General features: G+C 37.0%; 1 protein-coding gene across 1 annotated transcript; it reads right to left on the reverse strand.

The window, feature by feature from the left end:
- Positions 1–4,209: 4,209 nt before the first annotated feature.
- LOC128664666 (NXPE family member 3-like) lies at positions 4,210–47,316 on the reverse strand. The gene is made up of 5 exons (XM_053719476.1): positions 46,843–47,316; positions 41,117–41,337; positions 40,273–40,343; positions 39,822–40,037; positions 4,210–4,742 (listed from the first exon to the last, which is right to left on the reverse strand). The coding sequence occupies exons 1-5, from the start codon at positions 47,314–47,316 to the stop codon at positions 4,210–4,212; spliced, it is 1,515 nt and encodes a 504-aa protein (XP_053575451.1).
- Between the last annotated feature and the right edge of the window lie 24,773 nt (positions 47,317–72,089).

Raw genomic sequence — 72,089 nt, forward strand, 5'->3', positions numbered from 1 at the left:
AACGGTATAATCAAGCTCTGGAACAGTTCCCTCATTGCTATGTCTCAGATCACCACAATAATTGGTCTGAACTGTTACCTTGGGCAGAGTTTGCTCGTAATAGTGCTATTAATGCTTCCTCCAAAATATCCCCGTTCATGGCGAATTATGGATTTCAACCATCCTTATTGCCCAATTCATTCATGTCTCAGGGTATTCCGGCTTTGGAGGAGCATCTCCGGCAACTCCGTTCCACGTGGGTGCAGATTCAGGATTGCCTTCATTGTTCTATGCAGCGCCAAAAGTTCCAGGCTGATCGTAGGCGTCTGCCCCGCACCTTCCTACCAGGTTGGTGAGAGAGTTTGGCTGAGCTCCTGCAACTTGAACCTTCGCGTGCCTTCCAATAAATTGGCTCCCCGTTATGTTGGTCCTTTTCGAATACTCCGACGGGTTAATCCTGTGGCCTACGCTCTTGGCCTTCCTCCTGCTATGCGCATCTCCAATGTTTTTTATGTCTCCCTCTTGAAACCATTGGTTTGTAATCGGTTTACCACTGTGTTGCCTCGTCCCCATCCTAAATTTGTTGACAACCATGAGGAGTATGAGGTCAGCAGCATTATTGACTCTCGTATGTCCAGGGGCCGTGTACAGTATTTGGTTCACTGGAGAGGCTACGGTCCGGAGGAGCGTTCTTGGGTTCCCTCCTCTGATGTTCATGTTCCCACCCTCCTCCATGCCTTCCATGCCCGTTTCCCCAATAAGCCTTTTGTCCTCCCGTGGGGGAGGGGTCGTTGAGGGGAGGGTACTGTCAGGGTTTTTTCCCTGTTGTGTTTGTCATGTGCTGCTGGCAGCCATTTTACTCACCTCTCTTCCTGACTATGGTGCATTGTGGGGGATGCTGCTCAATTCCTGCACTTCCTTTTATGGCCAGACTGGTGTGTATCATCCATGTGAGACAGGATGCAGTCTCAGAATTGTGATGTCATCATTTATTATTTAAAGGGCCTCTGTTCAGTATGCTTTGCCTTTGCGTTTTCTCAGACCTGTTTGTGAGAGTTCCTGTGTATTACCTTGCTGCCTGACATCCTTCCTGGTTCCTGATCCCTGGCTTGTTCCTGACTCTGCTGTTTTCCTTGTCTGACTATTCGCTTTGGCTCCTGACTCGGCTCGTCTGACTACCAGCTCTGGTTTTGACTCCTGGCTTGTTATTTGACTTGTGGACTTTTTATTATTTTTCCTATTAATAAAGGTGTGATTATTTTTGCACTTCTCGTCTCAGTCTGATTCCTGGCACCCTGACACAGCATTTATCAATGTGCAGCAGTCATGATACACTACATTGTATAATGTCCGCTCGCACTTACATAAATATAGCCCTAGGAGTGGATTCCCAGTGAGAATGTGTGTGTCCTATGCTCATTTCACAATCCAGGTTTTATACCTTTAACATGGAGGTTCCCAGGGATATAACACTTGGTGCAATTTTGCCTCTACAAAACCTGTGAGCAACAGATCAATATATTCCTTTAACAGGTGTTATTTCTGAACTTTGTTATATCTTTGAGAAAGAACAAATTATTTAGTTAATCTATGCATTTTAGGTAGACTGTTAATCCTTAAGATATGTCTTTCTAAGAAGGTTCCAACACTGCAAAGACTGAAAGCCCTGCAGTTGCAGGTCATTCTTGAACACAAAAAGGAAATAAATTCACAGACACTATATTTTATTGTAAAATAGGTATCTTTAATTAAAATATTATTAATAGACTTATGAAAACATATAATTTAACCTCTAAGAAACTCAAACTGCACAATAGAAAACTGGATACTGTAATAGAAATTGTAGGCAGATTGTGTTCCCCTTGATACAAAAAATGTTCAGGTAAAGGTAGCAAGAACAGCACACATAATGATTGAAGGGAGAGATGTACATGGTTTAAAAATGTGTTTATATATTTCTTATGTTCTTGTTTTTATAGACCTTCAGAATGTATATAAATAAAAAGTTCAAAAAGTTATACAATAACATAAATATAAAAAATAGCAGAAGATGAGGTTCCCTTCACCCTAACACCCTTGGTATTTACGTTCATGGTCAATGCTTTGCACCCTTGGATTTTACGGTCTCAAACTACAATTGAGCCTAAATAACTCTTAAAGGGCCATGATACAAAAATGTTGAAACACTTGAAAGTGATGCAGCATAGCTGTAAAAGGCTGGCTAGAAAATATCACCTGAACATCTCTATGTAAAAAAGAAAGATATTTTACCTCAAAATGTCCTAAGTATTCAAACCTCATTGCAAAGGACTTTAAACAGCAAATCAGTATGTCTGTCCCGGGACAGCCAAGGGAGTGAGCTTTGTGCACACTCATGTTATTTCCCTATTCAATTTAAGGAAGTTTACTATGAGTTAAATCTCATGTGATCACAGTAAAAGAGTTCATGACCTCAGCACTGCTGATGCTGATTGGCTGCTGTTTATTTCTTAATTATTATTTTTTTTTACCTGCAGCTAAGCAGCAGCTGAAGTATAACTTTTTACACAGCACTTACCCTGCTGAGCTGAGGAAGTTGTGAGGTAAAATATCTTCCTTTTTTACATAGAGATGCTCAGGTGATATTTTCCTGTCAGCTTTTTACAGTTATGCTGCATCAGTTTCAAGTGATTTAGCATATGAGTATTAATGTCCCTTTTTAGGGTAGATCACTTTGGGTTTACATTACTGCAGTGAAAATATATTATTTAAGGTTATGGTAAAGTCACATAAAGGATTTTGCACAATATGAATTTACTAATAAAAATAAACAGATTGATGTTGGTATTTTGAATATGAAATTAATATATCCATTGTAATTTTACTTTTTCATGTGGCTTCGTTACTTGCTTCAAGGTGCCTCCATCTGAGAATTTCTTATGTCCAAGTTTGACAGGCCGTTGGTGCATCCAATAGGGGCTTCATCATATGCCCCATGTAAATTACTGCCAGCATGCTCTGCTCCCATGCTTTTAATTTGAATCCGCATCTGCCTGAAGTAGAACTGCGCAAGTGTATTGCTACAGTAAAGCAAATTCTCTGTTTAAGCAGCACTAAGAGAGTAGCAATTCAAAAGCTTAAAAAAGCTTCAAATTACAAGCACAGGAGCGTGCTGGCAGTAATTTATATAGTGCGCATGATGAATCCTATATTGGATGAACCAGCCACCTGTCAAACTCAGACATAATAAATTGTCAGACAGAGGCAGCCTTGAAGCAAGTAACGAACCACATAAAAAAGTAAAATTACAATGGATATATTAATTTCTTATTAAAAAATCAATATGTTTATATTTATTAGTAGAGTCACATTGTGTAAAATCATCTATATGAATTTACCATAACTTTAATTTTGACTTGTATGTGCAGATGCCAAGTTTCAAGAGTCTGACATTAACCTTCACTTATTCACAGGACATTTTGGGGAAGTGGAGTAAAGTAGGTTGTTTTTTTTTGTAGTCATCAAAAAAAGAAAACTTGACATCATTAGAAATACATAATGCATGACATCTATTAAGATACTCTCCTCCATATTACGCAACAATTTAAAAGCAGTGTTGGGAGCATAAAGTGATAGTAAAGTTTAACTATTTGTTTATTACATAATTATAATTTGGTATGTGAAATGTATGTAAAATAAGAAATATTTTAAATTTATTTTTTCATGTTACTCACTTTTCATTCCCCCAACTTCTCCCTGCAATGTGGTATTTTTTTCTTCTTGTGCTATTTATTGCTATTACTCATTCAGGAGCGATGCCACACGGCTCACTAATGTCAATGTGTGGGCGTGACTTTGTGCAATGCCACATGCATGGTATTTCCCAAATGTCATTCACTGGACAGACAAACCATTGTGAGTGTGAGCAATTGAAATAATTTTTTTAATATATTTTATATTTAATATTTCAATGACACGCATTGAAGATAGCAATTCTTTTTCTTTTAATATTTTTTTAATCAAACAGTGTTTATATGGGTGTAACTGTACTTTTACATGTATTTGTGTTGTGTTTAATGCAACTTTTTTCTTCCCCTACCATTTACGCGAGCTCAGAAGTCGATTGCACTTCAGAGAATGCATTTACTCTCAACTAATAGTAAGCGCGCTCTTTCTGTCTTGTGCAAAAAGCCAAAAAAAGCCGATATCGCTCATATGCTACAGTTAGTATGCCACTGATAACCTAGCCCCTTATTTGGGACAGATATAGGATAACATTAGATCAATTTCATTTCTAACTACTTGCTGTCCTGGGTGAATGTTATCCAGCAGGTAGTGACATGATGTCATATCCCAGACATCCAGCACAGTAACAGTCATTCCCTTAAAGAATGCCCGTAGTAAAATGTCCAGCTGAAGTGACAACCAATCACTACCATATAATGATTTGTAGCCAGTGTTGGCCGACTTGATCAGCACAATTGTCTGAGGGCTGCGAAAAAGGAGAGAAGCTATTGCTTTACGTATTGTAGCTAATCTCTGCAAGTAGACTGCAACAGGATAGGTGGTGAAGTGAGCCCAAATTGTCAGGACCACCACTGTGTTTGGTCCTCCCCCGATTCCAGCAAGATGTGCTGCCTCATAATGCAAGTCAGATACCATGGTTTTGCTGGTCCTTAGGGGTAATCCATGAGCTCGCCATTCCATATATAGTCCAGAGTCTGCATCAACTGCCACCAGAGGACCAGATTTGTAATTAACATGCAGGTCAATCCTCTTCAGGGCTAATAAATGAAACAAAAATGGTATAACTTTTTAAAACATTTCTTGAACACACATCAAACATTGTTTCATAACAATACATCTTATGTTCCTGTATTTTATCTGTGATCTACATTACACATTTTCTGTTCAATTGATCTTGATCATTCTAGTTTTGATACTTTTGTTAATTTTTATTTTATCATGTAGCTGACAGTTATTCCCACATTGGATACTTCTTTAAAAAAACAAAAGATATCTCAATCAATATAAAGTCTTAACCTCCAGCTTCCTAAGCATTATAGTATTTTATACCACAACAACCCACAGATAGATTTTGTTTGTTATTATTTAGGCTGCAGTTATTACATATTTCCTGATTAGTTTGTATATATTAGCATGATTGCAATTCTTACAGAATAATAAAGTAGATTCAAGACTGTAAAAGAGCTGAGTTCTGAGAACAAGACGTAACCCCTTTGCTTCTGGAAATTTCTGAGAAAAATTTGCCCAAAGTATCAGAGAATTTTCAGCATTTTTGCTATCACTCCATTTTAACAGAAATTAAGTTTTTAATGTTTGATTTACCTATGAAATATATATATATATATATATATATATATATATATATATATATATATATATATATATAGACAACCCAAGGTATTGATCTAGGCCCATTTTTGTATAATTGTTGTCACTATCTGGCTGCCAAATAATTGCTAACTTTTTTGCAAACTTTGGGTTTCTCACTAAAATTATTTACACACGGCTACTGCTGTCATCTGACAAATTATTGTAAAAGCTTCTTGTGGTCCCCTTTGTTCAGAAACAGCAGACATACATGGCTTTGCCATTGGTTTTTGGCAATTATAAGGCCTCTAATTGCATCTGTGCACCACACTTCTGAAATTCTTGGCAGTGTAGGGGTTAGCTTGTAAGGTTAATATTTGCTATAGTGTAGGGATTATCCTCCCACTTCCTGATCCCTTCCTGTTTCCTCTCAAACAGCTTCCCCCCACGCAGTGGTCACTTCCATCTTAGATACTGGCAGACAGTCTGCCAGTATGCAGTTTAGAGCTTTTATTTATTTACTGTATCTATTTTTTGAAATATTAGTTTTTTTTGTTTATTTTCTATAGTGTAGGGATCCCTCCTCACCCTCCCACTTCCCTGATTCACCCAAAAAGCACTTTAACACTTCCCCCTCCCACTGCTTCCAGCCATGTTGGTCCCCTACTTTGTATAGGATAAAAATGTGACCTTTCCTTATGTTTAAAGGTGTGATCACAATTTACTAACACTTGTTGATCATGTCTTTTTGAGAACATTTCTAAATCAATCTATTTAAGGCCTATATCAGTTTTGTAATAAGGTTACTGCTATGAGTAGTGGATGGATTTGCCAAGTAATTTTCCATAGTGTAAGGACCCACCAGTCCCTCTCCATCCTGTGCTCAGCTCCCACCCACCTTCCGCCTTCCCTCCCACACCTCCCACCAGCACCAACAGATGATTGCTAGACAATGACACAGACAGTGTCACAGTCTGTTACGATCGGGCAAACTGGCTTCATATGTGCTGGCAGCCCCACCAAATGTGCAACAAGTGACCTATATTCCAACATTGGCCTAGATTACAAGTGGAGTGCACAACTTCGCTTACAAGAGCACAATATTTACGTTCCACTCAGTAATACTAGCGCATGCAAATGTACAGGAAAGCTTTGCGCACACAAGTGCTCACAAGAGCGCGCTTCCATAGGCTCCAATAGGAGCCTCGTTCTCATGCTGTCAGACACGGCAGAGAACCTAGTGCAGAGAAGTGGGTAAGTTGCGCTGAAATGGGCAGCTAAGTGTAAATATATATATGTATATGAATAATTACATATATATTTATATGTGTATATACACATACTAACACATATATACCTATATATATATATATATATATAAAGTTTTTTAAAAAATACTGCACTCTCAGGATTTAATAAACAAAAAAGTCAGCTTTAATAGATGACATTTCAGAGAACATTATTCCCTTTCCTCAGATCAAACAGCAGTGAATAATAGTGAACAATTAACACATTAAATATAGAAAACACTGGCCAATCATGTCATCTGATCCCAAACTCAGATTTAGTAAAGAACTTAACCCCATGGTGGGGTTCAAGAGGAGCACCAATCTTCGTGACCTGTTGGTACACACAGATACCAAACAGTGCTATCAGAAGAAACAGAAGATAAACATCAAGGGAAGATATAGATCTGTGGGGTGTATGACATGCAATGGACTTATTGCAACAAAGAAATGTAATCATCCCCATACTAATAAGACGCACACCATCAGGCATTCAATCACCTGCACCACCACCATGTGGTCTATTTGCTTATGTGCCCATGCTCAAAGTTCTATGTCGGTAAGACAAAGGGGACCCTGAGAGAACGCATGGCCAATCACAGACTGGCTATACGCCAGGCACTTGTAAAAGGCTCGTCGGATCAACCTGTGGCACGACACTGTGCGGAACAAAGACACTCAGTGGCATCGATGAGATACACTTTAAAAGATCATGTGCCAAAACCTGACTGAGGTGGAGATCGGGATAAAACCCTACCATATCGAGAAGCCCAGTGGATTTATAGGCTTGGAACCATTGTACCAGGAGGATTGAATTCCATACCAGACTTCAAGGTGTTAATCTAGTCTGACACAAACTGAGGGTGCAGAGATGTAGCATGGTAGGATGTGGCCTTGGTGGGCGGGCGATATCTGAGGGTGTTACCCGCACACTAGGGGGTCCGCATGGAAGCCTTGATCCAGTGGAGGAGATCCGCTGGTGGGGATTTCAAAGCTACCTGCTATAGTGAATCACCCACACATATAGATAATAACAACATGACCTGAAGTCTGGGAGATACATATGAGAAGGATCTGTTTTTATCTCAATGGTCTTATACAATTATGTTCATCGGATTATGGACAAAGTGTGGACTAATGATGTGCCATGCAGGCAATGATCGATAATATAATATATATACATATAAAGGACATATAAGAGGAGATTCAGTGCTATCCTTGCTGTTGCTTTCTATTTGTTTGTTCTTTTATTTTCTTATATTTTATATATGTTCATATACAGATGAGGGTATGTATTTAATATCCCTAGCGTCAATAATTTTGGCCTGTAAATGAGGGGGAGTTGGATCTTTGGTTATTGGATGAATTTGCACCCCTATTCAGGTATAGTCATGTTTCAATTAGCACAGGTGGGCTTAATGTCATAATGTTATCTGACAATATTTTAATGCCTGCCTAGTGTGATACCTTGTTGTTACATGGCTATTGTGTATAGTCACCCTTTTGGTAGGAGGAACCTACAATGTTTGGTTTAATGTTGGAAACAGACCCTGACAATTTAATGTGGTACACAAGAGTAAACCAGAAATGACACCATTACCGCTTCCGGTTTGACTAATTCTGCAAAATTGAGGTATATTATTGTGTATGCCTGCTTTAACACAGTTTTGTTATGTAGTGTAAGAACATTTCACGTATAAAGACAAACAACTAGTATTTTTTATTATTTTGATGTAAATATGCACCTGGCGAAACCGGAAGTGGGGAGCCGTTGCGCTTTCGGTCTGGGCCTGAATGGAATGCAAGTTAGCGTTCCAAGTACACTGTTTGGCGCTTTTTTTGCTTGAAGTGGGAGGTATGTGTTTGCAAATCTGTATTTAATGTGTTCATTTTTCACTATTATTCACTGCTGTTTAATCTGAGGAAAGGGAATAACGTTCCCTGAAACGTCATCTATTAAAGCTGACTTTTTTGTTTATTAAATCCTGAGAGTGCAGTATTTTTTAAAAAGTTTATTATTGGCTATATTTGCACCCATGTGGCTGTATCTGGTGGGTAGATTCATTTATGCTGGATATATATATATATATATATATATATATATATATATATATTTACAGTGGACATTGTCCCATAGAACGCAACGTAAAGGAACTAACATCCCACACCCGCACACTTTAAACCCTTAAAACTGCTTCGTGCAGTTTGAAACATAAAAAAAGATGCTAAAAAATGTTTTAAAACAAAAAGGGACCTTACAATTTATTTTGGGGGCAATTGGGGGATATTTTAAAAACTAACCAGAAATCTCAACTTGCAGTAGCATTAGCCAGACATTTGCCTGTTTACGGTCACACAATAGATTAGTGCTCCACTTGTAAACTGGCCCATTCTCTCAAAAAATAGCCCTGCAGATTTGTATCCACAAATCTCAGGTACCAGAGTAACATTTATTCTAAAACTAAGTTCCAGCATCTGAAGAAAGACTGAGGATTTATGTGTTCTATGAAAAATGTGGTGCCACACCTTATTGTCCAAAGATTCTTATTCTACCTAGTGGTGTAGCTAGGAAGAGTCTTCCCATGGAGTCTACTCAGCAATCATCAGTCCAAAGCTAATGTTCAACTCATAAGAGCTTCTGCCAGATACCATTATTCGAATTCTGTATGGTGCCTGTAAGAATATACTGTATATAAACATACTGACTCCATTTTGTCTTGTAACTACCATTGTAGTTTATTATACTTTGAAGAAGTAAGCTGATGTGAGCTTCTTGCAAAATAACCTTATCTCGAGACATTGGGGACGATTTATCAAAGGGTCAATCTTGGCACATTCGCTGGAGTCAATACGCTCGACCCGACTTCGCTGACACAAATCTACATACGACGGCCTTATTTATTAAAAAGTCTGTCAAAAACACGTGCATCACATACAGCGCGATGAGCATCGGACTGTTGATTAATAAGAGTCATCAATGTTGCGGATATTCATGAACAAGCACATTTCTCTAAAGCTAATCTTTTATTTGTCATCTGTTAATGTCCAAGAAATAACTAAGTTTTTACCTGAACAAACAATAATATCTCATAGAAAGTTATTTTTTTAATTTATTTTTTATACAAAAAATCTGATATATGGGGCGTGTCTGGGCCAGGTCTGAAGATGGCCGCTTATTTGGGAGCTCTGCAAAACAAATTCATATTTTGCCTGTAATTTCGATGTTGTGCAGCCATCTAGCCTGATATTGTGGTTTGTAAAGCAGCGGTTAATGAACTGATTTCCTGTATATTACTTTTTTGACGTTCTTGAGAGTTCCCAGACCAGACAGCTGGTCTGGTTAACCCGGGACACCGGGTTAACAACAGTATGGAGGGGAACCTATTGCAGCAGGTACAAGCCCTATTGGAAGAATATGAGAAGCAGATATGTGACCGGATTGACCGGCTTCTGGTAATTGCTGAAGCACAGTGCAACGTAACAGAGACTACCGGGCTCATTATGGCGGGGGAGATTGGGCATAGCTTCAACTCACATAACAGCCCCGCGCAACTGCAGGGAAGTCGCATCACCACGGGGATTACTCTCTCACAGACCCTAGTGCCTAAGCTATTGGAGCCAAATGCGGAGAAGCAACAAGGAAACCTACGGAGTCTATTGCTTTTTCTAAAGTGAATTGGATTGATACTGATACTACTTACGCCCTCGTCTGACCAATGCAAGGTTTGGACCTACTTGTAGGTTGGTATAACTCTAAAGGCGTGACAGTTACTTGTGTACCTATATATTATTTATATTGCATATATGTCATTATCTTATATTGCATAATGTTCAACTTTTTTGATTTACGTCTATTGATGCCCATACAGGTTTAGTATGAGTCTGTAGTTTATTTTATGTTTTCTCTCTAACTCTATATATGAGCCTACTGTATTAATGATGTGTCCTCATTTATATCCTAGTTTTCAGATCCCTTAGATGGATCTTTGTACCATGGACACTATGCAGATAAAGTAATTAAATGAGGCATAATGATGAGGGGTATTGTTCGAATTCAACAAGACAACACGGTATATTCTGTTAACTAAGGTATAGAATTATGTAACTAATGTCCCTTGCTTTTTTGTATTTGTGATATTGCCTTCAATTTGTTAATGTTTGTAACTATTTTGATTGCCTCAATAAAAAAACTTTAAAAAAAAATAAAATTCTGAAATATGATATTTTCACAAGTAATGTTTATTTGTATTTCTATCAATCATGATACGCCTATATCATGTTTTTTTCTTTATTTTAAATGATTATTAATGCTAGAATCTGTACATATATCTTTGCACAAAATTGTGTGTGTATATATATATATATATATATATACACATATATATATATACATATATACATATATATACATACATACATACATACACACACACACACACAACACACAGAGAAAACCCAGCACTCACTTACAAGCTCTCAGCTAAGATTTAAAAGCAAAAATGGAAAGGTTATTCACCGCATCTGGCCAAATGGGACAAGCTCAGGTACCACGTCAAGGTCCTCTCCAATACCTGAGACCCTAAAACAGCCACACAATGCAAGCTTTCAAATCCAAACAAACTGAAAATAAAAAAAGGGTGCACAGGAATATGTAATCACCCTAGAGATATACAAAACACGGAAGGGAACTGCACTCTCATACCGGACCGGGTACACATCCTATGACCCTGCAACATGCTCAGCCCTGGGTGCCACTGGCACTCACAGGAAGCTGTGCTGTCCCCAGAGCCACAAGCAGTTAACCCCAGACAGGTCTGGGTGCAAGAACCATAGGGAAAATTACAAAACAAATTAATACAACACACAGAGAAAACCCAGCACTCACTTACAAGCTCTCAGCTAAGATTTAAAAGCAAAAATGGAAAGGTTAGTCACCGCATCTGGCCAAATGGGACAAGCTCAGGTACCACGTCAAGGTCCTCTCCAATACCTGAGACCCTAAAACAGCCACACAATGCAAGCTTTCAAATCCAAACAAACTGAAAACAAAAAAAGGGTGCACAGGAATATGTAATCACCCTAGACATATGCAAAACACGGAAGGGAACTGCACTCTCATACCGGACTGGGTACACATCCTATGACCCTGCAACATGCTCAGCCCTGGGTGCCACTGGCACTCACAGGAAGCTGTGCTGTCCCCAGAGCCACAAGCAGTTAACCCCAGACAGGTCTGGGTGCAAGAACCATAGGGAAAATTACAAAACAAATTAATACAACACACAGAGAAAACCCAGCACTCACTTACAAGCTCTCAGCTAAGATTTAAAAGCAAAAATGGAAAGGTTAGTCACCGCATCTGGCCAAATGGGACAAGCTCAGGTACCACGTCAAGGTCCTCTCCAATACCTGAGACCCTAAAACAGCCACACAATGCAAGCTTTCAAATCCAAACAAACTGAAAACAAAAAAAGGGTGCACAGGAATATGTAATCACCCTAGACATATACAAAACACGGAAGGGAACTGCACTCTCATACCGGACCGGGTACACATCCTATGACCCTGCAACATGCTCAGCCCTGGGTGCCACTGGCACTCACAGGAAGCTGTGCTGTCCCCAGAGCCACAAGCAGTTAACCCCAGACAGGCCTGGGTGCAAGAACCATAGGGAAAATTACAAAACAAATTAATACAACACACAGAGAAAACCCAGCACTCACTTACAAGCTCTCAGCTAAGATTTAAAAGCAAAAATGGAAAGGTTAGTCACCGCATCTGGCCAAAAGGGACAAGCTCAGGTACCACGTCAAGGTCCTCTCCAATGCCTGAGACCCTAAAACAGCCACACAATGCAAGCTTTCAAATCCAAACAAACTGAAAACAAAAAAAGGGTGCACAGGAATATGTAATCACCCTAGACATATACAAAACACGGAAGGGAACTGCACTCTCATACCGGACCGGGTACACATCCTATGACCCTGCAACATGCTCAGCCCTGGGTGCCACTGGCACTCACAGGAAGCTGTGCTGTCCCCAGAGCCACAAGCAGTTAACCCCAGACAGGTCTGGGTGCAAGAACCATAGGGAAAATTACAAAACAAATTAATACAACACACAGAGAAAACCCAGCACTCACTTACAAGCTCTCAGCTAAGATTTAAAAGCAAAAATGGAAAGGTTAGTCACCGCATCTGGCCAAATGGGACAAGCTCAGGTACCACGTCAAGGTCCTCTCCAATACCTGAGACCCTAAAACAGCCACACAATGCAAGCTTTCAAATCCAAACAAACTGAAAACAAAAAAAGGGTGCACAGGAATATGTAATCACCCTAGACATATACAAAACACGGAAGGGAACTGCACTCTCATACCGGACCGGGTACACATCCTATGACCCTGCAACATGCTCAGCCTTGGGTGCCACTGGCACTCACAGGAAGCTGTGCTGTCCCCAGAGCCACAAGCAGTTAACCCCAGACAGGTCTGGGTGCAAGAACCATAGGGAAAATTACAAAACAAATTAATACAACACACAGAGAAAACCCAGCACTCACTTACAAGCTCTCAGCTAAGATTTAAAAGCAAAAATGGAAAGGTTAGTCACCGCATCTGGCCAAAAGGGACAAGCTCAGGTACCACGTCAAGGTCCTCTCCAATACCTGAGACCCTAAAACAGCCACACAATGCAAGCTTTCAAATCCAAACAAACTGAAAACAAAAAAAGGGTGCACAGGAATATGTAATCACCCTAGACATATACAAAACACGGAAGGGAACTGCACTCTCATACCGGACCGGGTACACATCCTATGACCCTGCAACATGCTCAGCCCTGGGTGCCACTGGCACTCACAGGAAGCTGTGCTGTCCCCAGAGCCACAAGCAGTTAACCCCAGACAGGTCTGGGTGCAAGAACCATAGGGAAAATTACAAAACAAATTAATACAACACACAGAGAAAACCCAGCACTCACTTACAAGCTCTCAGCTAAGATTTAAAAGCAAAAATGGAAAGGTTAGTCACCGCATCTGGCCAAGTGGTACCTGAGCTTGTCCCATTTGGCCAGATGCGGTGACTAACCTTTCCATTTTTGCTTTTAAATCTTAGCTGAGAGCTTGTAAGTGAGTACTGGGTTTTCTCTGTGTGTTGTATTAATTTGTTTTGTAATTTTCCCTATGGTTCTTGCACCCAGACCTGTCTGGGGTTAACTGCTTGTGGCTCTGGGGACAGCACAGCTTCCTGTGAGTGCCAGTGGCACCCAGGGCTGAGCATGTTGCAGGGTCATAGGATGTGTACCCGGTCTGGTATGAGAGTGCAGTTCCCTTCCGTGTTTTGTATATATATATATATATATATATATATATATATATATATATATGTCAGAAATCTTTTTCAAACATATTTATATGTCCCTAAATTCCTTTTTTTGTTCTAAACAATGTTGTCTTTCATATCTCTGTGTTTATTTATACCACTATATGTATATAGTGTAAATATATTATTATTCTGAGCAAGAATAATTGTGAATATAACATGTAATCAGGGTCTCATATGTATTTATTTGCAATCAATGGATATTTTAAGAGCTGGGCCAGTTTTCTCTCTGCACCTGTGTAACCCTTCTTGATTGCAGTCCAGTTTTAAACACCACCCCTACACAGGTGTTAAAAAATGGGCTGGCATATAAGATGACATTTCTTAATGAAAATGAAATGCAAGAGAAAGAAGAACATAGGATGACATTAAAGAGGTGATTTTAATTTCTGCTATATCTGATTCATGACAGTTTAATGTTAGGTAGAGTATTCCTTTGAGCTATCATTTTAATATTATATTGAATCAAACATCATTTGATTATTAAAATCATTGTCAAACATATTGTACTGTGTGGCCTAATGTCATCATCAATGTTTATCTTTAATACTAATTTCACATATACATACTTTCAAAGTATAATACACAATGTAACAAATGGCACTTACAAGTTCTGATGAGTGATCAATGACTCAAGTATAGAGCAATTTGATTTGTTAGTGATAGTAGAAAATGTATATTTTAATCAGATTGGCTGATTTAATAAATCACGTGATTATGCATTTATCAATAATAAGTTGTGGAAAACTTTACTAGTTTGTGGGTTGTATAGGAGTTTGAGTATTGCGTCAAATATGGTGAGAAAAGTGTTGCGTCAAATGTGGTGTGAAATGGAGTGTGGGACTTGTATTGCATGCGTTAAACATGGTGCAAATAGATTTATCCAAAATAGTAAGTATTATGTAATGTATTTATTTCATTGTTATCCCTATATCTACTAGTGCACTTTAAGCAATACTTTGCACCATATTTGAAGCAATAATGTTGTCCCCTTGCTTTGTAATGAGAGACAAAGATGTCAAATAATCCATAAGTAGGGTAACATCTCCCTACTTGATTTTATTTAGTAATAAGGGCTAAATAAAATCAACTTAAAAGGACATGAAACCCATATTTTGTCTTATGATTTAGAAAGAGTATACAATTTGAATAAAGTTTCTAACATACTTTTATTATCTAACTAGTTGATAAGCCTGCCCAGAGGGCAGTCTATGTGTTAAAAATGTAGCCCCCCAAGCTACAAAAAATAAAAAAGTAAAAATACAGAAAAAAATAAACAAAGCTATCCAAAATAATAAAATTAAACCTAAACTAATACCCCTATAAAAATTAAAAATCCCCCCAAAGTAAAAACACTCCCTAATCTAATACTAAACTACCAATAGCCCTTAAAAGGGCTTTTTTTGTAGGGCATTCCCCTAAAGAAATCAGCTCTTTTACATTAATAATAAACAAAGTCCTCCCTAACAGTAAAAACAAAAAAAAACAAAATAAAAATAAACTATTATTATTATTATTATTTGTTATTTGTAGAGTGCCAACAGATTCTGCAGCGCTATAAACAAATATGGAGTACAACAAAGCAAATTATAGGGATGAAATGGGTAGAGGGCCCTGCCAAGAGTTGCACTGTTGTAGTCAGCTCTTAAGAAGGAGATCTACAAACAGCTGGACTCTTAGGCTTACATGCTAAGGGGGTTCAGATGATAGCAATGGAGGAGAGGAACTGGTATAAAGATAGGTTAGTGTAGGTTGTATGCATCCCTGAATAGTAGAGTCTTTAGGGAGCACTTGAAGCTTTCAAAACTAGGGGAGAGCCTTGTGAAGCGAGTCAGATAGTTCCACAAGATGGGAGCCAGTCTGGAGAAGTCCTGTAAACGGGAGTGTGATGAGGTAACAAGAGAGAAGAGTAGGAGGTCATGAGCAGAGCGAAGGGGACGGGAGGGAGAGGTCTTAGATATAGGGGGGAGCAGTGCAGTTGAGGGCTTTATATGTCAGAGTGAGAATTTTGTGTTTAATCCTAGAGGCAAGAGGAAGCCAGAGAGGCAGAGAGGTGCAGCAGATAAAGAGGGACGTGTAAGGAAGATGAGCCTGGCAGAGGCATTCATTATGGATTGTAATGGAGCTAGGCGGCAGGTGGGGAGACCAGAGAGGACAGAGTTGCAGTAATCAAGGTGGGAAAGGATGAGAGAGTGGATTAAAATCTTAGTTGTGTCTTGTGTAAGGAAATGTTTAATTTTAGAGATGTTTTTGAGGTGGAAGCGGCAGGCTTTAGCCAAGGACTGAATATGATGAGTGAAAGAAAGATCTGAGTCAAATGTGACATTGAGACATCAGGCATGCGGGTTGGGGTAGTGATGGAGTTGTCGACAGTTATAGAGAGATTGGCGGTGGAGATTTTGGAAGAAGGGGATAAATAAGGAGCTCAGTTTTGGAGAGATTTAGCTTGAGGTAGTGAGAGGACATCCAGGAAGAGATGTGAAACAGTTAGTGACACGGGTTAGGGCAAGGAAGGAGATAGATCTGGTGCAGAGAAGTAGATTTGGGTGTCATCGGCATACAAATGATATTGGAAACCGTGGGACTGTATTAGGGAACCTAATGATGACGTGTAGATTGAGAAGAGAAGGGGACAGAGGATAGAGCCTTGCAGTACTCCGACAGAAAGTGGTGATGGGGCAGAGGAGGCCCCAGAGAAGGCTAAACTAAAGGTACGGTTTGACAGGTAGGAAGAGAGTTAAGAGAGGGCTGTGTCATAGATGCCGAAAGATTGGAGGGTTTGGAGCAAAAGAGGGTGGTCAACAGTATTAAAGGCTGCAGACAGATCAAGGTGGATAAGCAGAGAGAAGGGGCATTTTGATTTTGCTGTAAGTAGGTCGTTGGTAACCTTAACAATTGCTGTCTCTGTGGAGTGATGGGGATGAAATCTCGATTGCAGTGGGTCAAGGAGGGAGTTTAATGTAAGAAAATGGGATAGGCATGCATATACTAGTTTATATATATATATATATATACACACTAGTTTTTCGAGTAGCTGTTAGGGATTAGGGTCGAGGGGACAGGACAGATAGTTCCACAAGATGGGAGCCAGTCTGCGCTCTAACCTCACTGCGCTCTAAGTGAGGTTAGAGCACAGTATAAGTGCCGAAACTTCTTCCTCAGTAACAGGGGAGAAAGAGCTAAGTTTATGGCTATGTGGGTTGTGGTTGATTGAGAGCATTTGAGGGGTGAGAGAATCGAATTATGTTGAGAGCTGATTTCATTTCTGATGGAGTCGATTTTGTTATTGAAGTGGCTGGCAAAGTCTTGAGCTGACAGAGAAGTTGTGTTAGGAGGTGGGGGTGGGCGGAGAAGAGTATTGAAAGTGGAGAACAGACGTTTTGGGATTGAAGAAAGATTTGAGATAAGAGTAAAGAAGTAGTAGCAAAATCGAAACAAGCTAAACTCAATAGGGATCTAGAAGATTACAGAAATGATAAGGTATAAACCTGTAAGAATGATAAAAGAATGAATAAAGATACAGATTCAAACCTGTCATATAATAAGGATAAACAAGTAAATTATAACAAACCCAACTCCTATGTATCCAATAGGAATAATACTTCTAATCATAATAATAAAAATAAGGATAAGAAGTGGAGTGTGGATTTTAGACAAGAGAAGGAGGAGTATCAGAGACATCATTCTGATTATATGCTTTATTCTCATCAGCATGGCAACCAGTCTTGTGTACATAATGCAAGGTATTATCCAGCAAGGGAATGTGAAAATTATGGTTATCATCAGAATTACCATCAAAATAGAGCCCAATCCCAGAGGAAAAATCGTGGAGACCAGAATAATCATGATAGATTGTCTTCAAATGATACTAGACTGTATGGGCCTAATGGAGAATATAGTAGACAAAGAGCAAGACCAAAGAGTAACTATGGAGGGAATAATGAACAGAGAAGAAGGAACCACAGGGAACAACAGGAGAACAACAACAAACAGAATAACCACCATTTTTTAGATGTCAGACAGATAGAGAGACAAGAACACATGTTTCCTACTCCGCAAAGGATAAGACAACAACAGGAATTACATACAAATGCAAAAAGAATAAGCGAGGAAATAGAGGAGGGAGACACATTCAGAGAGCAAGAGTACAGAAGTTAATTCAAAACAAAAATAGGGAGAATATATATGATCTTACTAGTAAAAAATTGAATAGCCAAGAATTAAATATTCTAGCTAAAAGTTTGAATTTTGCCCCAAAGAAAGCACCAAACAAATTTGAACCATACATTGATTTACAGAAATACATCAGAAAAATGACTCTCAAAAGATACTTTATAAAACAACAACCTGATCACAGGATCGCACCACAATCTATAGAGATTTTGGATAGTAAGGATAAGTAAACTTTACAGATTCTAAATTCACTAAACGGTGAATAGTCTACTCAAAATCTACCATTGATGGATTTGAGTATATATGATGATATTGAAGAACCTACTTTGGTGCACACTAATAATTTTAAAAAACCTTCCAACTTTTTTCCGGTTGGGGCACAAGGCGAACACATAAAAATTTGTTGAACATTTAAATAACAACAACATGAATCTTAAATTTACTAGTAAGTTACACAAAAATTAAATGGAATTTTTAGATTTAGTACTGTTTGTGGATCAGAGCAATAACATTGCTGTGAGGAATTTTAGGAAACCAACTGACAAGAATGGATTCCTAAATGCTAACAGTGGGCATCTTCCGAGGTGGAAAAAGAATATTCCCCTCGGACAGTACCAAAGGGTACGTAGAAATTGTACGCACTTATCTCAAGGAGTCCGCGTCCCTAGATCATAGATTTACAGAAAAAGAATATGATAATACCCTCTTAACTACAGTCAAGGAAAAAATATCTAATATGAATAGGGTAGCTATGTTAGAACCGACTGCAAGAAATAAGGTATCTTCCACTGGGAGAGAGGAAATTAGAATCATAACCAGCTATAGCCAGGGAAGTAGAGAAATAGGAAATATTCTGAAAAACCATTGGAGAATTCTGACTTCTGACCCAATTTTGGGAACAATCTTGCCCGATCAGTCCATTATAACTTTTAGAAAAAATAAGGATTTAAAGAACATGTTAGCTCCGTCCAAATTTGTATCAACCAAACCACCAATCAAAAGTATGAATAACCATTGGTTAAGTAAACAGAATGGAACTTGGCCCTGTGGGGTAAGAAACTGCAATATGTGCAGTCACATCATTAGAGGAGACTCCTTCAAAAGTATTGATAAATCGAAATCTTATAAAATTAAACAGAAATTTTCATTTAAATCCACTTTTGTGGTATACTTCCTAAGATGTGTGTAATTGTTATTATGTAGGTCGCACTAAAAGAATGATAAAAAGTAGATTCAATGAACATCTCTGTAATATCAAGAACAAAATAGATCAGTGTCCCTTTTCACTTCAAGCATTATCACGGTGCAAATCCCATAGGACTCAAAATCATGGTTCTAGATTGGATTTCTCCCAACAGTTCCAAAAATAGGTTGAGGAGTTTGAGACAACGTGAAACGTTTTGGATTCACGAACTCAGAACCCTCAATACTGCCAACCACAAAGGTCTAAATATAGATTTAGACCTTCAGGCTTTTATGTAGGTTCTACGCCTTCACCATTTGATGAACATTGGTCGTTCCTAGTAGGCACTTAACAGGTTGCACATCTTATTTGGTTAGGTGCTTAGTGTAGTCCTTTTGAAAAAGTGCATGTTTTGTTTTTGTTTTTTTTTAAAGGTTCATAATTAAAAGTATTTGAGGGACTCTAGGCACACTAGAGGATACACCCCCCCCCCCCTTTTTCTGCTTTTTTCTGATTTTCTCCATCTTTCTTTCCCATTTGTATAAATTTTTGTATATTTTTGTATATTTTTGTATATTTTTTATTTTTGTATACTTTTATATACATTTATATACATGTATATAATTAATGTTTTAGCATGAAATTCATTTATGAATTTTTAAGGTATGGAGTCCTTGATAGTATCACTATTTTTTACAGACTTTTTAATATATATAAATTTAAATAAAAAATTATTTTAAATAAATATGTATTAATATAATAGGGTTATACTGAAAGTTTGTATTTATATTTTATCAATTCTTAGACTCAGTAGAAATAATAGGAGTGTGATAACACTGAACTCATGTATTTTAGTGTTACTGTATAATTTTATATAATATGTGTTTAACCATGTTATTTCACACTGTCCTTCTATTCAGTTTTTTCATACAGCTTGTTTTTTGTAATAAAGATATGTGATGGACACTATATGAACTTAAAGGGACATTATACACTCATTTTTTGTAGATGTTTTGTAGATGATCTATTTATATAGCCCATAAAGTTGTTGTTTTTTTAAATAAATGTATAGTTTTGCTTATTTTTAAATAACATTGCTCTGATTTTCCGACTCCTAACCAAGCCCCAAAGTTTTATGTGAATACCGTCAGCTACCTTCTCCAGCTTGCTGCTGTTTGTGCAAAGGGTCTTTTCATATGCAAAAGAAGGGGGAGGGGGGGAGTGTCTTATTTGCCACTTGCAGTGGGCTTTCCAGCTACCTTTTCAACAGAGCCAAACTGACAGCTTCTAAGTAAGTTTTTAAACACTTTTATACTGGATTTTTATAACAGTATCTGTGCATCTTATTCTTTATAGTAGTGTCTATTACATGCAGTTATATGAAAATGAGTGTATACTGTCCCTTTAAGAAGGATCATCGCTCTAAGCAGGAGTATCAGCCAATCAAATTTTGCCTCATACCGGAGGCGTGTTAAGCCCGCTACATTTAAAAGGATCTATGTATCATTCACATAACATCTCTTGACAAAGGCCTCGCTTCCATTGAGTTGTAATTCAGTTTGCATGCACTCGCAAACCGTTAAATATGCTGTCGAAAGCAATATCGTTTAACGACTGTTTCCAATGGCGCGTTATACCTCAATATCGGCAGCCGGACTTCGGCTGCCGAAAAGATCTTCGCGTCCCATAGAAAGTAATAGAAGCCGTTAATCGATAAATTATACCAGGTTTCCAATGAAAGCGCTAACCGTTAATACACTGAAGGAGGCTGTCGATACATTGAGAAATATTACCCCCAGCTCAACTAGGTGTAAAGGAGGAAAAAGAGCTTTTTTGAGGCCTGTTTATCATTGAAATTGCAAATCACAAAAAAAATATGAGTGTTTCAATGTACAAATAACATTATATATGCTACATTTATTGGTCCTATGTATAGGAATATTTGCACCCATGTTGTCATAGAAATATCAATATGTATGTACATATACAAATATATGCAAGCACCACAATTATAGAGCGACCTCCCGCACACTTTCAAACCTTCCCCATGCCTAATATCCTTTAAGAGATCCCTCTCTACATATCTCAAAACAGAATGCACCTGTCATTGTTGATTATATATTTCCTACCTGTTCTATGTTAAATTTTTGGGCATATGTATTATTATTGTTTTTTATTTTATTGTACCCATTGTATCAATGCAATGTTTTGTGTACCCAGGACATTCTTGAAAACTATAGAAATCTCAATGTATCTTTTCTGGTAAAATATTATAAAAATAAATAAAATATCTACCTATTCAAAATGAAACCTTTGCCCAGGGATGCTATATATAATCTCAATACATATAGAAAAATAATTCAAAGGAAATAAGTTGTTTATCATGAAGATGAGTTTTATTATTACAGATTTACCCTCATTCAAATGTAATTTTCAATGTGAAAATCATATTTATTCAATACAAAACGATGACACATTAAAGTTATGTGTCATAGTACTAATATTTACAAAATATATGTAATGTCATGTCTGCTAAAGCAGATAATACATTTGCAATATTTATACTATTAACCAAAATACATAAGTGCTTAATATTACATACTTCAAGAGATATGAAGTATTGTCTTTAACATGGAGTTATTGAAACATTTTAAAAGTGCATTGTGCATTGGTCCCAGGGAGAGTCTGTGTCTGTTCATATGATGTCAATTAAAATGTATTAATCACCTCTATATCATGGCAATCACATATATGTTGTGTATACATCAGTGCTTAAATATCATAAAGATACATTTATCTAATTATTCTAAATATTGAATAATAATCTTGACAAAAAGGACTGCATTAGTCATGATAGGTATTAGTCATGATAGGTATATATTTCAGATATTACATTCCACATAGGACTATAAGAATGAATGCAAGGTATTTGGCCATATCAACAGGAAGGAGTATTTACTTTTCAACTCTTCTATAACTGTATAACCCTTATTAGCTTCATCTGAAGGAGCAAACAACATATGCTTGTGGAATATAAATCATAACATTTACACATGTCACGTTGACTAATGTTAGATAGCATATACTGTATAAATTTCAGACACGTATCCCAAAGTATTCTTAAACGGCATAATATCCTCAATAAAAGGACACATACATTTATCAACAATGTACACCTGCATATTAATTGACATCATGTGAAATAAAAATGAATAAAGCTGTTCATTTTTAGCAGATAAACAGCTATTAGAATAATATTAAGATATATGTTCAAATTTGGATTAGAAAAATGGATGCATATTTATGAGATGAAAATCGCACTTAAAAAAGTGCTTTAGTGCAAAAATTAGATATGATATATCTTGGGTGGAAAAAAAAGAATATTAATTAATTCTTGCGGCGGGATTTTGACTTTGGAGGAGAGGTACTTAGGGGGGCAGTGTGGCGTCTTGTGCGACGCCCACCAGCTGAATGTGAGGCTAATAACCGGGATTCAGGGTCCTGCAGGGAGATGACAGAAGATGCAAGGGAGGATGGAGTTTGGGGCCTATCCGCGAGCCTCTCCACTGCCTCTGCCAGGCGGACGAGTGAGGCATTATGGATGTCCATTTGGCTTTGTATCCTTCTCAAATCCTGCTGCTGCTGGAGCCTGGACAGCCTAAGCTCTCTATGTATGAGCCTCAGTAGATCATCCTGCTGGGACTGTGCCGGACCCTGTTGTATAGCTGGTGTCTCAGGAACTAATAATTGGCTGGTTCCAGGGCTGTCTCTCCGTATTGGTGACTGTGAGGTTGTCTGTGATGGCACTGTTGGCAATACATTGGTGGGTGCAATGGGTGGTGGTGTGGATTCCTGTTGTGCCATAGGAGTAGGAGGCATATAGTACAGATGATGCAGATCTGTATGCTGCTGTGGTGGGTGCATCATCTGCTGCTGAGGATAATGATGTCGGGGTGGGTGCATCATCTGCTGCTGAGGAGGATGTTGTGGGGGGTGCATCATCTGCTGCTGAGGAGGATGTTGTGGGGGGTGCATAATCTGCTGCGGTGGGTGCAGCTGTGGGGGCTGTGCCATTTGTTGCTGCGAAGTATGCATGAACTGCCATTGTTGAGGAGGATGAGTCTGCTGGGGTTCAGAACCCAAAACATGAAATGTTGTCTCCGAGGTAGATGGAGAAGGGCATGATACATCCTCCACCTCATATGCCCTAGGCTGCTGCATATCACCTTCTAAGAGGCTGATCTAAGAGGTAGTGTCACCATAGATATCCTCATCCTCCTCAGTGAATGTAGGAACATCCTGCTGTGGTGTTGGTGCAGCTTCATACTCCTCCTGTTCGGAACCTACAAATAAATATACGGTATGTTTACATTATCTATCTAATAGAATATATTACTTTGTAGCATAATAATACAGACTATTATATTCCATATTTATGTGTATATATGTACACACACACATACACACACACACACATACACACACACATACACACACACACACATACACATACACACATACATACACACACACACACATACACACACACACATACACACACACACACATACACACACATACACACACACACCCATACACATACACACATACACACACACACACACACACACATACACACACATACACACACACACACACACCCATACACATACACACACACACACACCCATACACATACACAACCACATATACACACACACACACACACACATACACACATACACACACACACACACACACACATATAGTGTGTTTGGGATAAAATCCAAGCATATATGACCATAACTGATTAATCTTTATAGACTGTGTCTTAAAGGAACATTGTTAAAGGGACACTGTACCCAAATATTTTCTTTTGTGCTTCAGATAGAGCATGCAATTTTAATCAACTTTCGGATTTACTCCTATTTTCAAATGTTCTTTATTCTCTTGGTATCTTTATTTGAAATGCAAGAATGTAAGTTTAGATGGCGGCCCATTTTTAGTGAACAACCTAGGTTGTCCTTGCTGATTGGTGGATAAATGCATCCACCAATCAAAAACTGCTGTCCAGAGTTCTGAACTTAGAAAAAAGCTTAGATGCCTTCTTTTTCATATAAAGATAGCAAGAGAACGAAGAGAAATTGATAATAGTAGTAAATTAGAAAGTTGCTTAAAATTGCATGCTGTATCTGATTCACAAAATAATAAATTTGGGTACAGTGTCCCTTTAAGGACAATGACACATGATTTATATGAAATGCTTAATATTCTTGGATATTATATAATCAATATTCTTGCTTGTCGGAGCAGATATACAATACAGAGTGCTTGCTGAACATATTAAATACAACTATGTAAATTTAGATTCATAGCTAAACACAGGTGGGTATTTATGATATACAACATATATACATCACATATATGGTTATATTTAATATTGAATATTCACCTTCATACACCTCTTCAGGTGGCACAGAGGTGTCCATTGTCCCCTTACATCCGTGAACAGATTCATCTGAGATGACATTGGACAGCATCTCCTCCCATGACCTTAGGTGTATTTTCTTGCTAGGACCACCACCTGTCCCACGTGCATATTTGGCCTGCTGTGCCAGCTTAGCTTTGGTTTCCCTCCTGCAGTCATGATAGCGGTGTTTAATGCTGGCAGTAGAACGATTATGTCCTAAGCAGCTGACTGCCACTCGAATCTCCTCCCACAGCTTATTCCGGACACCCGGCCTCAGGTTAGGGTTCTCCAGCTGAGCTGCCCTCTCCAAGTAGGCCTCAACAAGAGCCTCCTTCTCCTCCTCAGAGTACCTCTCCTCTCTTAGCCTGCCCTTCACACCTGAAGGGCCAGCAGACACAGACTCTCCCTCCTGTGACTGGGGACCAGCCCTCTCTACCAACTCTGTCCATGCAGGCTGTGACAGGCTACCACCAGCCCCACCCCCACTTGCCACAGTCTGCCCCACTCTCTCTCTTCTTTTTGTGCCTAGCTGAGGCTGACTCCTCCTCACTCCTCCCACCTCCACTCCTCTTCCACCCTCTCTCCTTCCCTCCTCTGCCAGGGTTTTGAGGAAGGACAAATCCTCCACCCAAACCTCGGCCCCTAATCCTGCCCATACTACTCCCTACTTTCCCCCTCCCTCTATCCACCCTCTCCACTGCCCTCCCCCTAGCCACCCCCTTCCCAACTCCACTAGGCCTATTCATCCCTTTCTCCTTCCTCCCTAACTCTAACCTAACACTAAAGTCCCTAGCTTACCTAACTACACTAATTCACCTAACTAAACCTTAAATTAAATATCCCCAAAACTAACCTATCTAGACCCTAACTATCTCTATTCTATATCCCTCAAAATAAAAATAAAATGTGGGGGTGAAAATAAACAAAGGGATGTAAATGAAAAAGGAAAAACTAAAGAGGATTATAACAAAATTATAGAAAAATAATAAGGGATGCAAATGAAGAAAGGGGTGGGCTATATAGTCAAATGAAACTAAAAATATGGGATGTAAAAAAAAAAAGTTATATAGTGAGGAAGGGAAGGGTAGTCAAAGGGGGGATGGGAAGTGGAATAAGGGGATTAATGAAAGGAGTAATAAAGGAAGATGGGGATATGGGAGTTAATGAAATAAAAAAAATGTGAATGTGTTTGTATCAAATAAAAGTGTGTGTGTGTGTGTGTGTTTGTGTGTATAAACTAATGTGTGTTAATTAACTAATGTATGGATGTGTGTGTGTGTTCCTAATATTATATGAGGCCTACAATAAGAATATATGAAAATAAAATATCAAACTCTCCACTAACTCTCAAACAACTCTCAAAAACCCAAAACTCCTACCAACGCAACTAGCTCCTGTGTATTTCTCTCTAGAGGCGATCACAGGTAAAGAGCGCAGGCGCAAACCGTTATTCTTATAGACAGAGGTCGGGTTACCATGGCAATGCACTTGTTATTGTGCGCTTTTCGACAAATCCGACATCGGTTGGCAACGCAAACTTACGTACGGCCGAAAAGAGCGACTGCGCGCAACACGCTAATCTTTTCAATGGAAACCTGGTACTAAAATGGAGCCGTAAATTACTTTTAGCTGTCGACAGCTTCGGTAGCTTACGGCTCCATTTTTAACGACTCAATGGAAGCGAGGCCAAAGTCGGGTCGTAATCCGATGAAACGCTTAGAGTTTTTCTTCAGCTGCTGCATGTGATTACCCTCTGGGAGTCTCCACCTGTGAGATTGTGGTGATCCTGGTATCGTAGTCACTTCCTGTGGCATTCTGGAAATCTAACACTCGCTCAGAAGTGCCTGAAAAGAGTAGGAGCAGTTCAGTCCGAGAGCTAGTGGAGGACATTACCCGCGATGACTTTTTAGTGCCTGCATATTTTTTATTCAGTGTACGTGTATGTTATTTATGTGCTTCAGTATCTTGTAATAAACGGTTTTACTCTTAGAGTGGGTTGCGCTCTGCTCTCTTCTTGTGTTTACAGTATCGTTTTTGGGAGCAGGAGCACAGTCTTTGCACCCCCTATCAGAGCAGCATCCACTCGACTACCGTTACCACTATCACCATTTGGGAAGTATTTATATCTTCTTTATGCATTGTATGCTGTGAATGTTGTTTGCTATGTTTTTATACCCTACTCATTACGACTAGCTACCTCTGTGATACATTTGCTCCCATATTTATAACAGCCTGTTACTTACAGTTATATTACCTCTTCTACGTAGAGGAACAATCTGAACATTAATACAAATCTTAGTATTGTAATTGGGATTGTACAAACAGATCACTTTAAGATATATGCTGCAAGAGGTCTGCAAAAGTAAGAGAAGCGCAGCTTTATGATTAGTTTGTGAGAGAAGTAGTGTTGCTTATAGAGATTAAGTAACACTAATAAACCTAAATTACCTATTGCCGCTAAAGGGGCATTTGTATGGGCATTGCCATTAAAAGGGCATTCAGCTCTTTTTCACTACCTTTAAAAGGGCATTCAGCTCTTTTTGAAATTGCCCAATCAACCCTAATCTAAAAAAAAATTTTTTTTTTTTAAAACTAACACTAAAGCCCCAAATAAGTACTCACGGTTTCAGAAGTCTGGCAGAGAAGGTCTTCCAGGCGGGTCCATCATCTTCAGCCACAGCGAAGGAGGCGCAGAGCAGAGGTCCGGAGTGGTCTTCCGAGATGTGGCGATCCTCAGGGATGGTTATCTGTGGCAGCGTCGGCGGTCCTCGCTGCGGATGTGGTCCTCGGCGGCATGGATGTCCGTCGTATACTAAATATTGAATGCAAGGTACCGCAATAAATTTGCAGTACCTTGCATTCCTATTGGCTGGATTTTTTCAAAACGGCCAATAGGATTAGAGCTACTGAAATCCTATTGGCTGTTCAAATCAGCCAATAAGATTTCAGTAGCTCTCATCCTATTGGCTGATTTTGAAAATTTCAGCAAATAGGAATACAAGGTACCCCAACAAATATGGGGTACCTTGAATTCAATCCTCAGTGTGCGGCGGACGATCACATGAAGAGGAACCTCCACGTCTTCGCCGAGGACCGCCGCCACAAGGAGCGCCACATGTGGGAAGACCGCTCCAGACCTTTGCTCCGTGCCGCCTTTGCTCCTCACACATCTGGGAAGACCGCCACATCTGGGAAAACTTCTCCGGACCTCCGCTCCATGCCGCCTTCACTGTGGATGAAGATGATGGACCCGCCTGGAAGAAGACCTTCTCTCCCGGACTTCTGAAACCGTGAGTACCTATCTGGGGCTTTAGTGTTAGATTTTTTTTTAATTTTTGTTTTTGATTTTTTAGATTAGGGTTTATGGGGCAGTGAAAAGGGCAGTGAAAAAGAGCTGAATGCCCTTTTAAGGGCAGTGAAAAAGAGCTGAATGCCCTTTTAAGAGCAATGCCCATACAAATGCCTCTTTAGGGGCAATGGGTAGTTTAGGTTTATAAGTGTTAGTTTTTTTTTATTTTGGGGAATTTGGTGGGTGGGGGTTTTTACTGTTAGGGGGGACTTTGTTTATTTTTAATGTAAAAGAGCTGATTTCTTTAGGGAAATGCCCTACTAAAAGCCCTTTTAAGGGATATTGGTAGTTTATTCTTAGATTAGGGGTGTTTTTATCTATTTCATAAGGATTAGGTTTAATTTTTTTATTTTGGATAGATTGTTATTTTTGTAATGTTAGACTTTTTTATTTTCTGTAATTTTAGATTAATGTAATGTAATTTTTTCAATGTAATTAAGGGGTTAATTTAAGCGGTGTTAGGTTGGGGGCTTAGTCATTAAATTAGTTTTTTGCGTTGTGGGGGTTGGTGGTTTAGGAGTTAATAGTTAAATTAGGTTTATTGCGTTGTGGGGGGTTGGCAGATTAGGGGTTAATAGATGTATTAGGTACTTTGTGATGTTGTGGTTTAGGGGTAAATAATATTATTGGGTATTTATTTATTTATTTTTATTAATACTTTTTGCAGGTTTAATTTATTTTTTTCTTAATAGTTCGTACAGTCGGTTAATTTTTTTTTAAAATACTTATGGTTAGTGGGGGTTTTTATTACTTATTGCAGTGGATTCTTTTACCACCCTGCCATTTTCTGAACCCACTGGGATGCAGCTTATGCTGCAAATCCACCTACTTATTGCGGGTGGTTATTTTTATTTATTTTTTGTAATGCTCCAGTTGCCTTCGCTGCATCCCGGTGGCAGGGTGGTGAAAGAATCAACATTCTTTTGGTTGCCTCGCGCTGCCAACATTCCTTTGAGGATGTGTGCGCAACTGCCAACGGCAACGGACGTGTTACAAACGCAATTATAGTATAGATAAGCTTCATTGGCTTGCAGCATCGAGCATAACCTTTCTGTGTTTTCAGACACCCATTGATTTCTATGGCTGTCGCGGCATAAAAATGTGTTTCCTGGGGGGAACTTCTGGGCAGCGCCCATGATAGGACGCATCACTGCATGCTGCTCCAGCTTTTCAGCTATAATCTTTACAAATCGCCTACCACCAACCATATTCAGAGAAATAACTCATAGAATTAAACTCTCCTGTTGTTGGTGCACAAAACAAGCCCAATATTTGTCTGAACTGCTGTTGGCATCAGCGCTCGGAACTGCTATAACACCTAAGCAATAACTATACCTCCGGCGGGGCACTCTGGGCCCTGTCGTTAACTGGCACTTCTTGTGCCCATTGTTTTAATTCCTATACATCACCTGTGGCGCATAAGCAATATAAGTGCCGGTGGAGATGGCAAATGAGATATTGCGGGACATTGAAAATTTGCTGGCCTCACACCATGCCGCATTTATTAGGATACTGATGGCTACCTCCTGCTCCATGAGAAAGATGCAGACTCTGGAGACCAAGATGCTGGGATATTGAAGCAATCGCTGCTCCCTGCTATTGAAGAGGAAGCTATCCGGGACAAAGACATCAAAGCCCAGGCTACACTGAGGGTGATTCCGGATCCCCCGGATAGTCGCATCAGAGAAGTAATGAGCCCCATAGATCCCCTCGTGGTCGCAATAGCGACAAGGTATACTACGCTTGAAGAGGACATTGAAGCAGAAGCTACTCTACCGGACTCAAAAGACAACTCACCCTGCCAACCTCTCAACCTACCCGCTTGTTAGTTGCACTCTTGGAATCTTCTCCTGGAGTGTCGGCCGCAAGTGAGAGTAGGTAATCGGTAGCTCAACCGACGCGACTACGTAGGCCCTATGATGGCAACGACCGCCACCATCACCTCTCTAGATTCATTGACACGTTCGGCTCAACCCCTCTGGATTAGGAACACGGAGCAGAGTCCTGGTTTCCTGACGCTCCTCTGGTACGGCTCTTGGGGAGAACTAAGCAGTTTGGTTAAACCTGTGAGTAGACTGTGTATCGGATAGGCCAACAAGGCTAATGGTATACTATCTTTCCTACACTGCCCACTATACCGACAATCCCCGGAATGTACATTAACTTTAGTAAAGATCCCCTTCTCTAATTGACAATCTAGCTATCTGAACTCCCATTCCCAGTAAACTTTGGGGACTGCTGATCGTGGACAGTATACATTTTGGCTGTTGCTGAACTTAAAATATATAAGTTGTTAATTATAAGTTTAAAGTATATGCCTAGTCATTACTGCTTGGTCTATTTTAATTGCATTGATCAGCGGATGTTTTCTTTGCACACATATGTTAGCATATCTCTTCTATGTATGTTGGACTGCAAATGTATAGTTATTTTTTTTATTGTATTGTACCAAGAGAGAGCCGATCTGTTAGTCGGTCTATATCTCTATTACTTGTACTATCCCACAAGCACAGCTAAATAGCCACACAACTGAGCTACGCCGTCACTACATAACTAGACAGGGACTTAGAGTTTATCAATTTCACTCTAGGCAGAGAATCTTGGTAAGGTTGTGCATTGCTGTCTGCGCTTGGGACAGCAGGACTTCTGCCTAGTTCTCTACTTGCTTAGGCAATAGAACTGCCTCAGAATGCCCTATACTCACAATAGGCCCCTTTTAATACAATTGTGGTGGTGGGACCCTTACCATTATATATACCTGTTTAGCCCCTCTAGGTTTGGTTCTATTCAGATATGTATGACCTACTACTCCCCCCCCCCCTTTTCTTTTTTCTCTTATAGGACCTTTAAAAGCTCTCGCAACCTTATAATCACAAAGTACATATTTGCCATTCACTCACATCCTGGCGTTTAAAACTCTCTGTTGGAAGATAAATAACTGATCCATATAGCCCTTCTCAGACCTTTTAGAGCATTGGTTGTGAATCATACGCTAGTTTTTCCCCCGCTAACAGCTACACTAGTTTCCTAGTTTCTCCACAGGTTCTACTTCTGTATTTATTTTATGTTTGTTAAGCGCCTACAGAAATATTTAAGTTTATATCAATCATCTTGATTTGCTCATTTTTAAACAGCGTTTCTCGCAAATTCTATCTGTGCTGTACAATAATAAAATAAAATCCGAGGCCTCATCAATGAGATCCATAAGTGGTCTCATTTGTAACAGGTAGTCCTCTGTAAATGTCATTATCCTATAAGGTGTGGGTCCAAGAGAGGCCCCCTGAATAAAATAGAGGGCTTAGCTCTTCTTATTGGTATGTATTTTCTTCTCAAATTGTATTAGTTCTTACAGCTAACATTTAATTTGCTAATTCTTACCATATAGTCAGAAGATATTGCTCACTGCATATGCATTATTAATATGTAACCAGGGCTTTACATTTCTGTTGTAAAAGTTATTGTTCATCACATATGGGTTTTTTTTGTTTGATATGTGCTTTATAGGATGTACCCTGCAACTGTATAATGCTGTAATAACTTATTATGTATGCCAAAAACTTTGCCTCAATAAAAATAAAATAAAATATTTTTTTTTTAAAAATGTGTTTCCTTCACTAAAGGTTTAATGTATGTTAATACCACTTAAAGTGAATGAACATTTTCATGAATCAGTGTCCTGTCTTTAAAAATACTATTAAAAACAGGGGGCACTTTCATTCATGAAAGTTTTCATTGCAGCATTTTTGTTAAAATACTTACCTTTTTCTTCTTCCAAGCCAGACCAGGGATCCCCCACCCGCAGCTCCTCTGTACTTATGTCAGCAATGACGAATTCCTCCAATCATGGCTTCCCCCCCAGAACAAACATTTCCTGAGGCCACGCCGTGATTGGAGGAAGCCAGTTTCGTCATTGCTGTGCTAAGTACAGCATAAGAAGCGGGATGGGGATCGCTGGTCCGGCTTGGAAGAAGAAAAAGTTAAGTATTTTAACAAAACTGCTGCAATGTAAACTTTCATGAATGAAAGTGCCACTGTTTGTAAAAGTATTTTTAAAAACAGGGCACTGATTCATGAAAATTTAAATTTACTTTAAGAATAACTTGTTGTTTGTGAATTCAGTGAAATAGTTTAGGTATGTATGTTGATATGATGTTTTGTGTATATGTTAAAACAGCTACAAAGCTGGCCAAGGTGCTTGTTGTTATGTGTTTATTGACTGCTAATTAATCTGGCTGAATGCTGTTTATGATTATCAGTGTTTCTTAGCTAGGAAATATGAGGATACAATGATTAGCTTAAAGCGTAATTGCTGTAACTTGATTTTAAAGTCATGTACTGTACATTCTTAATTCTGTGTGCCAATAATAGCACTTTTAGATTTAAGGTGATATATGTTTCCTGCATGTAAAGAATGGTGAGAGATTTATGGTGTTTCAACCTCTCTGAAGCATATACAATATATTGTTTTTGCAAGAGAAATAACTAAGGAAATTGTAAGTCTGATGATGGCATGTGATTAATAAATTGATTTTAAGTATGTTGTTATGAGAGTGTGTGCAAGATTTATGCAAGGAGTTTATTGAAAAGATGGATAATGAAAATAAAGGCCATAAGCTAAATGTTATTAAATGCAGTGGCGTAGCGTGGGTTGTCAGTGCCCAGGGCAAGACAAGTATTGCGCCCCCCCAACCCCATTTTAGATATGCTGCTTCTTCTTACATTTGGGACAAACCAAGCAAAGACCCAAGCTTGGTAGATCACATAAAGCAAGGGACACTGTCTCCTCTCCCACAAAATGCTCCCTTAACCATATTTACTGGATAACTAACAGTTATTGCTGATAATACCCATATCCCCAAAATATGTCCCTTGTCATAAGCAGCTGCTAATCAGTAGCGCCTTACAAACAAAGCCATGAAAATAATATATTGGCAATACAAGAGGCAGTGGGTGAAGCTTGCAAGCATTATGTGCTACCCCCCCTGTGATCAAACCCTGTCTGCAGCTCTCCAGAGCTGGGCAAATATATACAATATTACATTTTAAGATTTATTCTAGTTTTACACATGGGGGGAAAGTCCCCCTTAACCCCCATCTGGTGGTGACATGTCCTGATCTGTAAAACTTCAAGGTACAAATACTGCAGACCACAGGGTGCACCCACCCCCACATTGCAGCAACCCATATTGTATATGTGGTGCAATAGGTTTTTGGTAAGTCGTTAAAAAGAGGAAAAGAGGACACACAGGTTGGCAGCTGTTACATAAGGTTGTCCCTGCTGGGAAGACTGTCTTTTGGGTGCCAATGACATATAAAAGTGGGGTATATATTCTACCTTAATAAATATAACAATTGTAAGTAATCAATATAAAAGGGGCATGGGACAGACAACCCAGCAATACATACATATATGGGGGGAGGGTGTATGCTATTTAGGGGGGTGCTGTTAAATTTATTTAGTAACACAAATTATAGTTATTTTTTTTTACTTTAAATGCAGTAAGGGTGGGTTTAATGTAAATAAAAAAGGCAATGAGCACCCAAACCCTAAAAATTGGTAAAAGTCCACACCTCAGGAGTCCAGCAAGAAATAGATTCAAGATGGTGAATTCATAGGACTTCTTTGATAGGAGACAAACACAGTGAAATGCCTGGTGAGCAGCACAATCCTGGTGCCAGACAGCACACAAATCCCTAAATCTACTTCTGCCCTAGGAAGATCATGGAGGGGGAAAATCAAATACAGGAAACAAGGCCTCATTTTTGTCAACTGTCACAAATATACTTTTTTGTGCAAGGACAAGATGGCGTAAGTTGTAATCAGAATCCGGTCAAACATGAAAGTATGGTCTCTGATCACCCCACCATCCCACTAACTAGGTAACTGGGTTTAACAGAAAGGCAGAGCCCAGCCATGCTGCCACCAGTGCCACGGGTTTGAAAGAGATTTATTGCACTTTTTTAAGGATTCCTCCCCCCCACCTCTGCTTAGAGATCCTTAAAAAGTGCCCCAGGCAATGCATGGCATTCTGGCTCTGGGTCCTTTGTTGGAAGGGAACTTAATTGTTGGGTAATAATAGAACCGTAATTAAGCTGCATTTTGCGTGTTGCTAGTATCAGGCAAAAACAGGGCTATAAGTAAGTCTGGTCCTGACACCTTACCTTAGTCGCGGCATCACCACATTCCTGACGGGTCGCAGAACAGAGCTGGGGGCCTGTCAGAATTTTTAGCCTCCCTTCTTCCCTTTGCTAAGTTGAGGCTGGAAGCGCCCCTCAGAATTATGCACCCGGGGCAACCGCCCCTGTTGCCCCCCCCCACGCTACGCCACTGATTAAATGTATCTAAAGCATTTAGGGTATCTATCTCTTTGTAGGTGCAAGTAGAAGAATTCAGCATAAGTTGTTTTCTAATTCTGCTATAAACTGGTAACATAACACTGTGTAATATCCTTCATGATGCAATTGTTTGGTTGTTTTAAATTGTGTGTAAGAAATACTGTTAGTCCCCTAGAACTTAGTATAAGAAAGCGAGCTCTCATTTAAATATATGCAAGTACTGATACAGTGTAAGAAAAAGAATTCTAATATTAAATAATACACGTTTCCTAGACATGGCTGGTTAGTCAGTGGACTAAGTCACAAAGCTTTTCCCAAATTATTTGTGCCAAACATGATTCTGTAACAGTGAGGTTTGCCCTGTTCATGCGAACAGGAGCTATAGAGCAGTGGCACTGCCATTATTATCTGACCTTTCCCCGAATATAGTACTTATGTATCATTTATTGTGTGTTCCCTTTGTAAATTCATGGATAGGAATTATTTGTAAATGTGCAACTATTTATTGATCTCTCAAAGTGATTGCATTATTAACATGCTCTCATAATACTGGGCACAGTAACATTTACGAAACCATAGCAAAAAGGTTGTCATAGGAATTGACTTATTTGTAGCGTTTTGCTGGAATATAGTATTTCAAGTGCTGTATTTCAATTAGTGTAAGTATATGTAATTGCTTTGAGATTGATTTTGCCGACTGTTAACGTTTTGTTTTGAGTAGTGGACAGTTGTGTGAAGTGTTTTCCAAGAAAATATTTTTTTATTTTTTTTTTAGGGAATATGTGTGGGAGGGTACTGTATGATTGGAATAGATATTGAGATGTATATGATTTTAGCCTGATTTGGAAGAACTTTGTCCTTTTAGGAGTGTTTGGATTGTCTTTTAGCTTGCTGTCATATTGCGCTTGCGTGACACACAGGTGTTTCATGAGAACAAAGAGGGGAGTATCTTGATGAGTATCTTGATTTATGTGAGATGTGTGATAGATCTTAATCAATTGTCTAGTCAAAATTAAACTTTCATGATTAAGATAGAGCATGCAATTTTAAGCAACTTTCTAATTTACTCTTATTATCAATTTTTCTTCAATTTCTTTTTATCTTTATTTGCAAAAGCTGGAATGCAAGCTTGGCAGCCACCCAATTTTTAGTTCAGCACCTGGGTAGCGCTTGCTGATTGGATGGCTACATTTGGACAACAATCAGCAAGCGTTATCCAAGTGCTGAACCAAAAATTGGGCGGCTCCTAAGCTTACATTTACAGGTTTTTAAAATAAAGATACCAAAAGAACAAAGAAAATTTGATAATAGGAGTAAATTAGAATGTTTCCTAAAATTGCATGCTCTATATGAATCATGAAAGTTTGATTTTGACTAGACTAACCATTTAAGTAAAAAAATGAACCTAAAATGATCAGACAAGTTATTAACAAAATATTTTTATTTGCAGGATGAGCTCATGGAGATGTATCCACAAAATAACTAATGATTTTTGAGGTTTCCATAATGAGGTAAAGCTGTACAGATAAAAATCCCATAGTGCACTCTCCAAAAGATTGAAGATTGAATGCAAGTAAAACTTCTAAAACAAAGAAATGCCTGGCTCCTAAGTTAAAAAAGACTCTGTCAAGTTTACTAAACCACTAATACTGTAGTAAAAGCTGCTGAACCATCTTCTTGGATCCATTCTTCACATTGCAAGCTGGTTCCATCCTCATAAGTGAACTCTGGGTAACCTATGACTGTTTCCTATGATGTGTGTCTTCAGAACATAAAGTCGATTTTTCTCTTGACTGTGCCTTGACTGTTGGAGTTGGGTACCTGTTACAGTACTACAGAGTCATCCCCAGCTAAACTAGGATAGTATTGTTTTAATTTATTTATTCATATTGCTTGCTTTGTATTCTCTTGTAATTGTGTTATTTTTATTTATCATATTAGTTATAAGAAGTCATACAGATTTGTCTACTGAAAAGAATACCTTATTTGTATTAGCACATACTGTAGTTCCTATGGTTGCATGGCCATTTGATTATAAGGGATATTTCATGTACCACTGTGTATTTTGGAAATAATATGTACATGAACAAAGTAACCTTTAAGACAGCGGTGTAGCGCTAAACCTTGCAGTATTGTACCCTATTGTATGGCCCACTGAGTATAGAGAGTATGTTTTCAACTTTATAGTTGAAAGAGCATACTGCAATATCTCAGAATATGCCAGAACCTTCACCATTCTACAACACAGAAGGGTCCCCCTGTGTTTCTATACCGCCCCTTAATATTTGGGTGAAGAGGGAGATATATGTGTCTTACAATGAAGAAAGGTAGGAGAACAAGAAGTTTTTGTAGGAATTTCCCATTGCAATCATAAGATACCTTAGTGTATAATTAAACTACTCAAAATAAAGAAATTAAGGACACGCCTCAGGTAGAAATTTGTAACAGCTAAACAGAGAAATATGAGTTTTGGGAATGGTATAATTATGATAATAAAGATGGTAAATTATCTACTTACAATGGTTCTCGTTCTTATGGAAGGTCCAATGATGCCCAAGCTTCAGCTTCCTGACAGATGGCATGGTGTTTTCTCCTAGGATTTTCTGATACTTCAATGAATCCATCTTGCCTTCTACACGCTGCAGGTGTCCAGTGCCAGATGATGCAAAGCAGCCCCAGAGCATGCTTCATTCTTCTTCCTCCAGACATACAGCTAATCCATCGGGCCGAAAAAGTTCTGTTTTTTTTTTCATTGCTCCACAGAGCAGAATCCAAAAACTTCTGAGGCTTATTTATAGGATTTTGAGCATATTGTAGCCGACTCTCTTGTGCTTTTGGGTCAGTAGTGGTGTACATCTTGGAGTTCTAGCATGGAAACTTTCGGTGTTTAGTACCCACTTTACTGTGCAAACTGAAACCTCAGTGCCTGTTGCCACCAAGTCTGCCACCAAGTCTTGCTGCAGGTCTTTTGCAGTCAATCAAGGGTTTTTCTCAACCTGCTTTCTCAGAAATCTGGTTACAGCTATTGATAGCTTCCTTTTTCTGTCCTGCCCATGGAGTGTAACCACTGTTCCTTTAACTTTGAACTTGCATTCAGTGCCTTCACTATCTTTTTGAATCCTGTTTCTTGTTTGTGAAGGGCGATGATCTCTTCTCTTAACTTTTTTGGACCATTCTTTTGCCATATTTCTAATATGCAGTTAAACGTTACACTCAACAAACCCCTAGCCAGTTCACGTATTTCATGTGTTCTAGCTCAAGCACACCTGGTACAACTAATGAAGTCCTTAATTAGTTGCATCAGGTGTGCTTGAGACAACACCTATTTTGCATATTTGTGCTGTTGTAAGCAATTCTATTCAGGGGTTAAATAATTTTGAGACTGCAGAATTCATTAAAAGTTACATTTTCAGTTGAATTTTATGGAAACTACTTGAAGCATTCATTGTGTTGAGCTATTTCAATTGCTTTTGTTTGATTTGTTCATTGCAAACAGCTAAAAGTCTGTAAATGTTGACAATAAACCTGATTTGCAATTGAGGTTGAATTCTTTATTATTACAAATGTATATGTATCTAAATAAGTATACATTTACCGATATATTTATGTATTCATATGTGTAGATATGTATTTACAGTCATATATACACATATAAACACATAAATACACATGTACACATATATATATATATACTGTGTATATATATATATATATATATATATATATATATATATATATATACACAGTATATACAGTATATATACTATATATATCTTGCCTAGATGTGCTAATTTCCTATGCAAATATTTATCAGTCATATATACACATATAAACACATAAATACACATGTACACATATATAGACATATATATATATATATATATATATATATATATATATATATATATATACATACAGTATATATACTATATATATCTTGCCTAGATGTGCTAATTTCCTATGCAAATATTTATCATATTTATCAGTCATATATACACATATAAACACATAAATACACATGTACACATATATAGACATATATATATATATATACAGTATATACAGTATATATACTATATATATCTTGCCTAGATGTGCTAATTTCCTATGCAAATATTTATATTGACTTAATTTTGAGACATGGAGGATTTTAATTTCAGTTTTTTATCTCCCCCATATTTTTAATGAATTATATATATATATATATATATATATATATATATATATATATATATATATATATATATATAAGTGCATTGGAGTCCTTGCATAAAAACATGTAAAAGCATATGTATGCAATATTCATATTTAATAAATGTTTTAACTATTTACTGTAAAATATTTCATATTCCAAAGTTATGCATTTTTAAATATATATTCCTATATACTGTATATTTGTGTGTATATATATATATATATATATATATACACAGTATATATATAAAACACAGGAATGGACCGCACTCACAGACTGGACTGGGTACACATCCTAAGCCACAGCAAACTCCACAGCCCTGAACACTGACAGACAGCTGCAAAGTTCCCAGCAACCCAGGCAGTTAACCCCAGAGCAGCCTGGGTGACAGGTCTGCAGGGAAGCATTACAAACATTATCAACACAACACACAGAAAACCCGGCACTCGCCAGCAGATTCACAGCAATGTTTAAAAGCAAAACTGGGGGAAGTCAGTTACATTTGGCGCCAAAGGATCAAGCCCAGGACCACGACAAGGTCTCCCCCTTCCTGGGACCTTAAACCAGCACCCACACAATGCATACTTCCAAACAATTGGAATTGGAGAGCTTAAGGAGCAGTGCAGCTTCTTATCTTTTGTTTCATGTGAGCCTAAAATGATAGGCCTCCAAAGCAGCATCAGTTGCTTGATAAATGAAGCCCTATATTTATGTATGCTTCATACATAGCTTAGTACCTTATTACCAATAGCCAGATCATATAACATACTCCCCTGAGCTTTCAAGTGGGTTATTCATTGTTTCATCAAGTATATTGTTTAAATTGCGCATATACTATTATATTTTATATACAAAGTAATATAAAACTAACAAGAAGTTTGTTTCTATTGAGTAATACTAAATTTGTTATGGAAAAAATTGTGAAACAGCTTCCACAGCCTCTTGAAATAAACAGACGCCTAATTGCACATCTAAAAGTTATCTGGCATATTAAAAAATAAAAACTCTCCTAATTACCAACCCACGATTATCTTTCTCTTACTCTTATTTCCTTGATTTTTCCAAATTCCATTCCTAACACTACATTATTTTTCACCTGTGCTTCTATAAACAATGATCTGCTCACTATTGCTCTCTCCTTTCCCTTTCTACTTACTTGGTATGAAATGTTCCAAATATTCAAACCACTGACGTAGAGTTGAGTCTCCAAACATGTAGATAACCTTCCCCCGGAGGCAGGAGCTGGCGTCAGAATGATCAGGGAAATGTTGCCCCAAACAGACTAGAGAAGTCCAGTTGTCATTATAATAATAGCCAGAGGGCTGTTGTTGCTCTTGACCAGGGGTACAGGCTGGAAGCTTAGAGTTGAGCTCTTCAAGACAGAAAGGGAAATTTGAAAACATGTTAAAATAGTGAGAGTAAAGCACAAGTGAGCACTGCTAAGCATTCAGTAGATAAATATAGATTGTCAGAGAGAGGAATAATAATGAACAAAGGGAATAGGAACAAGTTGCAGTAAGAGAAAGATAGAGTAGACATGTAGGCTGAAGTATGATTAGAGTAGCTGGCAAAGTGATTAGAACACTCTCTAACTGTTCATATCTTACCCAAGCTATAGTTTGACATTCCAACCTCAATTGAAGAAACTGATCCCTTAATTATCTGATTTGTGACAGACCTATGGAAAGGAGTTAAACAGATAGTAGTTTAAGGGGCATGTAATAGAAGTTTTTTTTTATTGAAATGCAGTCACTAAGCACCTGATGATTAAAAACTCGCGGACTTGAATAGAAATCATAATAAAAAATTGGTTTTTTTTAGCCTTTTTTTTTGTAATGTTGGAATCTCTCCTGCACATAAAGAAAACAACATAACAACATAAACATGTCTCAAGAAGAAAAATCTGAATCAATATATTTGTATCTATTATGTATCAATTTACTAATTTCCCTACCACATGAACTATTGAACTTCTGAATAATATTTGATAAATTGAATGTGGATACTCAATCTAATTATGAACATTCGAAAACAAAAGTAGCATTTAAAAAATGGAAATAACATTCGATTACCGAATTTAAATGGATTTTTGTTCTTATCAACACTGTCCACAATAAATGTCCACAGGACTATTGCTTCTAACAAGCGAATTGCATTTTTACCACATTAGAAAAATTAGGCAGAATTTTGGAAATATCTCAATATTAAAAATGAAGTAAAAAAAACATAGTAAAAATTGCATTTCTTAAATTCTTTGAGGGACCTTGCGATATTGACAAGACTTCTTAGATTATCTTGTCTAAGCAGAGAGTTTTAGATCACAGGCCCTGAGAGCTAATCAAAGCAAAAATATTTATTAATAAACAGGACTTTTCAACACTAAAGGGAAATATTTAAGGTTAGGATTCTCTATCATTAGAATTTCACCAATAATAAGAAAGTGTTATATACCCACTAAGTAATGAGTCCTCCAGTGCATTTGTCACATGGCGGTATCCTCCCATTGAATGGTAAACCCAGGAGTCACAAGGTAGATTCTGTGGTTTAATACACTGCCATGTGTCACCACTCACAGGGTCCTTGTAGCTACAAACATCCGTATGAGACACTTCCAAATTGCATTCTGTCACCTCAGTGCTCCCATTAAAATGAAAAAAGCCATTAAAATAAACCTAGGGAACAGCAACAGTATAACAGTTACAGAAAGGTGCATGTATCTGCCCTATAATCAGATGAAAAACAATACAATAATGTAAAATAAAATACAATAATATGAAATAAAATGTGATTCTCCTAACTATAGGTTAAAATAGAAGACAAACTAAACATATCAAATGAATATATAAAGTAATACAATAATAATATTAGGCAGATGCTTACTGTCCACTTAATTGGTGGATGTATGTGAAATAAAGTGGATAGTAAGCACAATGTAATTATAAGACATTTCTGTTGTCTTATTATAGAATAAGATATCAGTCAAGTCTATAGTTTTTAAAATTAACATCTTGTTTGCTGCATTTGTTTTTCAATAGCCAAACTTTACTTAGCAGACAAAACAATTAGGGAAAGACAGGTAGCAGTAGCAGGGTTATCCTTGATAAGTCTAATCTGTGCTTTTCCAGGTCTGACAATTAGAAAATACACCATTTTTCAGAGCTAAATTTTATTAAAAAGGGGACAAAATAAATAATGAAAGTATACTGCAAAGTTGTTTTACTATTCATAACTAAACAATTTATATTAAACCCTCAAATCATTTACTGTCCCTTTAGTCTAGTTTTAAAGGTAGTTATTTCAAATATGGACACCTACTATGTGGTTCACTATGGAACTAGAATGTGAGTTGTAGTGAAAAAACAAGAACAGGGAAGAAGAGTAAAGAAATAATGAAGATGAAAATGTGCTTACCGAATAAATACATGAGCCCCTATCAATCAGTTATGGAGAAAAGGGCAATTTTATACAGATTATAGATGAATTCAGCAGTCACAGGGATACAAGAGCTATGTTCTCAGCTACATACATGTTTTGAAACCTATGATTTTGCCCCAGATATAAAGAAATTATTATATGAGTTAGTGCTGTACTATTTAATTGGGCTCTTATGAGCTGCACCCGAGGGTATGGGGAGTTATATGTGTGTGCTTGAGGTTTCTATGCCCCACCATTTAATACTGTAAATCTCTCAAACCTCAAAGGTGTAGGGAAATGTCTATGCAGAGCATGGAGAGAGATTAGGAAATTAGAGGATTAATAAAAAAAAAAAGAATGGAATGGATAATAGAAGATTAAAGGGACAGTAAAGTTAAAATTAAACTTGCATGATTCAGATAGAGAATGTAATTTTAAGACACTTTTCAAATTACTTCTTTTTTTTAAATGTGCTGTGGTCTCTTGGTATCTCTTGTTAAAAAAGAATATGCACATATCCTACACCAGTGGGATCTAGGTGCTGATTGGTGCTTGCACACATTTGTCTCTTGTGATTGGCTAACTAAATGTGTTCAGCTAGCTGCCAGTAGTGCAATGCTGTTCCTCCAGCAAAGGATAACAAGATAATGAATCATATTTGATAACAGAAGAAAACTAGAAAGTTGTTTAAAATTGTATGTTCTTTTCTAATCATGAAGGGAAAAGTATAGTTTCATATCTCTTTAATGCCACCACCTTTACCCCTTGAATATTTGATTCTTTGCAAGAACTGCCCTGACAGAGAATACTTTCTCTCCTGCCATCTTTCTTAAAGGGACATAAAAACAAAACAAATGTATTTAATGATTCAGAAAGAACATTCAGTTTTAAACAAGCTTCCAATTTACTTCTGTTATCTAATTGGGTTTTTTCTTGGTATCCTTTGTTGGAAAGCATACCAAAGTATGCTAGGGGCTAGCTGGTGATTGGAAGTTGCACATTTATGCCTCTCATTGTCTCAACCAATTTGTTCAGCTAGCTCCCATTAGTGCATTGCTGCCTCTTCAACAAAGAATACCAAGCAAATGTAATAATAGAACTAAATTGTATAGTTGTTTAAAAATGTATGTTCTGTCTAAATCATGAAATAAAATAATTGGGTTTTATGTCCATTCAAGCTCCAAAGGAGAAGTCATGTCTATATAACTGGCATCACCACTAGGGATGGGCGAATGTGCTTATATTCTAATTCAAATGTTAGAACGAATGTTATTGTAGAAATTCGATTTACATAATTGAATGTTGATAAGAACGAATATTCTTAAAAATTGTATTTTCTAATGTTATTTATAGTTTTTGAATGTCATTTTCGAATTCGAATGTCACATTTGAATTTGAATATTACATTTTAATTCGAATATTACATTTATAAAACACAGTTGTAGACTAGAAATACTATTTAGAATTTGAATGCTACATTCGATGTGACATTCAAGTTCGAATATTACATTTTTAAAAATCAGTATTAGACTAGAAATATTATTTTGAATTTGAATGTGACATTTGAATTTGAATATAGCATTCAAATTCGAATATTACATTTATACAACACTGTTGCAGACTAGAAATACTATTTCAAATTCGAATGTTACATTCTAATTTGAATATTACCATTTCGAAATTGAATGTGATATAAAATACATAGCTAAACATTCAATTATTTGAACGAATATTTTTTAATGTTATTGAAAAATTCGAAAACAAAAATTTGAAAATAGAATGATGGAATGTTATATAAACATTTGAAATTTGATTCGAACGAACAAATGTATCAAAATTTGTTTTACATTTTTAATTTTTAGAAACATTTGCCCATCCCTAATCACCACTGGCATAAGGATTATTATTATAAGCATATTTTTTATCTCAATATGCTTAAAGGGACAGTCTATTTGAAAATTGTTATTGTTTAAAAGGATAGATAATCCCTTTATTAGCCATTCCTCAGTTTTATATAACCAACAGTTATATTAAAGGGACTGTCTAGTCAAAATGAAACTTTCATGATTCAGAAAACTTTCCAATTTACTGTTATCATCAAATTTGCTTTGTTTTCTTGGTATTCTTAGTTGAAAGCTAAACCTAGGTAGGCTCATATGCTAATTTCTAAGCCATTGAAGGCTGCCTCTTATCTGAATTCATTTGACAGTATTTCACAGCTAGAGGGTGTCATTTCATGTGTGTCATGTAGATAACATTGTACTCATGCCGTGGAGTTACTTATGAGAGGGCGCCCATTGGCTAAAATGCATGTCTGTCAAAAGAACTGAAATAACGGGGCAGTCTGCAGAGGCTTAGATATAAGGTAATCACAGAGGTAAAATTATACATTTATACAACACTGTTGCAGACTAGAAATACTATTTCAAATTTGAATGTTACATTCAAATTCGAATGTCACATTCAAATTTGAATATTACATTTCGAAATTGAATGTGATATAAAATACATAGCTAAACATTCAATTATTCGAACAAATATTTTTGAATGTTATTGAAAAATTCGAAAACGAAAATTTGAAAATAGAATGTTGGAATGTTATATAAACATTTGAAATTCGATTCGAATGAACGAATGTATCAAAATTCGTTTTAAATTTCAGATTTTTAGAAACATTCGCCCCATCTCTAATCACCACTGGCATAAGCATTATTATTATTTTAAGCATATTTTTTATCTCAATATGCTTAAAGGGACAGTCTTTAAAAGGTGTTATTGTTTAAGAGGATAGATAATCCATTTATTAGCCATTTCTCAGTTTTATATAACCCTAAACCAACTCAGTTATATTAAAGGGACAGTCTAGCCAAAAATTAAACTTTCATGATTCAGAAAACTTTCCAATTTATTGTTATCATCAAATTTGCTTTGTTCTCTTGGTATTCTTAGTTGAAAGCTAAAGCTAGGTAGGCTCATGTGCTAATTTCTAAGCCCTTGAAGGCTGCCTCTTATCTGAATGTGTGCCATATAGATAACATTGTACTCACGGCCGTGGAGTTACTTATGAGAGAGCGCCCATTGGCTAAAATGCATGTCTGTCAAAAGAACTAAAATAATGGGGCAGTCTGCAGAGGCTTGGATACAAGGTAATCACAGAGGTAACAAGTGCATTAATATAACTGTTAGTTATGCAAATCTGGGGAATGGGTAGTAAAGGGATTATCTATTTTTTTAACAATAAATATTCTGGAGTAGACTGTCCATTTAATATACTTTTTACCTCTGTGTTTACCTTGTATCTAAGCCTCTGCAGAATGCCCCATTATCTCAGTGCTTTTTACAAACTTGCATTTTAGCCAATTAGTGCTGCTTACTGCATAACTCCAAGGGAGTGAGCACAGTGTTATCTTTATGGCACACATGCACTAGTACTATCTGGTTGTGAAAAGCTAATAAAATGCACTGAGATAAGAGATGGCCTGCAGGGGCTTAGAAACAGGCATAGATTTTGAGGTTTAGAGGTTATAAAGTACAGTATATTAATATAGCAATGTTGGTTGTGCAAAGCTGGGGAATAGGAAGTAAAAGGCGTTATCTATCTTTTAAAACAATGCAAAAATCAAGTAGACTGTCCCTTTAAAAGCATATAAATTGTATTTGAATGTGTTAGTGTGACTAATGTCATATAAAATAAAAATATAAAATGGTGACTGTCTGAAATGCTGTTTTTTGGACCTAAAAATGAATTGGTATTTCATAATCATGATGAGTACTAATATCTTTCTTGATTTGACTCCTGGAACAATCTTCTTCTTCAGATAAGGCCAGTGATTGAAGCATACACATGTATGCTGATTATCTCTAGTTGTATACTCATTTAGAATTGCACAGAATCACAACTTTAGTTTTTTATTTAAAGGGACAAAAATGTTCCAAATCAGAAACCCCTTTTCAATCTATTTAACCCAAGTAAAGATACTGATGCATATCAGGCAAGTGTTTTAAAACTGTTAAAGTGATTTAAAATGCAGACTTTTAATTACCATTTGAACGCCCATTCACTTCTTTTTTTCCCCGCATTATAGCCAATTATGACCCCAAAACAGTGATGGACCTGGTGCAAAAGATGTTTTGTACCCCCCCAAGGTAACTCAGTAATAAGCAATAGTAATAATATACATGCTTCTCTGTATAATGATTTTGAGTGTGTGTATACACAGTATATATATATATATATATATATATATATATATATATATATATATATATATATATATATATATATATATATATATATATACACACACATATACATACATACACACTGATAATGACCATACTGCACTTTATAATGATACTGACAGTGGGAAAACTGTGTTGTATAAAGTGAGTTTCTATACAGTATACCCTGATAAGTACACTGCTCAGTATAAATATGATGAGTATGTATAGACTAGCTGCTATCGTCCTGGTGGGACTGAATCTGCTGCTGCACTATCTAATGCTCCTGCTCAAATAATCACACCGATGTATGCTCAGGCAATTTTTGTAAAAGTGCAGAAACCCATGATTTTCTGGGTTAAATAAATGAAAGGAGGTTTATTATTTAGAAGGTTTACTGTGCCTATAACAAAACAGAGCATTTTTATTTTTTACTCTAGAATGTCCCTTTAACTAATTATATCCACAAACCTGTAAGTTATATTTATATTTGATCATATACTATCCTCAACCTGTCTTTTAAAAAAGATCATTACTGTTACCTTTTCTGGATGTTTCTCTCTTTTGTCCTTTAGAACAGCCACAGCCTCACTCGAGTGAATCAATCGGATGTCCACTTGTACTTTTCCTGGCCATAAGAGTCGGAATGTAGCCAGATAAGTACCATTACCATAGTCCAACACTTGTCCAGTTATTCCAGCCTTGAGATTAGGAGAATGCACTTTTGCCTGGAAAAAGTCTCCTCCATAAGCCTTGGGACGGCCATCGTGATCTCGAGATAATATTATAACCTTCAGGGTATCCCCCACTTTGTATTCAGTTTGCGAATTTAGCATGTAATACTGGCAATTTTGGGGGCTAGTGGAAAAAGACAAGTTGGTAATAATTGATGGAGGGCTTGGCCAGTCTATCAATTTTAAAATTCCCAAAGTTTCTTTATCCTCATAGGGGGAGGGAAAAGTCACTGATAAATTAGAGGTTGGATATGATATAGGCTGTGGAGGCACAAGTCTCATGAACCTACATATAAACTACAAATGACAACAGTTAGTAGACATAGTAAGTGGTGGAAAACAGATTGACACTATTTATAGGCATAATATACAGTGTATAATAATACAAGTTATACATACATTTTATATAGAACAATAAGCAAATGTACATGGAGCTTTAACCAGAGTTATCAAAAATAATCATTACTCATATAATAATGCTAAAAGAGGAAATATGGGTAAGGTGTTTTATACTTTAATTAGCCCCACTAAGACACCTTATTTACATGCACTACAATGAAACAAATACATTGCGGAAAAAAGTTTAGCATTCTATTAAAGGTGTGAAATGGTGTGTGAAATAGGATGGAGTGAAGGTCAGGAACAGAAAAAATCAGCTCAGGAACCAGGAGCTCTGACAGTGGTAAAAGCAGCAATCAACCAGAAGATCTGTCCTTAAAGGGACACTAAACCTATTCAGATAGAGCATGCAATTTTAAGCAACTTTCTAATTTACTCCTATTATCAATTTTTCTTCGTTCTCTTGCTATCTTTATTTTAAAAGCAGGAATGTGATGCATAGAAGCCGGCCCGTTTTTGGTTGAGAACCTGGGTTATGCTTGCTTATTGGTCGGTAAATGTAAGCCTCCAAGAAGCAAGTGCTATTCATGGTGCTGAACCTAAAATGGGCTGGCTGCTAAGATTTACATTCCTGCTTTTAAAATAAAAATAGTAAAAGAACAAAGAACATTTGATAATAGGAGTAAATTAGAAAGTTGCTTAAAATGTCATGCTTTATCTGAATCACGAAAGAAAAAAATTGAGATCAGTGTCCCTTTAACAAGGGGCTTTCTCTAGTTCAGAGGAGGCTTGCCTAATATTTTGGGACTGGGCTATATATTTTTTTGTCAGGATATAGTACAGGTTTATTATCCTTCTTCAAAGGCATAGTGAGTTAACAGATACTGCACAAAGTCACTGGTCTTTATAGAAAATAAATACGTTTTACCAACTCCATTCTCAGTTGAGTATGTCTCTCTCTTTTCTTCTTTTAGACACACCACTTTGTCAGACATCATGTGCAGTACTCCTTCACTGATTAAATAGGTAAGTGAGTTAACTATTTAATTGCCAAAATGAATTTGTTTGGGTTACATATTTTAATTACAATTTGGTCACCTCAAAGTGGAGAATCCTAACTGCTCAGCAAAGTGGAATATTGAATAAGTACGGCTCAAAATTCGCCAGCTTGACCAATATGGCTTTAGAATTCACGTTTATACAAAGAAGATATGGAAGGCAATAGTCAAAGTTCATCTTTTGCAGATCTCTCTTTGATCCCAGAAGAAAACACAGGACTGGAATGGATAGAGGGGTTTGTTCCAGGTACAGGGGTGGAGAAATATTGGCTTCTCAGCAGCTTTAACACAATCCACAAAATAAAGGATGCTTTAGCTTCTTACGCTGCTGTGGATAGGCTCAGATTACTGACTGTGTCACTGGGCATCTGTTGCAGGCTCTCTGGTATCAGTCAGTGTTTAGGAGTAATGTGCACCAGTTGCTGTTCCTGATTGAGTTTATTAGAGTGCAAAAACCCAGGGCTGTCATATTCTTTCTCCCTGTCAGCTGTGCTTAGTCTACCATGGCCTCCATTATCTTATGTCCTTTGCTGTGGCCCATTAACACCAGATGTAAGATAATGCAATGATCAATGTTAGCTTAAATTGGTTGGCCTGACACACTAGCATTTGCAGTTTGATTAATCTTCACATGAGATGCTTGGAGCCGATTCGGAGGGGCGAGGAGAGTTTGCCGGACATCTCTGAAGATCCGATCCGCCAGTTTTGCACTCTATAGTGCAATCACAAATGTGAGTTGATCCACTTCTTTTTTTATGTTTTTATTTTTGATGGAGTACACTAATCAGGTGCCTTCTATGATTTGTTTTATAGAACTGATGATGGATACTTCTGAAGAGCTACCGGTAGTTTTGCACGCATCCTGAGAACTCTATTTAAACTATCACATTCAAGTTGGACTCATTTGAATTTTATTTTATTTTTGTCTGCAATATATTATTCTTTGTGGCGCCCCAGTAGATACTACTTGTGTGATTAGTATCAATAATAATATGTAAATTACTTATCCATTTAATCAGTAAAGGAGTACTGTACATGATCTCTGACAAAGTGCGGTGTCACATAATAAGCAAGATGCGTGTCATACTGTCAACTCTGTTGTGTCTACCATGTGTTTTTAATATTTCTAAATAATATCTGATTCTAATTTTTTAACCCCTTCCACTCGACAACGTTTTTGCTGAACTTTTATGTTTTTCTTTCTACAGGAGACTTGAGGAGATCTCCTCACATCTTCAGCAGTGGATGCCAGTTTCACTTATGTGGTCTCTCATGCAGTTATGCAGTGATGTCCAGTTCATGAACGAATCGTTCATTTGAACTGGTTCTTTTCAGTGAACTGTATGAATCAGTTCACCAGACTGAACTGATTCGTTTGCAAACAGTTCACTTCCTGAGTCTGCAGCAGCACTGGTAATACGATCCTAGAGTGAGTTCTGCTTCTGCTAACTCCTCCTTTGCAATGAATCACACAGCAGAATCTCACTCTAGGATCATATTACCAGTGTTGTTGAATCAGTGTACTGTTAGCTAACTCGTTTGCAATGAATCAGTCTGTTAACAGTTCACTGATTCAAAAGAAGTGAACTGTTTGCAAACGACTCAGTGTACTGTTAACTATAGTAACTCCAATGAATCATTTAGATAACAGTACACTGATTCAAATATCAGGTCACACTCACAGCAGTTCTCAACAGACCCCTGCAAAAAAACTGCGTTGCCCAATCATTATTTATTTTGCCTGCTTTTCCTGTAAATCTGAAAATTGTAGAGGTTGGAGGACAATCTATGGAACAACAATGCCCATAATATAACAATTAAAGGGACAGTATACATTTTCATATAACTGCATGTAATAGACACTAATATAAAGAATAAGATGCACAGATTCTGATATAAAAATCCAGAATAAAACTGTTTAAAAACTTACTTAGAAGCTCTCAGTTTAGCTCTGTTGAAAAGGTAGCTGGAAAGCCCACTGCAAGTGGCAAATAAGACACTCCCCCCTCCCTCTCTTTTGCATATGAAAAGACCCTTTACACACACAGGAGCAAGCTGGAGAAGGTAGCTGACAGAATTCACATACAACTTTGGGGCTTGGTTAGGAGTCTGAAAATCAGAGCAATGTTATTTAAAAATAAGCAAAACTATACATTTAAAAAAAAACAAACGTTATGGGCTATATTAATAGATCTACAAAACATTTATGCATAGAAAAAATGAGTGTATAATGTCCCTTTAAGAGTGAGGTGTTCCCCTGGACTGCAAAACAATTCAAATTATGCTCATAAAATGCTTTAAAATTGATTGCAGCCATTAAAAAGATGCTGCTTTCAAAGGGTTTGCTTATTTATTCAGGTGCCTGCCCTCAATATTTCCACGTATAGTCTGAGCACTGACAGACTGACAACCTCTGCAGCAATGCTGGCAGCACTCATACGTCTATTTCCCAAAGACAACCTCTGGATATGACGTTGAGCACGTGCCCGCAACTTTTTTGGTCGACCATGGTGAGGCCTGTTCTGAGTGGAACTGTCCTGTGAAACCGCTGTATAGTCTTGCCCACCGTGATGCAACTCAGTTTCAGGGTCTTGGCAGTCTTCTTATAGCCTAGGCCCTAGGCCATCTTTATGTAGAGCAACAATTCTTTTTTTCAGATCCTTTAGAGAGTTCTTTGCCATGAGGTACCATGTTGAACTTCCAGTGACCAGTATGAGAGAGTGTGAGAGTGATAACACTAAATTTAACACACCTGCTCCCCATTCACACCTGAGACCTTGTAACACTAACGAGTCACATGACACTGGGGAGGGAAAATGGCTAATTGGGCCCAATTTGGACATTTCCACTTAGGGGTGTACTCTCTTTTGTTGCCAACGGTTTAGACATTAATGGCTGTGTGTTGAGTTATTTTGAGGGGACAGCAAATTTACACTGTTATACAGGCTGTGCACTCACTACTTTACATTGTAGCAAAGTGTCATTTCTTTAGTGTTGTCACATGAAAATTTATTATAAAATATTTACAAAAATGTGAGGGGTGTACTCACTTTTGTAAGATACTGTATATATGTACATGTGTAGTTATGTGTTTATATGTACATAAATACATATGCACATACATAGAGGGGGATATTTATCAAGCCGTCAACCGCAAATACGCTGGAATTCCGCAGCGTAATTGTGGTGAGCTTGATCCGACCTAGTTATCAAAGCCTACTGACCGGCAATAGTTGAAATCTGTGACATAACATACAATCCGCCAGTCTCAATCCGACACAGATCGATGCTTACGTCATTACAGATGTTCTGAATACACATTCTGCACTATTTGACACTTTTTAAAAGTTATCAAATAGTTAACTGGTACGCTTGCGGGTATTCCGGCCCAGCGTACCTGGTTTTCAATCCTCCACCCTAGAGGCCGCGGATGCCATAGGAATCAATGGGAGTCTGAAAGCAGTGAAAGCTTATGTTCGATGCTGCCAGATATCCCATTGATTTCTATGGTAAAAAAAACAGTTACGATTACACCTAACACCCTAACATAAGCCCCGAGTATAAACACCCCTAATCTGCCGCTCCGTCATCGCCGCAACCTAAATAAAAGGTATTAACCCCTATCCTGCCGCTCCCGGACCCCACCGCCACTAAATAAAGTTATTAACCCCTATTCCACCGCTCCCCGACACCACAGCAACTAAATAAATGTATTAACCCCTATCCCGCCACTCCCGGACCCCGCCACCACTAAATAAACGTATTAACCCCTAAACCTCTGGCCCCCCACATCACTACCATTAACTAAACCTATTAACCCCTAAACTGCCAGCTCCCCACATCGCCATAAACTAAATTAAGCTATTAACCACTAAACCTAACAACCCACTAACTTTACATTACAATTACAACATCCCTATCTTAAAATAAATTTAAACTTACCTGTAGAATTAAAAGAAACAATATTAAACTATTAAATAACCTACCCTAACTAGTATACTAAAATTACATTAAACTAGCAATTAAATTAACTATATTACATATTAAAAAACCCTAACCCTACTCAAATTATTTAAATCTACTATTAAAAATTACTAAATTACAAAAAAATTATGTTACAAAAAAAACACTAAATTACGAAGAAAAAAAAACACAGTATCAAAAATAAAAACTAATTACACCTAATCTAATAGCCCTATCAAAATAAAAAGCCCCCCAAAATAAAAAAAAACCTAGCCTATAATAAACTACCAATGGCCCTTAAAAGGGCCTTTTGCAGGGCATTGCCCCAAAGAAATCAGCTCTTTTACCTGTAAAAAAAAATACAAACACCCCCCAACAGTAAAACCCACCACCCAACCAACCAACCTCCCCAAATAAAAAGCCTATCTAAAAAACCTGAGCTCCCCATTGCCCTGAAAATGGCATTTGTATGGGCATTGCCCTTAAAAGGGCATTTAGCTCTTTTATCTGCCCAGACCCTACTCTAAAAATAAAACCCACCCAAAAACCCCTTAAAGTGAATGTAAAGCTATCGCTCATTCTCATATGGTTTATCACTAAAAATAAAGTGCACTTTAATTCATGCTTTTTTTTCAATCTGACCTGAAATCGATATATATACTTATTTACGGACAATTCTTTTACTTGCTTCCTCTGCCCGCTATTTTGGCGCGCATTTCTACTTTGAGTGACACTCTATTAAACTAATCCTCTTTCCCCCCACCCCCGGGGAGTTCAGCCCCCTTTCTGAAACTTCACAATATGTTAATGCGCATGCGTTCCCAAACTGATGACTGATTTCGAAGCGATGCGCATCCACGACTCGTGCATGCGCATAAAATGTAAGCACTTATTTGCATCAAGATTCACGGGGAGTAGAAAGTAAGTATCGATCTTCTGCAAATGACAAAACATTTTCGGATACTTTTATAATTAATAGCGCTCGGCAAACCCGGAATTGTAAATATTACATTATTATTTCTAAAATAACGTTCTCCATTTTTCTATTAGAAAAGTTATATTTATTAGACTTACAAATTTGGGCATACTAATATTAAACTTTATCGCCAAATAGATATTTAGAATTACCATATAATTCCAAAGTTTATTTATTAGGGTATTTCTTTGATCTATTAATAAAATATAATCTATTTTTTATAAACTATAATCAAAGTATTAAAAAATTGGGATTATATTTTCAAACGATACGGTATTTATGTATGTATATGCGATATAGTAAAGAAATTTCAACATATGCTATTTAAAAGTTAATGTTATTGTTCAAAAAGGTTCATATTTATATATTTCAATTCTACAAACCATATTATATCAAATTGTTCATATTGTGCCTTATAACATCAATATATTTTGCATGCTATAACAATACCGTACATTATATATATATATATATATATATATATATATATATATATATATATATATATATATATTACTGTCCATTATCCTGGTAATTTCTATATATTTTTTCTAAACACCAGTGCTAGGTTTAAATTAATTTTATTTTTAATCCATCACTGCTTACAAATTACTATAGAAAAGATTTAATGTTAATATTTAAAATATATTTGTTTTAGAATGAAAATCAGCATTTCACTACTGGGAGCTAGCTGAACACATGATAAGAAAAATTCATAATAGTCCAATGTATGTTGCTGCCAACAACCAGCTTGCTTCTAGTAGTTCATTGCTGCTAATTATATTCTATACATCAATTTTTCTAATCTTAAAAAATATTGATAGAATAATAATTTTAATGTTAGATATTTAGTGTCGATACTTATATGTCTAAGCATTATAAATAAGTATTATGCTAGCATTTCAATGTATAATTATTATATTATTTTCAAATATTCTTTTAAAATGCCTGCTCTGAATTTAAAGATACAGTAAACACAAAATATGTAATTCATGAATCATATAGAGCATGCAATAATAAAAAACAATCTAATTTACTTCTATTATGTAAATTGCTAAATTCTTTATTTATCCTTTGTTTAAAAAATAGCAATGCAGGGGGCGGAGCTAGCTATCAATGAAGAAAGACGTGCATGTATGGAGCTCCTGATAACAAACAGAATAAAAGGCAGTTTAGACTTTCATAGTTGCCAACAGTCCCTGATTTCCAGGGACAGTCCCTGGATTTTGTTGTATGTCCCTGGATATTTTTTGTCCCTGGAAATGTCCCTGAAAATCTCTTTTGCACAACATTTGTTGCATTTGTTGTTTGTATATGTATATATATATATATATATATATATACACACACACACACACACACACATACATATATACAGATAGATAGATGATAAATAGATGAAGTGTATTATTTAAATATAATTCATTCCTAATGGAATATTGTTATTATTATTGAATGGGTTCACATATTATTTGTCTTTCTAATTTTGATGCTGTGTTGTAAAAATAACCATATGCCCAGAATGTGTTCCAGAGACTGGGTAGGTGTAAGAGCTTGGTGCTGTTATCTGTATAATAAACTATGGATAAGTATAAATTATACTATTACTTTCAAATGGGTGTGTTTTGATTGCAGAACTGAGTGGGCGGAGCAGTTGAACAGTAGCTCGTCAATACTCCAGTAACCCGCTTGCTTGCTCTGCTGCAAAGTGTCCCTGGAATTTTTTTTTAAATGTTGGCAACTATGGACTTTATGAAAAAATCCTTTACGCACTAAATAGATCCCTACAGCACCCAGAGTCACTGAATACCCCAGGTGATTGATCGTTGGTTTCTGGATCCTGTAATAGAAACCTAACCACGGTGGAGGCCTCTGAGGATTGGGAATCAGAGATAGCGCATCTCCTTGTGGCTCATTTCTCCAGCCTGGTGCTGGCATTGCGCAAGTCATATGGGGATGCAGTAGGCAATGACATTGTTTATATTCAAGGAGTTAACCAGCCTCTAGATCATGGCTATGAAATCACTGAGGTTGACACTCTTCATAGCAGATGCGTTGATGCATATGTTCCCCAGAGTGCGGACGGCCATAATGGAGATCTACAACAAGCAGGCGTCTCTACATACTATGGCAAGGAGAAATTACGCCATATTCCACGCATCTATATTGTTTAAGAAGATGAGCACAAGCATGTTGAGAACTCTGTATTCTGGCAGCCTAAGGTGACGACATACTCTCTCCATGATCAAACTAAGGGTGTACAGCTAATATGGTGGCAGTGTGCTAACTCTATAAGAGGTGGTGAACAAGCCCATAGGATCTGTGGCTTTTATCTCTACTACTCTGGGATCGCAACAAGTGTTACCAAGTCAGCTCTCCTTATCTGTAGACTGCAGCAGCTGAATACCACAAACGATTTGCTTAGAACTGGAGTAGGCTGAACTGAATGCTGAGACATGGCATATCACTATGTTCATACACCCACTATCAGCTCCTCTTCTATTTTAAGACGGCTTGGAATTGGGTTGACATATGCTATACAGGTCTGCCCGAGAAATATGGTCACAAGAAGACTCGATATGGGTTGTTAAGATGGTTATGTGCATGATTTTATTTTCTGCTGACTTAATTAAGATGACACATACTCTGAACAATGTATTTACCCCAAGTGACTTGTATTAAGGTTTTTGATCTTATTATTAAACATGCTCAAAGTGGGCAAGGTTTCAATATTTAAGCTGTAGTTATCTCATAGCACTGGGAACTTTTTATGATAGCAGCAATGCTGGATGTCTTAGTTCCATAGTCAGTACGGGACATTTACTTTGATCTTGGTTGTTTGTTTCTTTACAAATATGGATATGTGTTATATGTTGTGCCTAAATATATCAAAATGTTTAACTTCAAGTTATACACTCCACAAATGAATATTACACTGTTTAATTGGTTTATAGGTATATTATCTATATATGCTTTGTGCGCTAGATTCACAATACAATAGCCTGATAGAAGATGTAATCGCCATTCATAACCACTAGAGGGGAGTCAAAGTTCAGTTATAACTTGAACTACACGGCAAACTTGTGTGATTTTGCAGCCTAAATGACTTATTCTTATCTTCCTCGAGACACCCTGTCTTGGGAATTGAGATTTGTTTCCCACAAATATATTTAATGCACAGATTCTGGACATCATTGGGAACCTCATAAATACTCCTCAGGCATCTGGGATCGGTATCTAGTATTTATTTTTGATAGCTTCTCTCTTTTCTGATATTTACACTTTATATGGAAACTGTCCATTCCCCTACCTATATAATGCCTTAGTTATAGAGATATATAGGAGTTTAAGATAAGGCTTGCTACCTTGGTCTTTTTGTCCTCATTATGCCACTGGAGTAATTATATTTTCCTATTTGTACTCCCTAAATAGCTTGGTTTTATTTGTGATATATTAACCTGTTTGTTTAATATGGTTTAAACCCCATAGAATTTACTGTATTTTTTCTCCTTTAACCATAGATTTCTGCTAGCGGATTAGAATCACCATTGCTGGGTATAGGGCCCATACCCAGTAGGTGGGATATAAATATGAGAAATGAATAAATATAATTTTCTTTCTTTTTAATATAGTTTAGCTATATCCATATTTCCCCCAGTGCTAACAAAGGTCATGCTATATTAAACTTATCAGTATAGAAACAGGTATAGTATCACAATACATCTTCAGGTTGTCCTTATTTTGTGATATTTGCTTTCCCTACTTGTCAGTGTTACACTCAACATGCATTCAGATATACACATTAATAACTCTAAACATTCTCTACTTGATGGCACTTATATATATAAATGTATATATACATTCATACCTGCTATAATAAACCATACAATGACCCTGTATTTTTTAGAAACCACTCTAATTCCTTTGCTCAGCTACTAAAATTATGCTCCGCCTCCCCTTATACTCCCCTCCCCCTCCATAAAAATCCTAAAGTACTCTGGTATTCTCCAGTAGTTACTTCTGCGGTTTCCCTTGTACAATACTGCACTTTTTCCCCTTTCTATATTAAGCTATTACTTATGCTTCCAAAATATTTTTTTAGATGTTTTATACACTGGTATATAAGGAGTTCAATTTGATGGTAGATAATTCTTGTATATTTCTCAATACTCTTTTATACCTTGACACTGGAGCTTTATTTCAATATGCTAAATAATTTGAAATATATACTCTTCAATCAGAAATAATCCTATCCTTTTCAGATGCACATTTACTGACATGATTTTTCTTTGTTTCATGATGTTTAATGGTCTCCAGTAGTATGTATGGTTCTTTATATTTTATATGCTCTCTGAGGATTCATTACTTATGTTGGATGATTCTGTATTATCTGAAAAACCTAATAAAAATTATTTAAACAAAAAAAAAAATAGCAATGCACATGTGTGAGCTAATAACACGAGGCAACCATTTGCAGCCACCAATAAGCATATACTTTTGACTATCTATATCAAGAGAATGAAGCAAATTAGATAATAGATGTAAATTATAAATATCTTTAAAATTGCAATCTTTTTTATAACTTTATATTTTAAAAAAAAATTGATTCATGACCTTTTAAAGATATCACATCCAAATAAAATAATTCACATATTTGAACTATTTAAAGATATATGCATATTTATGTATATTGTTGCATAATATTTCATTTAGAAATGTTGAAATCAAAATTATTCAAAATTGCTCATTATGTATTCATATTAAAATTTATATTATATTATTATAACCACAATTATTTAAAATTATAGTTTCAATTTAATTGAACATAATTATAATAGAATTAGTTATATTTGAACAATTTGTAACATCATATAGAGAGCTATAGTTGTTATATAGACAAGGATTTTTGTCTATACAGGCGAAGGTGCATTTGGATGCCCCCCCCCCCCCCCACCACCACCACCAAAAAACCCAGACAAAATTCAAGCAAATAATTTAGATCAGAGATGAAAATAGAAGCTATATTTATCATATTATTTTATAATGTATGTATATATTTAACAATTCAGTGGCTAAGATTTAATTAGACAAGCTATAAATTGCACTAGAGTTGCCAAATACTGCCCCCTGTCAGATTTAATAGTAGATCAAGTGAAATTAAAGGGACATTTAACACTAAAAGATTCTAGATAAAATGGTTAATTCAAAGCAAAGATTAGCCTGATAAAAAAATATGCAGATGTGTTTTAAAAATATATATTAATTATTTAAATACTAAAAAAAATAAGTTGTAGTGACCATAAAGAAGTGTATTAAAGGGACATTAAACAGTAAATAAATGCTAGATAAAATTATGCATTCAAAGAAAAGATTAGTCTGAGAATAACATGTAGATGTATTTTTCAAAGTTTCATTAGTTGTTTATATAGTGACATAATAAATGTAAAGTTTTAATTCCTATAAAACAATGGGAGCTTCCATGTTGTAACTTAGGTTACTTTCTCTGCTGTGGCCAATCAGGGACAGTTATATTCCACACAGCTATTGGCTGCACACTCTAGTGACCTATTTATAACAGTGTTCTGCAGTTCCATTTCTAACAGGAACTAAAAAGCTCACAATTTCAGAATGGAATTACAGGAAAAGGGGACAAAATAAATAATGAAAGTATATTGTAGAGTTTGTTTTATATATATATTTTTTAGCATTTTATATTACTATCTCAAAGTGTTTAATGTCCCTTTAATATACCAGAAAAATTACCTAGTTGTTAAACTCACAAACCTGCCAATAAAAAAGGAGGTACATTTTTTTTTGTTGTTAAAATAAGGTCTCATTTTAGTGCATCTAATGCAATCTAAGTCAATATGTTTAAACAGTAGAGGGAGATATTTTTTTAGAGGTGAACTATTCATAATTATGTATTGTGACTCTTTATCCCCCCTCTGTAAATAGAACCTGAAAAGTAAATCACAAAATTTGCTTTAACAGCATGGGCAGCAGGAACAAATATACATATTAAAGTCTAAGAGTGAATGTATGTGTACATACAGACAAACATAAAATATTATGTATTATTTATCTACTTATAGATAAATATTGATATCTTTGTGTTGGAATGATATATATATATATATATATATATATATATATATATATATATATATATATAAATATATATATATATATATATATACATATACACTACATGCATAGATATACACCCCCCTAAATATCTGCCTATAATGTATTTGTTTTACATATAAAGTTAAGTTCCCTTGTACTCCTGTAAAAAGAAGCTTATATAGCAAAAAAAAATAATTATTAAGATGATTTGAAACATATATATATATTATTATTCAGTCCTTGGGTAAAGCCTGCCGCTTCCACCTTAAAAACATCTCTAAAATTAGACACTTCCTTACACAAGACACAATTAAGATTTTAATCCACTCTCTCATTCTTTCCCGCCTTGATTACTGCAACTCTGTCCTCTCTGGTCTCCCCACCTGCCGCCTAGCTCCTTTACAATCCATAATGAATGCCTCTGCCAGACTCATCTTCCTTACACGTCGCTCTTCATCTGCTGCACCTCTCTGCCAATCCCTTCACTGGCTTCCTCTTGCCTCTCGGATCAAACAAAAAATTCTCACTCTGACATACAAAGCCCTCAACTGCACTGCTCCCCCCTATATCTCAGACCTTGTCTCCAGATACTCTCCCTCCCGTCCCCTTCACTCTGCTCATGACCTCCTACTCTCCTCCTCTCTTGTCACCTCATCACACTCCTGTTTACAGGACTTCTCCAGACTGGCTCCCATCTTGTGCAACTCTCTGCCTCGCTCCACAAGACTCTCTTCTAGTTTTAAAAGCTTCAAGTACTCCCTAAAGACTCTACTGTTCAGGGATGCATACAACCTACACTAACCTTTCCTAATACCAGTTCCTCTCCTCCATTGCTATCCCCTGAACCCCCTTAGCATGTAAGCCTAAATGTCCAGCTGTTTGTAGATCACCTTCTTAAGAGCTGACTACAACAGTGCAACTCTTGGCAGGGCCCTCTACCCATTTGATCCCTATAATGGTTTTGTTGTACTCCCTCTTTGTTTATAGCGCTGCGGAATCTGTTGGTGCTCTACAAATAACAGATAATAATAATAATAATAATATATATTATATACATTGAAATATCCAACTACAGACGTCATTAGCTGCCAGGCTAGGGTACAGCACCAAGCACAGATGTAGTTAGCTGCCAGGCTAGGGTACAGCACCAAACACACTGGAAATATATAACCAAACCTTACATTGTATATACCATGAATTTGTCCATCCCTACAAATATGCTACGCAAGTCATTGAACTGCCAAAGGAAGATCGCAAGGACATTTACCTTTATGCAAACACCAAATGTCCCCTTAAAAGCTTCAGTTGTAAATAATCTTCTCTTACTCTCAAGCCAACCACCAGCTATGGACAGTCTTTACCGTAAATTATAATTAAGCCACATCATGACACAGTCCGAAATTATTTCCTACCGTAATCATGCTCCTGGCTGGCTGCTGCTCTGCTCTCTCTACTGACAGTCTGACACAGTCTCTTCTTCTGCCTGGCTGGCTGGCCTGCCAGCCGCTGCCTAACTGCCTTAGTCAGTCTGATGATCTTGGACTGCGACCGTCCTCACCGGGTCACCCCTCGTCTTGATGGGACCTGAGACCTCCTCACATCACACATGGCTCAGAGAAGGTGGCTGGCTACCTGTGTCAAGTGGAGGAGACCGTCCGTTCCCTCTCACTCAGAGTCTAGAGTGAGTGACGTCATCAGGTAGGCCGGGCGGCAGTCAGTCAGACGAGTCAGCAGCACTGGCAGGCTGTGTGCTGTGCAAGGCAAGTAAGATCTGCCTCCGCCTCCCTAGTCAGACCACCAGTTCTCCATCCACCCACTGAGCGCCTCTTACCATCCGTTGTGGTGTTGTAAATCAACTCCAACTGATGTGTGCTGCATAACAGAGACCAATTCTCTACACTAGTCATCACATAGGGGGGGGTGGCTGGATTCGTCACACAGAGATTATAGAGATATCAAATAAAAAAATACTTTAAATTTTTTTTTTAATAATAGGCAGCAGTCGGCAATTCAGCACTGCTCTCAGCACCCCCCTGCTGGTGCGAGCTAAGCCGGCAGCCTATACTGCCTAATACAAAACGCCGGCCCTGTATATTATAATCATAAAATCAATAACAAAGATAACGATTCAATTATGGTCGATAATAGACAGGGACATTCATTCAAAGGAAATAGTTAGGAATTCAAAGTTAGTAATACATAGAGACATGACCACACATAGACAGTCATACATAGTCATTAATAGACAGAGACATGATTTTAAAAACGGAATATACAGATACACGCATCAAAAGACAGTAATAGTGATACAAATTTAAAAAAATATTAAATTAAAGAGAAATATACATCCACTAACTGCAAACCAAGAACAGACAGGCATTAATAGACATAGACATGCGAACACTGTCATTATCATACAGTGACTTGCACACACAGACATTATCATACTTTCACACAAACATTCACCAATTAATGGACAGAGACATGCGCTGACATTCATTTTTATACATAGATATGCACACACAGGTATTCATATACATAAGCATCCACTCACATGTACTAATATACACACACAAACAAAGACAATAACTTTTACAGAAAGACAAGCACACAGATTCACTTAGAAAAACATAACAGCAAACACAGTCATTAATATACACAAAAATGCAATCATAGTCATTAATATACCCCAATAGGCACACACTTTTTTTATTTAAGAGACATCCAGATGCACACACATTCATTTATAGACACAGACATGCAATTACATGCACACATAATCAGTAAATGACACTGACAACACACATAGGGGCCCATTTAACAAGTGCCATAGGGAGCTTGTGGGCCCGTGTTTCTGGCGAGTCTTCAGACTCACCAGAAACACAAGTTATGGAGCTGCGGTCTAAAGACTGCTGCTCCATAACCCTGTCCGCCTGCTCTGAGCAGGCGGACAGGAATCGCTAGAAATCAACCCGATCGAGTACGATCGGGTTGATTGACACCCCCTGCTGGCGGCCGATTGGCCGTGAGTCTGCAGGGGGCGGCGTTGCACCAGCAGCTCTTGTGAGCTGCTGGTGCAATGCTGAATATGGAGAGCGTATTGCTCTCCGCATTCAGCGAGGTCTTGCGGACCTGATCCGCAGTGTCGGATCAGGTCCACAAGACCTTTCTTAAATAGAGGCCATTGTCATGAATAGACAGAGATACACACAAGCAGTACTAAATAATTATAGACAAGCACACACATTAAATAATATAGTCAGACTATATTTTAAAGTAATTAATAGACACATATAAGCTTACACATTCAGTAATAGTCACAGACATGCAATTAACGTCACTATTAAACTTTGACCTGCACTTATAATGACACAGACAACACACACATTCAGGAATAGTCACAGACAAGCACAAGCTGTCATAACAAAAACAGACAGAATCACACTCATTCATTAATAGAGACAGACAATCTTTAAAATTAATTTTCATACACATATAAGCACACACAGTCAGTAAGCGACACTCACATGCACACACACTCATTAATAAAGACAGAGATGCAGACACAGACCCATTAATAGACACATACATGCACAAACATAGTCATTACTAGACAGAAACATGCATACTCATTCATAAATATACAGACATGCAATTACAGTCACTAATAAACAGAGACGTGCACACATAATCAGTACATGACACATTCAACACACACAGTCATGAATAGACACAGACGAGTACACGCAGTCAGATAATGACACACCTTCGTTAATATAGACAGACATGCTTTCAAAGTTTTACATACACATATAAGCAAACCCAGTGAGTAATATAACCAAACATGCAAACACAGTCAAAGACGTGCACACACAAAGTCAATAATTTACAAAGACATGCGCACACACAGTCAGTAATATAAAAAAAATTACACTCGATATCAAACTTTGACACGCTCACACAATCATTAATACACACAGACATGCACACACATTCATTAATAAATAGAAACAAGTACAATTATTCAGTAATATAGAGAGACATACCTTCAAAAATAATTCATAGACTAATATTAGTGCACACAGTCAGTAATAGACACACACATGTTCATACAGTCATAAATCGACACTGATAGGAACACACATAGTAAACAATAGACATTGCATGCACACACATAGTCATTACTAGACAGCAACATGCATACACAGTCATTAATAGACATAGACATGCAATTACAGTCACTATTAAACATAAAAATGTACACATAATCAGAAAATGACAAAGACAAAAAAAACACAGTATGGAATAGATACAGACGGGCAGACTTGGTAAATAAAACACAGATACAAGCATACACAATCATTAATAGAGACAGACAAGCATTAAAAGTAATTCATAGACACATATAAAGACACATAGTCAACAATATAAACACACATGCAAACACTGTAATATATAGGGGCATATTTATTAAAGGCCTGTCTGACATGATCCGATCAGTGGATCATGTCCGACAGACCTCACTGAATGCGGAGAGCAATACGCTCTCCCTATTAAGCATTGAACCAGCAGCTCTTTCGAACTGCTGGTGCAACACTGCCCTCTGCAGATTCGCGACCAATCGGCCGCCAGTAGGGGGTTTTCAATCAACCCGATCATACTCAATCGGGTTGATTTGTGGCTATGTCTGTCCGCCTGCTCAGATCAGGCTTACAGGTTATGGAGCAGCGGTCTTTAGACAGCTGCTCCATAACTTGTGTTTCTGGCGAGTCTGAAGGCTTGCGAGAAACACGGGGCTTCAAGCTCCATACGGAGCTTGATAGATATGCCCCACAGACATCCAACAACACTGCGATTAATATATACAGAGACATGCAATTAAAGCGTCTGTTTTTTATGGACTAGACAAACAAGGCCGGTGCCTCAGTACAGCAGATTTTTGAGGGTCAGCACATCTACCCTATCTTTTCTTTAAAAGGAAACACACATTATAGTGAGCAATAAAGCCCGGGCTTTTACATAGTTGATTTGGCATGTGCACTGATTACAGTCGATCTTCACAGGCAGTGATCATTTAAAATGTTGCTTCATTTATATCCACCGTCATTTGTTCTGTATAAGCTTTCTTGGTAAGAAGCTTTAACATGGATATGCTTAAAATGTGAGCTGGTAGGAGAAGACCTTTTGCAGATATGCAGTCTATACTTTTCATCTGTGTTGTTTCTGCGAGCGCAGTGCTTATTGCAGGTCTTAGTAACTAATAGACTGGTTGCATCAGTGCAGTGCTTAGATTAGCTTGTGATGTATAATCATAAACACTCAACAATAATGTATGTTAGCTACTAATAGCTATTTTAAAATGTAATAATGAAACCACTGACTGAATATGATACTTATAATCAAAAAAATAAATTACTTGTATGATACTAATTACTGTTTGTTGTTGCTTTTTAATGTCAGCAATTTTTTTTAAAGATCGCTGATTCTTCTTTCCCTACCTTCCTCTCTCCCTTGTTTCACTTTGTCATTCCCTTCATGAACTTTCTACCTTTTTTATTTCACTCACTCACTTCTTTCACTCACTCCCTTCCTCCCTTCTTTACCTCCCTCACTTCTTTAACTCACTCCCTTCTTTCTATTAGTTCTCTAACTTGCTCACTTATTTCACTCCTTTCTTTCCCTCCACCCTTTTATCCTCTCCATCCCAAATATTATTTTCTCTATCCCCCTCTATTACTTCTTACCTTTACCTCAATTTTCTATCCTCCCCTATTCCTTTCTCTCTCATTTTTTTTAATTATCATGATACAAATGGAAGTGAAACCACCTTTATGCAATTCTTTGGATGGACCATAATATTTATATTTTTTTGTAAAAAAAAATAAAAATACAATGGATGTTAATTGTTATCCAAATTATTAATTTTGAAATTTCTATCTTATATTTTGAATTCATAATTTTATTAATTTAATTCACTGTGACAGATCAAATGCCTGCATCAGGAAGTAGTACAAGACAAAAGACTTTAATGGAATTTTGCGATCAAGAGGTTGCAGAACTGGTAATATATTATTTCAATATTTTTATTCAGAATTATTATTTTTTTTATAAAAGAATAGAATTGATGCCAAAAAAATATACTGATTGTCAAGCATATATTTTTTTCGGTAATGTAATTTTAATATATATATATATATATATATATATATATATATATATTTTTTTTTTTTTTTTTGGATAGATGCGTGATTTTTTGGAAAAAAAAAGGGAGACAAGTGAAATCGATGTATCACAATCCCATCAATTTGATCCACGTAGGGATATTACAAGTGCTGATAATGAAAATTTACGAGAATCAGATTTAGTAGATCCAGACCCAGAAAATACTGAGGATGAGGATATATCATATCATATACCAGAAGGGAAGGCATGCATTTGTGAGCATACAAATCATATACAGGAGACAGATGAGCAATTCCTGCAATGTGTTTTAGATATTACTGGTAGTTTTGTTCCAATGAGATCAACAGCAGTTGATACAATTTCTCAAAGGTGTATATATATATATATATATATATATATATTAATTTAGATATAATATACAAAATGTTAAATGCTTATTACATATTAAATTTTTTTACTTGAAATACATTTTTTAATTTTACAATCTTGCATGTAATATAAAAAGTGAATATACTTAGAATTTTAAAACTTACGTATCTTTATTGACTCGTTAGATTTAAATTTATATTAAAAAGTTAAAGAGACACTGAACAATATTATTTTTAGTTTGCAGTTCAGATAGAGCATGCAATTGTAATCTACTTTCTAAGTTACTCCTATTATCACATTTTCTTGGTTGTCTTGCTATCTTTATTTTAACAACAAGGCATCTAAACTTTTATTTTTAGTTCAGAGCCATGTACAGCATTAATTTATTGGTGTTTGAATTTATCCACCAATCAGCAAGAACTACACAGGTTGTTCAACAAAAATGGGCCAGCATATCAACTTACATTCATGCATTTAAAATAAAAATACCAAGAGAATTAAGAAAATTTGATAATAGTAGTAAATTATTAAATTGATTTAAATTGCATGCTCAATCTGAACCATGAAAGCCATTTTTTCTGTTCAGTGTCCCTTTAATTATATATTAAATTTAAAGATAGGGTATGTAATTTCCATAAACAAATATACTTTATGAATAAATTATAATTTTAATTATTCTATTGTTATTCTTATTTGAATGCTAATACTAGTTTGTCTTATATGTTAATTTCTAAGACCTTGCAGGCTGCTTGTAATTTGAAATGGTTTTTCTTTTTTCCGCAGATAGAGGGATTTTTTTGATATTTTTCAGTTAGATAACACTATTCTCATGCACGTTTTAATAATCATTAATAATTACATAATATTCAAAATTAAAAATAATCATGGAGATGAGGAAGATGTTAAGGGAAGATTATTAAAACACTACTTACAGAGGAATAAACTATAATCAGAAAACATAAATTTACTGAATTAAGGTTGCAGTCTGCATAGTCTGAGATGAAAGATAATCACAGATGTAAATGATGTATAATTTGAAAATAGTGTGGTATTCATTAATGTGGTAAATATTGAATAAATAGATTTAATAATAATAAAAAATTATAACTAAGCGGTTACTTTTTTATATTTTTTATTCATTCAAATGCATTTCAAATATGTTGAATTTTGTTTCATTTTCTGAAAAAAATTAATTGAATGAAATCTAACAATGTAACGGCTAGATTTGGAGTTTGGCGGTAAAAGGGCTGTTAACGCTCCGCGGGTTTTTTTCTGGCCGCACCATAAATTTAACTCTGGTATCGAGAGTTCAAACAAATGCTGCGTTAGGCTCCAAAAAAGGAGCGTAGAGCATTTTTACCGCAAATACAACTCTCGATACCAGAGTTGCTTACGGACGCGGCCGGCCTCAAAAACGTGCTCGTGCACGATTCCCCCATAGGAAACAATGGGGCTGTTTGAGCTGAAAAAAAACCTAACACCTGCAAAAAAGCAGCGTTCAGCTCCTAACGCAGCCCCATTGTTTCCTATGGGGAAACACTTCCTACGTCTGCACCTAACACTCTAACATGTACCCCGAGTCTAAACACCCCTAACCTTACACTTATTAACCCCTAATCTGCCGCCCCCGCTATCGCTGACCCCTGCATTACACTTTTAACCCCTAATCTGCCGCTCCGTAAACCGCCGCCACCTACGTTATCCCTATGTACCCCTAATCTGCTGCCCTAACATCGCCGACCCCTATGTTATATTTATTAACCCCTAATCTGCCCCCCACAACGTCGCCGACACCTACCTACACTTATTAACCCCTAATCTGCCGACCGGACCTGAGCGCTACTATAATAAAGTTATTAACCCCTAATCCGCCTCACTAACCCTATCATAAATAGTATTAACCCCTAATCTGCCCTCCCTAACATCGCCGACACCTACCTTCAATTATTAACCCCTAATCTGCCGACCGGAGCTCACCGCTATTCTAATAAATGTATTAACCCCTAAAGCTAAGTCTAACCCTAACACTAACACCCCCCTAAGTTAAATATAATTTTTATCTAACGAAATAAATTAACTCTTATTAAATAAATGATTCCTATTTAAAGCTAAATACTTACCTGTAAAATAAATCCTAATATAGCTACAATATAAATTACATTTATATTATAGCTATTTTAGGATTAATATTTATTTTACAGGTAACTTTCTATTTATTTTAACCAGGTACAATAGCTATTAAATAGTTAAGAACTATTTAATAGTTACCTAGTTAAAATAATTACAAATTTACCTGTAAAATAAATCCTAACCTAAGTTATAATTAAACCTAACACTACCCTATCAATAAAATAATTAAATAAACTACCTACAATTACCTACAATTAACCTAACACTACACTATCAATAAATTAATTAAACACAATTGCTACAAATAAATACAATTAAATAAACTATCTAAAGTACAAAAAATAAAAAAGAACTAAGTTACAGAAAATAAAAAAATATTTACAAACATAAGAAAAATATTACAACAATTTTAAACTAATTACACCTACTCTAAGCCCCCTAATAAAATAACAAAGACCCCCAAATTAAAAAATTCCCTACCCTATTCTAAAATACAAAAATTACAAGCTCTTTTACCTTACCAGCCCTGAACAGGGCCCTTTGCGGGGCATGCCCCAAGAATTTCAGCTCTTTTGCCTGTAAAAAAAAACATACAATACCCCCCCCCCAACATTACAACCCACCACCCACATACCCCTAATCTAACCCAAACCCCCCTTAAATAAACCTAACACTAAGCCCCTGAAGATCATCCTACCTTGTCTTCACCATGCCAGGTTCACCGATCCGTCCTGGCTCCAAGATCTTCATCCAACCCAAGCGGGGGCTAGACATCCACTGAAGAAGTCCAGAAGAGGGTCCAAAGTCTTCCTCCTATCCGGCAAGAAGAGGACATCCGGACCGGCAAACATCTTCTCCAAGCGGCATCTTCTATGTTCTTCCATCCGATGACGACCGGCTCCATCTTGAAGACCTCCAGCGCGGATCCATCCTCTTCTTCCGACGACTAGACGACGAATGACGGTTCCTTTAAGGGACGTCATCCAAGATGGCGTCCCTCGAATTCCGATTGGCTGATAGGATTCTATCAGCCAATCGGAATTAAGGTAGGAATTTTCTGATTGGCTGATGGAATCAGCCAATCAGAATCAAGTTCAATCCGATTGGCTGATCCAATCAGCCAATCAGATTGAGCTCGCATTGTATTGGCTGATCGGAACAGCCAATAGAATGCGAGCTCAATCTGATTGGCTGATTGGATCAGCCAATCGGATTGAACTTGATTCTGATTGGCTGATTCCATCAGCCAATCAGAAAATTCCTACCTTAATTCCGATTGGCTGATAGAATCCTATCAGCCAATCGGAATTCGAGGGACGCCATCTTGGATGACGTCCCTTAAAGGAACCGTCATTCGTCGTCTAGTCGTCGGAAGAAGAGGATGGATCCGCGCTGGAGGTCTTCAAGATGGAGCCGGTCGTCATCGGATGGAAGAACATAGAAGATGCCGCTTGGAGAAGATGTTTGCCGGTCCGGATGTCCTCTTCTTGCCGGATAGGAGGAAGACTTTGGACCCTCTTCTGGACTTCTTCAGTGGATGTCTAGCCCCCGCTTGGGTTGGATGAAGATCTTGGAGCCAGGACGGATCGGTGAACCTGGCATGGTGAAGACAAGGTAGGAAGATCATCAGGGGCTTAGTGTTAGGTTTATTTAAGGGGGGTTTGGGTTAGATTAGGGGTATGTGGGTGGTGGGTTGTAATGTTGGGGGGGGGGGGTATTGTATGTTTTCTTTTACAGGCAAAAGAGCTGAACTTCTTGGGGCATGCCCCGCAAAGGGCCCTGTTCAGGGCTGGTAAGGTAAAAGAGCTTGTAACTTTTTAAATTTAGAATAGGGTAGGGAATTTTTTATTTTGGGGGTCTTTGTTATTTTATTAGGGGGCTTAGAGTAGGTGTAATTAGTTTAAAATTGTTGTAATATTTTTCTTATGTTTGTAAATATTTTTTTATTTTCTGTAACTTAGTTCTTTTTTATTTTTTGTACTTTAGATAGTTGATTTAATTGTATTTATTTGTAGCAATTGTGTTTAATTAATTTATTGATAGTGTAGTGTTAGGTTAATTGTAGGTAATTGTAGGTAGTTTATTTAATTATTGTATTGATAGGGTAGTGTTAGGTTTAATTATATCTTAGGTTAGGATTTATTTTACAGGTAAATTTGTAATTATTTTAACTAGGTAACTATTAAATAGTTCTTAACTATTTAATAGCTATTGTACCTGGTTAAAATAAATACCAAGTTGCCTGTAAAATAAATATTAATCCTAAAATAGCTATAATATAATTATAATTTATATTGTAGCTATATTAGGATTTATTTTACAGGTAAGTATTTAGCTTTAAATAGGAATCATTTATTTAATAAGAGTTAATTTATTTCGTTAGATAAAAATTATATTTAACTTAGGGGGGTGTTAGTGTTAGGGTTAGACTTAGCTTTAGGGGTTAATACATTTATTAGAATAGCGGTGAGCTCCGGTCGGCAGATTAGGGGTTAATAATTGAAGGTAGGTGTCGGCGATGTTAGGGAGGGCAGATTAGGGGTTAATACTATTTATGATAGGGTTAGTGAGGCGGATTAGGGGTTAATAACTTTATTATAGTAGCGCTCAGGTCCGCTCGGCAGATTAGGGGTTAATAAGTGTAGGTAGGTGTCGGCGACGTTGTGGGGGGCAGATTAGGGGTTAATAAATATAACATAGGGGTCGGCGATGTTAGGGGCAGAAGATTAGGGGTACATAGGGATAACGTAGGTGACGGCGATTTGCGGTCGGAAGATTAGGGGTTAATTATTTTAAGTAGCTTGCGGCGACGTTGTGTGGGGCAAGTTAGGGGTTAATAAATATAATATAGGGGTCGGCGGGGTTAGGGGCAGCAGATTAGGGGTACATAAGTATAACGTAGGTGGCGGTCGGCAGATTAGGGGTTAAAAATTTTAATCGAGTGGCGGCGGTGTGGGGGGAGCTCGGTTTAGGGGTACATAGGTAGTTTATGGGTGTTAGTGTACTTTAGGGTACAGTAGTTAAGAGCTTTATGAACCGGCGTTAGCCAGAAAGCTCTTAACTCCTGCTTTTTTCAGGCGGCTGGAATCTTGTCGTTAGAGCTCTAACGCTCACTGCAGAAACGACTCTAAATACCAGCGTTAGAAAGATCCCATTGAAAAGATAGGCTACGCAAATGGCGTAGGGGGATCTGCGGTATGGAAAAGTCGCGGCTGAAAAGTGAGCGTTAGACCCTTTAATCACTGACTCCAAATACCAGCGGGCGCCCAAAACCAGCGTTAGGAGCCTCTAACGCTGGTTTTGACGGCTACCGCCGAACTCTAAATCTAGGCCTTAGTGTTTTATGACCATAAAAATAATGTAAAATTTAAATTTAATTTTTCAAACAAATGTGAACAAAATTTTTATTTTAATTTTTTTTTAACTTTTTTTTTAATTTGGTTTTTATTAATATTCTCTAAATTTAATAATTTTTTTGGAGCTTATAGAAAATTGGCATACAGAGGATTCTCCACATGGATATATGGTAGATTGGGTCCAAAACACAGAAGACCAATTCCTTCATGTGTAGTCAACAGCATCAGGCATTTATGTCCTGCTCCTGATAACATCTATATTGGATTTCACTACCCTGAGGATGATGGTCCTGAGTTTGATATGATATTAGACTTGTTGTGTATCTAGCATTGCCTTTTTATTTTTTTATTATATTTCTTATTTAAAGTTAAAAAAAAATATGTATGAACCTTTTTTTTCTTTTCAGTATATAAATAATGTTTTTTAAAAAATGTATTTAGAATCAATTGATATATTGAAATTGATCATTTTTTATTTATAATTTGTTTAAAATAATAAAAAAAAAAATAAATGTCTCATTGAAAATTATTATTATTTTTTTTTAATAAAATGTT

The sequence above is a fragment of the Bombina bombina genome, chromosome 6, assembly GCF_027579735.1.
Source record: "Bombina bombina isolate aBomBom1 chromosome 6, aBomBom1.pri, whole genome shotgun sequence".
NCBI lineage: Eukaryota > Metazoa > Chordata > Amphibia > Anura > Bombinatoridae > Bombina > Bombina bombina.

What these genes read in the sequence shown, in the direction of transcription:
- LOC128664666 (XM_053719476.1), bottom strand. Translation starts at nt 47,316, where the DNA reads ATGAGACTTGTGCCTCCACAGCCTATATCATATCCAACCTCTAATTTA. An exon ending in GAGGACTCATTACTTAGTGG is followed by an intron (nt 40,344 to 41,116) that starts GTATATAACACT and finishes TCCTTTCCATAG; the next exon opens with GTCTGTCACAAATCAGATAA. An exon ending in AATGTCAAACTATAGCTTGG is followed by an intron (nt 40,038 to 40,272) that starts GTAAGATATGAA and finishes TCTGTCTTGAAG; the next exon opens with AGCTCAACTCTAAGCTTCCA.